General features: G+C 41.9%; 2 protein-coding genes across 2 annotated transcripts; both read right to left on the bottom strand.

Moving 5' to 3' along the window:
- Nucleotides 1–2235: 2235 nt before the first annotated feature.
- LOC307200481 (vomeronasal type-2 receptor 26-like) lies at nucleotides 2236–10656 on the bottom strand (the record flags this gene model as incomplete). Its single annotated transcript, XM_079949019.1, has 6 exons — nucleotides 2236–3137; nucleotides 4425–4551; nucleotides 6628–6855; nucleotides 7899–8759; nucleotides 9111–9402; nucleotides 10439–10656. 6 exons carry the CDS (start codon nucleotides 10654–10656, stop codon nucleotides 2236–2238), a joined length of 2628 nt encoding a protein of 875 aa, XP_079805145.1.
- Nucleotides 10657–16159: 5503 nt separating this feature from the next.
- LOC307200480 (vomeronasal type-2 receptor 26-like) lies at nucleotides 16160–22137 on the bottom strand (the record flags this gene model as incomplete). Its single annotated transcript, XM_079949018.1, has 6 exons — nucleotides 16160–17061; nucleotides 18107–18233; nucleotides 19037–19264; nucleotides 19967–20767; nucleotides 21165–21456; nucleotides 21920–22137. The coding sequence occupies 6 exons, from the start codon at nucleotides 22135–22137 to the stop codon at nucleotides 16160–16162; spliced, it is 2568 nt and encodes an 855-aa protein (XP_079805144.1).
- Nucleotides 22138–62164: the final 40027 nt, after the last annotated feature.

Below are 62164 nucleotides of genomic sequence, written 5' to 3'. Positions count from 1 at the left end.
GCCCTACTGAATTCAGTAGGGCTTGCTTGGGAGTAGACATACTTTTGCTTTCACTGCTTACTGAAAAACACCCTCCCCATCATTCTCACAGAATACCCAACCAGCTAAATCTCCTTCCATCCATCCCCACCCCCACAAGTCCCCCCCCAACCCACATCCCACCAATCTTTCCTTTTTTATCAAAGGGAGGGAGGGCAAGCAAGCAAAAAGATAGTTTCCAATCAATCAATGTTGTTGTTGTTTAGTCGTTTAGTCGTGTCCGACTCTTCGTGACCCCATGGACCAGAGAACGCCAGGCACTCCTGTCCTCCACTGCCCCCCGCAGCTTGGTCAGACTCATGCTGGTAACCTCGAAAACACTATCCAACCATCTCGTCCTCTGTTGCCCCCTTCTCCTTGTGCCCTCCATCTTTCCCAACATCAGGGTCTTCTGCAGGGAGTCTTCTCTTCTCATGAGGTGGCCAAAGTACTGGAGCCTCAGCTTCACAATCTGTCCTTCCAGTGAGCACTCAGGGCTGATTTCCTTCAGAATGGAGAGGTTTGATCTTCTTGCAGTCCATGGGACTCTCAAGAGTCTCCTCCAGCACCATAATTCAAAAGCATCAATTCTTCGGCGATCAGCCTTCTTTATGGTCCAGCTCTCACTTCCATACATCACTACTGGGAAAACCATAGCTTTAACTATACGGACCTTTGTTGGCAAGGTGATGTCTCTACTTCTCAAGATGCTGTCTAGGCCTGTCATTGCCCCCTCTTTTATCCCCTCTTCCCTCTTTTTTTTTTTTTTTTTGAGGGAAGAAATAAATACTTTCCACTTCTTTGTTCACTTTGCCTCTTTAATTGTCTAGCTGTGGGAGGGGGGGTTTCATCTCCTGGATTGTTAGCAGCATTCATTTATACTCCTTAATCTGAAGAGATAAGAGTTTCTTCAAAGTGGGAAAGAAAGTGGTGAAACATAACCTAAGGTTACCAGACATCCCCGTTTCCCGGGGACAGTCCCTGGATTTGCAAATCAGCCCCCATACAAAATCCATTGAAGTTGAAAAGTGTCCCTGGATTCATTGAAAAAAATCTGGTAACCTTAACATAACCCTTAGTTACGGAAGCCCCTATGGTGTGAACCACTCCTGGGAAACTCCACAGGATCACTAGAGGGGGCCCTCTTCCTGCCCATTGCCACCAAGGGTCCAGCCCAATGCCCCTTCTCAGTGCTATTTTTCTAGAAAAAGAGATGCCAAAACTCTGCATGAACGCCTCCCTTGTTCTCTTATAATGGCAATGGTGCCCACACGAAAGCTTCCTGAACTGAGTTCTGGTCAGTTCTGGCTGGAAAAAAAAATGCCAAGCCTCTTCTGTCATTTACATGGGTATCCTGCCAACTTGCAACCAAACCAACCAGATTAGCAACCAAGACATGAGGCCATTATGAGTGCCTGCCATCCTAAGTCTTTGCTGGTTGCAATTATATGTGTAGGTGGGGAGCATTTTACGTGCTCCTGATGGACCCATGACTGATGATGAACGCATCAATTTGTGGCCCAGGAAGGGGGTGGAACAGAGGTGGAACAGGCTTACGTGAGACCACTTATTTGTGTAATGACTCGCAACACAAACTCCACACAAACGGAGAGTTGCTGGCACTCCATCCAGCCTGTACACATTTTTTATTTCACAGCTAAAAAAAGGAGATGCTACAACTTCTTCCTCCACCACCAACAACTGAGAGATGGAGGGTTTAATCTTGCTAGGTGCTTCTATCAAACACAAAAGTTTGAGAATCCCAATAACACAGAATCATTTATCTGGGCTCTGACTACAGAGAGGCAAGCAACCTGAAGATTCAAACAAGCAATGGGAAGAATGTTTTGAAGCCACTTGGCACTGGAAAAAAAATCACCCCAAAATATCCCAATCTCCTCTCCTTCCTCATGAAATTCTTCAGGTTTAATTTTTGTTTCTTCTCTTTGGATGTTTATTTGCATTTGGAGCATATTGCCAAAAAGCAGATATCATTATTGGACTAAAAACCAGTGAAATCCAGTCAAACCCAAAAGGATTGGGATCTGAAATAACTACATTTTGAGTGTTTGGCATATTTATTTCCCTTTAAATTAGCTCGTAGTTTATTTGGCTCTTTCCCTTTTTTCTCCCCTCCCTTCCTCACTAAGTTTTTCTTAATGTTATATTTAATGAATGCAACCTTTCCCTCAATTTGTGACACAGAATTTGATTTCTTTAGCATTTTCTTCTTATTAGGTGATCCCTATTGTTCAGCTCAGGCCTCAGCAAAATAATGTAACATTTTGGGGAAAAGATGCAACCCAACAAGCCAGCACTGGAGGCTAAGATAGAGAAGATCTCCACAGCCACCATGTATTTCCCCTTTGTGCTCATGTAGGAAGGAACAAAGGATAACCAAACACTGCAAAAGACCAACATGCTGAAAGTGATGAACTTGGCTTCATTGAAACTGTCAGGTAATTTCCGGGCAAGGAAAGCCACAGTGAAACTGACCAAAGCTAGGAAGCCCATGTAGCCCAAGACACAGTAAAAGAAAGTCACAGTCCCCTCATTGCACCCCATTACAATTTCTTCAGTCACTGACTTCATGTCAGCACTAGGGAATGGAGGAGAGATCACCAGCCATACAGTGCAGATGCCTGCTTGGATAAGGGAGCAAGAGAGGACAATAGAGTTTGCCAGTCCCTTCCCCACCCACTTCCTCATCCTGGATCCTGGTTTTGTGGCCATGAAAGCCAGAACCACAGTGATGGTTTTTGCCAGCACACAAGAAACAGCCACTGAGAAGATGATGCCAAAAGCAGTTTGTCGGAGGAGACACATCACTTTGTCAGGATATCCGATGAAAAGTATTGCGGAAAGGAAGCAAAGCAAGAGGGAGATGAGCAGAGCATAGGTGAGGTCCCGGTTGTTGGCTTTCACAATGGGAGTGTCCCTGTGCTTCACAAATATTTCTAATACCAGTGCTGTAATGAAAGCAAAGGAAAGAGCAGAACAGGCTAAGCTGAGGCCCAGAGGTTCTTCAAAGGACAAGAAAGTTGCATGCTTGGGAATACATATAGTCTTATTTGTGTTTGGATACTTTTCATCTTCACATTCATAGCAGTCATTCATGTCTGAGAAAAAAAAAAACATAGTTCTTAATCCCAAAAATATGAGCAACATGCCACTACTTGAAAATACATAATTAAAATGATTTAAAAAGTGTACAAGAAGTTTCAAACAATAAAGACTAAAATGATGGAACCATGCCCTTCTCACCTATCCGATGTAGAATACCAACTGAGGCAAAATGCAAAATGCACGGCTACAGAGACCCTTCCTGATCTACAATCAGAAGCCAACTCAGATTTTCCTGTCACTGTTCTGGTTGCTCACACTTATTTATTCCTTCATTAATGAGTGATTGTGTAATTGAGACTTTGTAAATTTCTTCATTAGATAACCTAATCAACACCTTTCAACTGTTTTCTGGATTTAAGTATTTCACACTTCTCCAAACATTACCGCACAATTTTCTGAAGTTTAAGGGCATCAAAATACATGTTTCAATATGTTACCAGAAAGAAAATGCACATTCAAACATTATTTGTAAGGAAAAATATATATGCCTAAACAGATTTTGATAGAAAATGTAGGATTAAGTATGAAATAAATCAAACAAATTATGGGCAAAATTATGTGAAAGTAACAAGGTCTTGAAATAGATTCAGCCATCTCTAGCCAAAGTGTTAAAACAGATTTCAAGGACTGCTGTAGAAGAAGATATCACATTTATGGAGAAATACTATGGCAAGAGGATGGAGTAAAACAAGCCTGGAATAAATTAAGACGGCATAAAGTGCACCAGATCCAAAATCCATTCTAAAGCAGGGATGTCGTTGGTTGAGCCAGCCAAAGGCTATTGGAGAGAAAACAAGCTTTTAAAATAGTGTTAGGGTTACACCACCCTTTTCATTGACTTAATTTAGGCTGAGATTCCAGCTGAATAGCCTTCATGCATTGTATCCAAATCTCCCCTGCCCCATTTCACCCCCGTAACACTCGCCTTTCAAGGTTTCTATCAATTTAAGAAGCATTGCACTCAGCTCAGCTTGGGTGAAGGAGATGCGTTGGCATATTTGCAGCTGTTAGAGAAACCTCCTGCTTCATCTGAAAAATCCGCTTTATACTAATCCTGTCCAACCTGATGGATCTTGCTATAGGATTCTTCCTTAATAACAGCATTCAACACCCACAATCACAAATTATCACACACACACTTTCATTAGGTCCCTCTTCAGCTAAATTTCTCAATATTTTATAAGCTGTAAAAAGGAACCTTGGTGATTGCATTTTTTTTTAAATATTCATGTTTTCAATTAAAGGCAACAAGCTATATCTATATACATTCAATTTCTTACCCTCCTGGTCTGAAATCTTCCCTTCTGGACATGGGATGCAATCGTAGCAGCAAAATGCTTCCCCCTCCTTCACCTTCCTGCAAAAACCAGGGCGGCAGCTCTCACTACATACAGACTTAGGCTGTGTCTATTACACAAATAAAAGACATATATATATATATATATATATATATATATATGTATGTATGTATATGTATACGTATATAAATATAATAACTGGACTCAAATAAAAGCTAAAAGGGGAAGTTAAGCTATTCCTTAAAAGGAATTTGCAAAAGAACAACAACTTTCATTTCAGAAATTCACTTACTAGCCTGTTTCAATTCCATTTTGAAACATTTCCTGACATCTCCCATTGACTCATAGTGGAAACTCCAGTAAATTATTGTTTTTTTGCAGTTTATACAGTAAAGTTTTTAATATGCTCTATAGTAAGGATCCCGTCTTCCACAGTGACATTAACGGGTTGTGGTGGTGTCCCTTAATGCAAATTAAGCTTCAGAGTTATACACCTGCTATTCTAAATCCTTGAAACACAGCATGCATAATCTGCCTTGTGAGATGTACAAATGTGTCAAAACTTTATAGTAATTTTGTAAATGGAGCCACAGTTTAGAAAGTGCTGAAAATTGAAACATGGACACTTTTTTGGCTGAAATACAGTGGTACCTCGGGTTAAGAACTGAATTCGTTCTGGAGGTCCGTTCTTAACCTGAAACTGTTCTTAACCTGAAGCACCACTTTAGCTAATGGGGCCTCCTGCTGCTGCTGCGCCGCTGTTGCTCGATTTCTGTTCTCATCCTGAAGCAAAGTTCTTAACCCAAGGTACTATTTCTGGGTTAGGTAAAGGTAAAGGTACCCCTGCCCGTACGGGCCAGTCTTGACAGACTCTAGGGTTGTGCGCTCATCTCACTCTAGAGGCCGGGAGCCAGCGCTGTCTGCAGACACTTCCGGGTCACGTGGCCAGCGTGACGAATCTGCTCCAGCAAACCGGCACCAGAGCAGCACACGGAAATGCCGTTTACCTTCCCGCTATAAAGCGGTACCTATTTATCTACTTGCACATAAGGGTGCTTTTGAACTGCTAGGTGGGCAGGAGCTGGGACCGAACGACGAGAGCTCACCCCGTCGCGGGGATTCGAACCGCCGACCATGCGATTGGCAAGTCCTAGGCGCTGAGGTTTTACCCACAGCGCCACCCGCGTCCCACAATTTCTGGGTTAGCGGAGCCTGTAACCTGAAGCGCCTGTAACCTGAAGTGTCTGTAACCCGAGGTACCCCTGTATTTATAACTGCAAGCCACAAGACTTAACTAGCCAGTCAAAGCCATTACCTTGACAAAGGAACTATTTCAATAATAATAATAATAATAATAATAATAATAATAATAATTTATTATTTGTACCCTGCCCATCTGGCTGGGTTTCCCCAGCCACTCTGGGTGGCTTCCAACAAAGATGAAAAATACACTAAAATGTCACATATTAAAAACTTCCCTGAACAGGGCTGCCTTCAGATGTCTTCTGAATGTCAGGTAGTTGTTTATCGCTTTGACATCTGATGGGAGGGCGTTCCACAGGGCGGGCGCCACTACCGAGAAGGCCCTTTGCCTGGTTCCCTGTAACTTGGCCTCTCGCAGTGAGGGAACCGCCAGAAGGCCCTCGGAGCTGGACCTCAGTGTCCAGGCAGAACGATGGGGGAGGAGACGCTCCTTCAGATATACTGGACTGAGGCCGTTTAGGGCTTTAAAGGTCAGCACCAACACTTTGAATTGTGCTTGGAAATGTACTGGGAGCCAATGTAGGTCTTTCAAGACCGGTGTTATATGGTCTCAGCGGCTGCTCCCAGTCACCAGTCTAGCTGCCGCGTTCTGGATTAGTTGTAGTTTCCGGGTCACCTTCAAAGGTAGCCCCACGTAGAGCGCATTGCAGTAGTCCAAGCGGGAGATAACCAGAGCATGCACCACTCTGGCGAGACAGTCTGCAGGCAGATAGAGTCTCAGCCTACGTACCAGATGGAGCTGGTAAACAGCTGCCCTGGATACAGATTTGACCTGTGCCTCCATGGACAGCTGTGAGTTTAATTCTTAGCTTGTGCCATCTATAATACAATTTTATAAAGACTGAAAAATGTACAATGAAAATATTTTTGTATGTTATGTTCAAGTCTTCAAAGTCACAAATGGCTAATGGTAACATCCTACCTGGTTAAACCAATGGTGCCATTTTATGGCTCCCTCATTGATGGTCAACGCTTGCTGTGGAGGAGCCAGGGAATCAATCCCTCCTACCTTCACTCTCTGAAAGGATTGGTTTGAGAAAAGAATCCAATTGGTAATATCAAATCCAGCTAGTATCTCCCCATTCTGGTCCAAGGAAATCTTATCCCCAGCGCTGTTGTTAAATGAGATACGCCTCAGAAAATGATGGAACTGGATTGAAAAAGAAAGAGAAAGTATAGAAAAGGCAAAGGACAATCAGCAAAGTTCAGCAAAGGACAATCATGATATTCACTTTTATGGCAGGTTTCCAAATATACTCCTTGAAGGAAAGCAGTTTTCTTTTTATATTTTTATTTATATATATAGAAAGATTTTCCTACATTTGGAAGTTCATTTTGAATTACAGATTCTTAACATCTTAACATCTCCCGCAGCAAATGCCCACACAGCCATAAAAACTTTATTAACAGAAAGTGGGTGCTCTGTTTGTTTTGTTATATAAAATATATCATTTTCTCTATACGCAATACTATGTGATATATTACTCCTTTTATGCACCAACTTCAGAGGTAAATGGGGAATCAGCCCCATGCTCATCTAAAAGGTTGGTGTAAATCATAGCTGTCAACGTTTCCCTTTTTTAAAGGGAAATTTCCTTGTTCTGAATACGATTCCTCACAAGAAAAGGGAAAAGTTGACAGCTATGGTGTAAATAGTTGAAGAAACAGGTTGAGGAAGGAATGGTGATGAAAGCAAAGTCTAGAAGTTGGCTATATCATGCTTGGATAGAATTCATTTTCTTTTCTTCTATTTCAATATTGCTACTTTAAGTTCAAGCAGCATAAAAGAAGAAATTTAAAAGATTTAAAACAATTAAAATTAGCAGTAAAACGAAAAGAGATTAAAATCCATCAAGACCCATGTCTCTGGGTAGACTTGCCTAAACAAAAAAGTTTTAAGCAGGTGCCTAAATGAATACAGTGAAGTTGTCTGTCTGATGTCAATAGGCAGGGAAGTCTAGTAGCTCTATTTGCATTTCAAGAGACATAAAGCAACTATCTCATGGCCAAAGGGCAGTGAATTGAGGAAGTGGCTTTGGGGGCAGCTGGGGAAGATTTCAAGGGCATTGCTGCACCCACATTGGTGACTCCTGCAGTGGTTACATAGCAAAGTGACAATTACCAAAGTGATAGATAGAAAAGGAAACAGAACATGTTTTGAACCTCTTTCAGGAAGGGTGTTCAGCCCATTACCTGCCGCAGTGGTTGTTTGTCAAACTTCATTCCTCCATTGATCATTACTCGTCTGTGTTTGCCTGGGGATGAAGACATGGCATGTAAAGCATGGGCCACAGCATAGACAGCATTGTAGATGTTGTAGCTGTGGCTGGTCATGCTCATTTCAAAGAAAGGACCAGGAAGATTCTCCAGCTTCTCTTGCCCAGTGCAAATATCTCCCTTCACACTGCCAACCACTCGATTTGGAAATACACAGCCAAATGCCTGTTGCCAGAAGTCCAAGATGAAGCCATCTCCTTTCGGGCTGGTAGGGGTTTTGGACTGGAGAAATTGATGAAATCCTGGTGGGTCATTTGAGTGAGTTGTGAATGAGAGAACCCCATGGAGTATTTCTGTATCCCAAGTCTGTTGATAGACAAAAGAAGTGAGCTCTACCTGGGCTGTCATGATCCACACTTTACCTTTTGGCTTATTTGAACTTTGTTTCAATTCTGATAGGTAAGGATACCATCTAAAAAAGGCCACAGCATATGATTCTCCATAAAACAAGACTACATTGGCTTTGCTATCATTTATTTTGTCATGTATTTTTGCACCCAGTTTGAACATATCGTCAATTTCAGAGACGTAAGTAAATTTGTGACTTCTTTCTATGAAGGCAAAACAAATGCCATTCTGGGAATAAAGTGGGACCACAGTTTGCACAAATCTTTCTGCATTCTCATCATAGAAAGTAAGGATCCCAATCCATATCCACTTGAAATGCAGAAGCAAAGACAGGATCCCCTTATACTCGTGGGTTTCCTTGGGCATCATCTGGTAGAAGAAATGGCCTGGAGTTTTATCATTCATCACTGGAGCAGGGCCGTATATGAGCTAAACGTAGTTGTGAGAGTAGGAGAAAGAGACAGAATCAACAGTAATATATTAGTCTTGTGTATTATGAGCACCATTGGGGCAATTATAAATTGGGCCTTCCAATCCTCACCATTTCACCTGTGCATGCTATTTTTTGCTAAGCCAAGCGACACTTACCTGCCAGTTAGCTGTCATCATATATCAGGGACATCTGAAGCAATAATATATGTGTTATCAAGACTTTATTTCTTAGCTTGGATCTGCCATTAGCATGGCCTACCTGATTATTTGAAATGTGCACATTGGTTTATCCAAATCTATCTGGATGTGTTAAATTCCCATAACTTGACAGAGAGATACATATCTCACCTGTGGAACCTTATAGATATCCAAGATGGTTGCCACATGAAGGGAAATTTGGGAGTCCAGTCCCCCAATGATGGCTATCAAGTTTTTCTTGATGTCACAGATGTAGTTGGGGACAAATGTTTCCAGTGTGGATATGAGTAACATTGTGGCATGTGAGGTCCATTTGGCATTGAAATAGCTGTCATAGATGTGGAAGCCTAAAGTGACATTGGGTAAGAGCTGAGGATTTTCGTTGATCTCCTTCACTGCAAACTGCAAGGCCAGGATGTGCTGGTAATTCTTTGGCACCACTCTAAAAAGAGATTTTCATTTTCTATCAGAAGGGCATGTAACACTTTGTAAATTTATCACAACTCAGTTCTACGTCATCCTGATTAGTATTCTTTATTATTTCCTTCATTTTTTTTGCAGGGCAGGAAACTCTTGAATAGATATCACTACAAGTGATCCTCCTCCTTGCCTACAATGGTAGAAAGGAGATGTAGGGGACAACTCTATGGGAGGGGAGTGCAGACTTTTAAATGTCCCTGATCTAAATTTTTAATTCTGGTTTCATAATCTGTATAGAAGTCCTTCCCTTATTTCATTCTCTCGAGGCCCTGAAGCAAAACTGATGCAATTATTTCCACAACAACATGTCTTCATATCATACCTGAATGTTTAATAAGTGGGGGAAAATAGTGGAGAGCCTCCTGACCACATTTCTCTTACAACACATCTCCTTCCATCCAAACAGTAGTTCTGCCTCTAGAACAATGGTGGAGAACTGTGGCCCACCTGATGTTGTTGTACTACTATGTACATTATTATTGATGGAACTGATAGAGTCCAACAACCACTGCAGGGCCACAGTTTAACTAAAGTAAAAGGTAAAGGTACCCCTGCCCGTACGGGCCAGTCTTGACAGACTCTGGGCTTGTGCGCCCATCTCACTTAAGAGGCCAGGGGCCAGCGCTGTCCAGAGACACTTCCGGGTCACGTGGCCAGCGTGACATCGCTGCTCTGGCCAGAGCAAGAGCCAGAGCCAGAGCCGCACACGGAAACGCCGTTTACCTTCCCGCTGGTAAGCGGTCCCTATTTATCTACTTGCACCCGGAGGTGCTTTCGAACTGCTAGGTTGGCAGGCGCTGGGACCGAGCAGCGGGAGTGCACCCCGCCGCAGGGATTCGAACCGCTGACCTTTTGATCGGCAAGCCCTAGGCGCTGAGGCTTTAACCCACAGCGCCACCTGCGTCCCTCAACAGTTTAACTACCACTCCTCTAAAACTGATCTCTCCAGGGTCCAAAGAAGGAATCAAAATACAGAAGAGAAATTATCCAGTTCTTACTTTAGCTCTTCAAGCAATGTTGGTAGTGGTTTTTCGGTGAAGGCTATTGAACTGGAGACGATGATGCTGTGAGAGGCGATGCCACCAATGATGAGGTCTCCTTCCTGATGATACTGATGAAGTGGAGTGTGAGGATCATGGATATGGCATTTAACAATGGGAGGTTTGCATATAGCATGAGGAAGTAGAATCAGCAGCAAGACCAATAATCCCACCATCCTTGGTACAATTTTTCCCTATACACTAAGATGCCCCTATGAGTATTACAGCTTTTGTGACTGAAGTAGTCTGACCTAATTGGCCTTTTAGTCTGCTCATATGTCTGAAATGCAGACTGTGAAAACTGGAAAGAAAAAGGTGATGACACTGATGGATCCTTGCTGGTTTCTGATTCCCAAGTCTAGCTATGATGGCTGGAGGTGATATATTTTTTTATCAGGTTTCTCCAACCTTGTATCCTTCAGATGTTTTTGACTACAATTCACAGCATTCAAAGCTGGCTGCAGGTGCTGGGGTTGTAATCCCAAACAGTCCAAGGGCACCAGGCTTTTAAAGTCTCCATTATAGTACCTTTCACAGACTTTCTCATTAGCTTCAAAAGTGAGGTGCTTTGATCAGCAGGAACATTAATTACAGTTCTTTTCATAATTAAAGGGAAGATAGTCACTTGTGTGTCTTTCTTAACAGAAGTTTTCATTTCCTCTTAGTTGCATGTTGTTTTGCCTAACAATAATAAAGAAGAAGGAAGAAATGCTGGAAATACAACCCTTTGGTCCCAAGAGAGGGAGGAAAGGAACATGTTTATCATAGCACTGGCCTCTTGAAATTATGACCACAACTTTATTGAATTCAGGTGTAGGAACCTTGGCTTAGGCCTTGGAAGTTTCCCCTCTCATACCCAACAGGGGCTGAGGATGTGCAGGGCTTTCAGGTTGTGGGAGGGGACTGTAAAGCATTAACTAACGCAGCATGCCCTCCCACTTCGCCAAAGCCGGGAGTTTGACCTATATACCACTGCTCTAGGGCCAGTGACTCCCACCATCAACCCTTTAATGGGCCCTGCAAACGCCGCTGCATGGGGGTGCATCAATATGCTGCCCCGACTCACAGATAGACTATAGAATACCAACCAAGGCCTAAAACTGCCACCCGAGACCCCAACTGGGGTCTCCGCACCAAGATACCTACAGCAGAACACACTCTTCTACCAATAAAGACTAGACCCTGCCACTCACCAATCCCTGAGGGCCTGGCACACATTGCTCAAACAAAGTCTGTTGCAATTGGGGGTCAAATGTACTCCATCCACCAAAAAAACAGCTCAGAATTGCCACTCGAATGAAGACACCGCCGATTTGGTGCCCCGTGTCACGCACTGCCCTTTAAATTTTTTGCACTGTAAAACTTATACGAAGTTTAGTGGCCCCTCTCCAGCACTGGTGCGGGAGGAGTTAGAACCATAGGATGGTCGTTGCTAGGCATAGGGCATATGCTATCTAGGTCCGCCTTTGCAGATCTGCGCAGCATGGGCACCAGCGCATCCCAACACATGCATCGTTGTCCCATCGTTGTATGTGGACCTTAGGGTGGATGTCAAGCTTAGGTCCCCAAATATGCGAGGCAATGTGGATCGTGGCCCAGTGAGAGATGCTATGCCCCACAACCCAGACTTCTATGCCGGGCACACCTGCAACAAAAGTCAAAGGGCAAGGCGTCTGGTGTCTGTGCTGCTTTGGGTGCCAGTTCGTGGAACCGCTCCATCACCGCTTTACTGTGCACCAGAAACAAACCCTGGAATTTCTGGAATGGTTTTCCCAGATGTGAAGTGCAACGGCTTTTGATGGGGTGGTGGTGGTGGTGTTTTTTTCTAGAAACAGGCAAACTGGAACAGGAAAGCGGCAATCGTTGTGAAATCCTGCCTCAAGTTTTTTCCTGCCTCCCTATTGGTATAAACTTCCAACAGGAACAGCATGGCTGGAAGAGAAACAGGGGAGGGGGCTAGGGAGGAAAAGGGGGTTACTTCTGCATGGCGCCTCTTGAGTGCTGGGCTCCTGCCTTCGACACTCCTTGGGCCACTTCTGGATCCTTCCGTCCATTTTTGCCTCCTGTGCTGTGAAAGCTGCGAAAAGAGGGCCTTGCCCGAAAACATTTAGTCTGGGGATGCGAGCCACTGCAGTGCTCACACAATGGGAAAAACGGTACCTGTCCCGTGTACAGGAACTGTTGTTAAACTCCCAACATGCCACACGAGGCACTATCCTATTAATTAAGAGACAGCAACCAGCAACCTATGTACGTGCAATAAGTTAGCAGCAAGAATTGCACCCCAAAGCCAAATGTATAAACAGTAGGCCAAGGGTGGGAGGGAAGGGACTGCCCTGGAGCTGGGAGGAGAACCCAGCGAACCCTCCGAATAATAAAAAAACACACCCTCGCAAGCAGTGCCAGTTGTAGAAGGCCTAAGCAGGCTGCCAAGCATCCCAGAAGTAGGCCGTGTGGCCCCAATTCATACCTGATACTTGGGGGAAATGGCTGTAGCCACAGGAGAACTAAGACGGCCTGAAGCCAGTGGCGGGGGGGGGGGGGAGAAGGCTGCCCTGTGGCCCAGTAAAAGGCCTGTAGGTCCGATCCTGCCACTGGATGAAGGGCTGTTTTAAGATATATCTATATATACACATATACTGTATACTACCTGAGCCTACGATGGAGGGGTTCACAGCATTAACACCCCTAAAGAGCCTAATTTTTCTCTTAGCTTTAGCCTTGGTTTAAAAAAAGACATCAAACATTGCTCTCTGACACTTTCTCCAGCTTGCTGATATATTTCTAGGTCACATCTCTGCAAACTAAGCCCAGGCTTTGTCCTTCCAACCAACTGAAGGAAGGGCCCAACCATTTCCTGTCTCGTACACAGCCCTCTTTCCTTTGTTCTCCTAATGGCCCATCACCGAGGCAATCACCTCTACACAGGAAGGTAGCCTGGCTTATATTTTAACACTTGCTGGATACAGGAATTAGAAGGATCTCACATGCAGCCTTCCCCTTTATTTAATTTCCTTCCTATTAACAGACCCCTATCATTCAATTCAGGCCTCCACATCATAATGTAGTCCAGATGTACCAATATGGAATGGAGGGAGGGAGAGGATACATAATTAATAGCAGCAAGATTTTCGGCTATGCTATTATTTTGATGCCGAGGAAGTGTAAGTTGATTCATGTACACCCATGGATCTCTAAAAACATGCACGTATGAGAGGCGGATCTCTTTTGTGAGTCAAACATATGGGGCCCTGAAAATGTGCCTAAACAGTTTTTAACCCAGAAAATCACAACACAACACAGACAATTTCAAAAGCAAACTTTTTTTAAACGTTGGGTGCGGGAAAATGAGGTTTCAGCCACTACGTTATGATCAATGCAATATAGTACTTTCATTAGTGAATTTTAATTCTAATATTCAAATTCATTCATACTCCTTAATCTGAAGAGACAAGAGTTCTTTCAAAGTGGAAAAGAAAGTGGTGAAACATAACCCTTAGTTACGGAAGCCCCCATGTTGTGAACCACTCCTGGGGAACCCCACAGGATCACTAGGAGGGGGCCACTCTTCCTGCCCATTGCCACCAAGGATCCAGCCCAAAGCCCCTTCTCAGTACTTTTTTTTTTTTTAAAAAAAAGAGGTGTCAGACCTCTTGAAGCAGCAATGGCAGCCACCTGAGAGGTAGCAAAACTGACTTTCGGTGAGTTCTGGCTGGAAAAAAAGCTCTTGTTTCACTTGTGTTAGTATCCTGCCAACTTACCACCAAATCTAGCACATCAGCAACCAACCCACAAGCCCTTTATGAGTGGCTACCTTAATTGGTTGCAATTAAGTATACAGGCGGTGAGCATTTTGTTTGTGCCTGATGGACCTGTGACTGCCAATACACGCATCATTTTTGGCCCTGAAAGGGTGTGGAACAGGGGCAGAACAGGTTTATGTGAGACTATTGATTCATGTAATGACCCAGAAAACATACTCCACACAAACAGATAATTGCTGGTATTCCATCTGACCTGTACACATCTATTATTTCACCACTAAAAAACGTTTGAAAATGCAACAACACAGAAGCATTTATCCAGGATCTGACTACAGAGAGGCAAGCAACCTGAAAATTCAAACAAGCAACAGCAAGAATGGTTTAAAGCCAGTTGGCATGGGGGGGGGGGAAACAACCCCCAAAAGCCTCCCATTATCCTCCCCTTCCTCATGCAATTCTCCAGCTTTATCTTTTGTTTCTTCTCTTTTTATTATTATTTGCTTTTTGAACATATTGCGAAGACGCAGTTGCGTGTTCAGACCCAGAGACCTCCCCCCTAAATAAACACACAATTGACTCAAATTTTAGTTTTGGTTTTTTGCAGAATTTAGGCCACAACTTTATTGATTACAGAAAAGTGAGTGGTTGCATAGGCTCTGGTTCGACTAGCTCCCTGCACCCTTGCAGAGCTTCATCATAGGTCAGCCAAGGGTGAACACCTGAGGCAGGTGAAAAGCCTGGGAACAGACTCTGTTCACTCCCCAGATGCTCCCCTGGACTCAGGCACAGGCACAACACCCTCTCCAGGGTTGACCAAACCAAGTTGAGTCCCTGGATTCCTTTAAAGGAATACCCTTCACATAGGGATGGCGATCACCTGAACCAGTGCCTATCTGCAACCTTACAAGTTGTGACAATTTGCTGCACAGCAAGCGAAACCCAAATGGCAAGAGCCAATCAGCCAAGTGGGGGAAATTCCTGCTGTGCCCCTGTCCCAACAACAAACGACACACAACGGCATAGCAAGGTCACTCACAAAATGCCCTAAAGTAGGGAGAGGTGGGCGGGTGTTCCAATGAACGAGCTGAAAGAGAAAGCTCTGGGTCACGTGCATAGGTATATATAGGTCCCTCGGGCCATTTAGACTGCACCCAGTTGGCCAGATTAAACCCAGCAATTGGGTGTTGCAGCTGTCAAATATACCCACCCACAACCAGGAGGTCGGTCTCCAGGTCTCACCACAACACGTGCCCTTTTTTAGGGAGGACACGATATATCATTATTGGACTAAAAACCATTGAAATGCAGCCAAACCCAGTGGAATCTGAAATAACTACATTTTGGGTGTTTGGAATATTCATTTCCCTTTAAATTAGCTGGCAATTTAAATTTAAATTGGTGTTTTGAGTCTTCCTTGGTGTGGGTGTGATGGCAAAGCATTTTTTTACCCAGACTAACAGTCAGATTTACGTTTTTGAAGAAAGCAAGGGGAAAGAAAAAAGATAGGGCAGGTCCTTCATAAACCTTTTAGTACTCAGTGCTTATATTTTGTGACTGTTTCTATGTTCAGTTTTTAAAGGATTTCTACAGACCTATCCTAAGAATTCTTCACTGGAGTGGAGCAGGATGAACATTAACACAGCCACATGCAGAAAAATAAAATGGGATTAGACAGGGTAGGATCGTCAATCTCTAGTGGGGAAAAGTTGCGGGAAAGAGCATCAGGGCAGAATAGTACAGTGCCGAGGCCTAAGAATGACAAATGCAGACTTCAGAGTGAGCAGAGAAAAAGATACAGTGGATCTGGAATAGCTGAATATGGGAGATTGAGGAGGTTTCTGGGTGCCTCTTTTCAGGGGTACATACAAATCCCTGAACTAGATATTATAGCCAATTACACAGACCTTTGATTTCTTCAGCATTTTCTTCTTATTAGGTGATCCCTATTGTTCAGCTCAGGCCTCAGCAAAATAATGTAACATTTTGGGGAAAAGATGCAACCCAGCAAGCCAGCACTGGAGGCTAAGATAGAGAAGATCTCCACAGCCACCATGTATTTCCCCTTTGTGCTCATGTAGGAAGGGACAAAGGATAACCAAACACTGCAAAAGACCAACATGCTGAAAGTGATGAACTTGGCTTCGTTGAAACTGTCAGGTAATTTCCGGGCAAGGAAAGCCACAGTAAAACTGACCAAAGCTAGGAAGCCCATGTAGCCCAAGACACAGTAAAAGAAGGTCACCGTCCCCTCATCGCACTCCAGTACAATTTCTTCAGCCACTGACTTCATGTCAGCATTAGGGAACGGAGGAGAGATCACCAGCCACAGAGTGCAGATGAGTGCTTGGAGAAGGGAGCAGGAAAGGACAATAGAGTTTGCCAGTCCCTTCCCCACCCACTTCCTCATCCTGGATCCTGGTTTTGTGGCCATGAAAGCCAGTACCACAGTGATAGTTTTTGCCAGTACACAAGAAACAGCCACTGAGAAGATGATGCCAAAAGCAGTTTGTCGGAGGAGACATGTCACCTTGTCAGGATATCCAATGAACAGTAATGCAGAAAGGAAGCAAAGCAAGAGGGAGATGAGCAGAGCGTAGGTGAGGTCCCGGTTGTTGGCTTTCACAATGGGAGTGTCCCTGTGCTTCACAAATATTTCCAGTACCAGTGCTGTAATGAAAGCAAAGGAAAGAGCAGAACAGGCTAAGCTGATGCCCAGAGGTTCTTCAAAGGACAAGAATGTTGCACGCTTGGGAATACATAAAGTCTTATTTTTATTTGGATACTTTGCAGCTTCACATTCAAAGCAGTCATTCATGTCTGAGAAAGAAAAACATGGTTCTTAATCCCAAAAATATGACCAGCATGCAACTACTCTTCCTCTATTTTTTTCATTTCAACATTTGGACCAGTTTTTTTAAAAAATTGAAGTATGATAATTTGAATACATAATAAAAGTGATTTAAAAAGCATACAAGGAGTTCCAAACAATAGAGACTGAAAATGATGGAACCATGCCCCTTTATCCTATCTGATATAGAATACTGATTGAGGCAAAATGCAAAAGGGAGGGCCACAAAGACCCTTCCTGATCTGCAGCCATAAGCCAACTCAAATTAACCTGTCACTAGTTGCTCACACTTACTTACTCCTTCATTAAGTAGTGACTGTGTAATTCAGACTTTGCAAATTTCTACATTAGATAACCAATTCAACACCTTTCAGCTGTTTTCTGGATTTAAGTATTTCATATTTCTCCAAACCTTCTTCCCCAAAATTTAAGGGCATCAAAATACCTGTTTAAATATGTTACCAGAAATACTATGCCAAGGTGATGGTGTAATTAAATCTGGGAGTAAATTAAGACAGCATAAAGTGCACCAGATGCAAAATCCATTCAGGAGGAGCGCTGCCACTGCTTGAGCTGGCTAAAGAGTGTCAGAGAGTAAACAAGCTTTTTAAATAGGGTTACACCACCCTTTTCTTTAGCTTAATTTAGGCTGGATTTCCACATCAAGTGACCAAGCTGAATAGCCTTCATGCATTGTATTCTAAGTACATCCCCCACCCTGGTCTCAACCCTATATGATATTTCCAGCTGTTACGGAATGCTCATTCTGGCTCATCTGAAAATGCACTTTATACTAATCCTGTTCACCCTGGTGGAGCTTGCTATAGGATTCTTCCTTAATAATAGCATTCAACATCACAAATTATCACACACATACTTTCATTAGGTCCCTCTTCTGCTAGATTTCTAAATATTTCATAAGGTGTAAAAAGGAACCTTGGTGATTGCATAATTTTATATGCATGTTCTCGATTAGAGGCAAGAAGGTATAAATATATACAGTAAATTTCTTACCCTCCTGGTCTGAAATCTTCCCTTCTGGACATGGGATGCAATCATAGCAGCAAAATGCTTCCCCTTCCTTCACTTTCCTGCAAAAACCAGGGCGGCAGCTCTCAGTACATACAGAATTAGGCTGTGTCTAAAACAAAAATGAAAGAGAGATTTATAAAATTAGTGGACTCAAAGAAAAGCTAACAAGGGAAGTTGAGCTGTTACCTCTTCTATTCAAATATTTATACCTGCAGGCCATAGTTTTATCTAGGAATATAACAACCAGAGGTTATAGGGATTAGGCTTTTCTTATGTGGCTTATGTAAAAGTCGACGTCAAATCATTTTTCTTCCTTGTTAAAGCCTAGTCATAAATTTGGGATACAGGCACAGATGTGTGGCAGCCCAAATATTTCAAGTACTATCTAAGTTGGCCCTTTGGGTGTAATTTGTATTTATATTGTTATATGCCACACTAGTCTCTGAGAAGTGAGAGAATCTGGGGTGGTTTACCCAGGAGTTTGACTTTCTTTTAAGGAAGGCCAGTGAAGACCACCGTCTTTAGTATACCTGGCTTTTATTAAACATTTAAACATATAGCTTTATTGTTCTGCAAGCTTCCCTTTATGTGTTCTCCTCTCTCTGATACAGGATCCCAGGACTGTATAGGGAACCAGGGTTTCATCCAGACTGATCCTCCAAACTCATAACAATATATTCAATACCATCAAAATCTATTTAGAATTCACTTCTTCAAGTTGCCAATTTATATGGTCACTATCAGTGAAACAAGAACCACTAAACAGGCTGTGCATTCAGCTTATAACATTAATTCATAGCTTATGCTATCTTTCATCTGATTTTATGAAGACTGACCAATGTACAATGAAAATATTTTTGTATGTTATGTTCAAGTCTTCAAAGTCACAAATGGCTAATGGTAATATCCTACCTGGTTAAACCAATGGTGCCATTTTATGGCTCCCTCATTGATGGTCAACGCTTGCTGTGGAGGAGCCAGGGAATCCACCCCTCCTACCTTCACTCTCTGAAAGGATTGGTTGGAGAAAACGATCCAATTGGTAATATCAAATCCAGCTAGTATCTCCCCATTCTGGTCCAAGGAAATCTTATCCCCAGCGCTGTTGTTAAATGTGAAACCCCTCAGAAAATGATGGAGCTGGATTGAAAGAGAAAGTATAGAAAAGGCTTCAATTCAGCAAAGGACAATCATGATTTTTACTATCATGGCACGTTTCCCAATATCCACCTTGGAGGAAAGCAGTTTTCTTTTCATATTTTTATTTTTATATATATAAGATGTAAGCAAAGCTTTATTCACATTTTGAAGTTCATTTCAAATTAAAGATTTTGAAGTTCTCCAGAAGCAAATGCACACAAAGTGGGTGATCTGTTCATTTTGTTGTCTAAAATATGTAACCTTGCTCTCTATAGACTCTATATGCTATGCTATGTGATATATTATTCCATTTATATGCCAACTTCAGAGGTCAATGGGGAATCAGCCCCATGCTCATCTAAGAGGTTGGTATCAATAGTTGAAGGAACAGGTTGAAGAAGGAATAGTGATAAAGGCAAAATCTACAAGTTGGCTATATCATGCTTGGATAGAATTCATTTCTTTTTGTTCTCTTTCAGTATTTCTACTTTAAGTTTAGTTTAAAAGAAGAAATCTAATACATTTAAATAGCAGTAAAATGAAAGGAAATTAAAGTACATCAATACCCATTTGTCTAGGTAGGCATGCCAGAAAAAAAAATGTTTTAAGCAGGTGCCTAAATGAATGCAGTGAAGGTGTGTGTCTGATGTATAAAATCAAAGGCTTCTGAAACTCTTTCATCAAGGGTGTTCAGCCCATTACCTGACACAGATGTTGATTCTGAAATTTCATTCCTCCCCTGATCATTACTGGTCTGTGTTTGCCTCGGGATGTAGACATGGCATGTAAAGCATGGGCCACAGCATAGACAGCATTGTAGATGTTGTAGCTGTGGCTGGTCATGCTCATTTCAAAGAAAGGACCAGGAAGATTCTCCAGCTTCTCTTGCCCTGTGCAAATATCCCCCTTCACATTGCCAAGAACTTGATTCGGAAATACACAGGCAAATGCCTGTTGCCAGAAGTCCAAAATAAAGCCATCTCCTTTGGGGCTGGATGGGTTTTTACTCTTGACAAATTGACAAAATCCTGGTGGATCATTTGAGTGAGTTGTGAAAGAGAGAACCCCATGGAGTATTTCTGTATCCCAAGTCCGTTGAAAGACAAAAGAAGTGAGTTCCACCTGGGCTGTCATAATCCACACTTTACCTTTTGGCTTATTTGAACTTTGTTCCAGTTCTGATAGGTAAGGCAACCATCTAAAAAATGCCAGAGTATATGATTCTCCATACACCAACACTACATTGGCTTTGCTATCATTTATTTTGTCATTTATTTTTGCCCCCAGTTTAAACATATCATTAATTTCAGTGACATAAGTAAATTTGTGACTTCTTTCTATGAAGGCAAAACAAATGCCACTCTGGGAAAAAAGGGGAACCACAGTTTGCACGAATCTTTCTGCATTCTCATCATAGAATGTTAGGATCCCAATCCATATCCACCTGAAATGCAGAAGCAAAGACAGGATCCCCTTATACTGCCGTGTTTCCTTGGGCACCATCTGGTAGAAGAAAAGGCCTGGGGTTTTATCATTCATCACTGGAGCAGGGCCATATATGAGCTAAATGTAGTTGTGAGAGTAGGAGAAAGAGACAGAAGCAACAGTAATATATTAGTCTTGTGTATTATGAGACCATTGGGGCAATTATTAATTGGGCCTTCCAATCCTCACCATTTCACCTGTGCATGCTATTTTTGCTAAGCCAAGCGACACTTACCTGCCAGTAAGCTGTCATCATATATCAGGGACATCTGATATATGTGCTAACAATACTTTATTTCTTAGCTTGGATCTACCATTAGAAAGGCCCATCGGATTATTTGAAATGTGCACATTTATTAATCCAAATCTGGATGTGTTAAGTTCCATTTACTTGACAGAGAGCTATATATCTCACCTGTGGAACCTTATAGATATCCAAGATTGTTGCCACATGAAGGGAAGTTTGGGAGTCAAGTCCCCCAATGATGGCTATCAAGTTTTTCTTGATGTCACAGATGTAGTTGGGGACAAATGTTTCCAGTGTGGATATGAGCAACATTGTGGCATGAGAGGTCCATTTGGCATTGAAATAGCTGTCATAAATGTCGAAGCCTAAAGTGACATTGGGTAAGACCTGAGGGTTTTCGTTGATCTCCTTTACTGCAAATTGCAAGGCCAGAATGTGCTGGTAATTCTTAGGCACCACACTAAAGAGAGAGTTTTACAACTCATTTGAACCTCATTCTCATTCGTATTATTTATTACTGCAATTATTTAACTTTTTTTTTACAGAGGAGGAAACTCTTGAGCAGATATCACTACAAGGAATCCTCCTACTTGCTCATAAGGGATGTAGGGAAAAATTATATGGGAGGGGAGCACAGACTTTAAAATATCCCTGATATACTGGTACATTTTACATTTCTCCCACATCACATCTCTTTTCACCCAAACAGTAATTCTGCCTCTAGGACAAGGGTGGAGAACTGTGGCCCTCCAGATGTTGCTCTACTACAATGTCTATCATTATTGCTGGACATTACTGGCTGGAACTAATGGAGTCCAACAACCAGTGCAAGCCCACAGTTTAGTCACCCTTCCTCTAAATCTCATCACTCCAGTGTCGAAATAAGCAATCAAAATGCAGAAATGAAATTATCCAGTTCTTACTTTAGCTCTTCCAGCAATGTTGGTGGGGGTTTTTCGGTGAAGGCTATTGAAATGGAGACGATGATGCTGTGAGAGGCTATGCCACCAATGATGAGGTCTCCTTTCCAGTGATACCGATGAAGTGGATTGTATGGATCATGGACATGGCATTTAACAATGGCAGGTTTGCATATTGCATGAGGAAGTAGAATCAGCAGCAAGACCATTAATGCCACCATCCTTGGTACAATTTCCCTCTATAAACTAAGATCCCCCTAGTACTGTTACGGCTTATGAGACTGAAGTAGTCTGACCTAGTTGGCCTTTTAGTCTGCTCATATATCTGAAATCCAGAATGTGAAAACTGGGGGAGGTGGGGGGGGGGATAGTGATGACACTGATGGATCTTTGCTGGTTTCTGATTCCCACCTCTACCTGTGATTTCTGGAGGTAATATATTTTTATTAGCCTCCTCCAACATTTTATCCCTCAGATGTTTTGGGCTACGATTCACCACATTCTAAGATGGCTGCGGGTGCTGGGGTTGTAATCCCAAACAGTCCAAGGGCACCAGTTTTTAAAGGCTCAATTATTGTACCTTTCACAGACTTTCTCATAAGCTTTGATAGTGTACTGTGCAATACCATGAGGTGCTTTGACAAGTGGGAACTTTAATTACAGTTATTTTGATAATTAATGGGAAGATAGTCACTTGTGTGTCTTTCTTAACAGAAGTTTTTATTTCCTCTTAGCTGCATGAGATTTTGACTTACAATGATAAACAACAAGAAAAAAAACCCACTGGAAATCATAGCACCAGCTTATTGAAATTCTGACATGGAAAGAAGAAACCTAGGGAGAGGAGGAGCTTTCAATTACTTACATTGCATTCAAAGTTCACATGAATGAACAACAATTGCATTAGTTGGTCTCCATGTCTTGCCAACAGATGGCACCAGCTTTTATGCAGGAGAAACTAAAATCAGACATGGGTAATGTCTCTGCCAGCACGAAAAGACATTTCTAGTTCATTGGCAGTGCTCAATATTACCTCTTTTTATTCTTGTGTCTCTTTTTTCTTAACTCATTTTGTCACTATTTTCTTTGCCAAAATGTAAAAAGTTGTGCCAGAAATAGGTTATTATATTTTCCCTTCCCTTTCTTTGTGCTTACAAATGGGAATATAATTTAAGGACAGATATATTTATTCTTGTACTCCACCCCAATCTCTAAGTGGTGTTAGATTCCCAGGTCTTCAGGCGCTCAGCCAGGCTTTGTGTTTCATTTTGGAATGAGGCACAGCAGAGACTGTCACGTTTTTAGTATATATGGTTTATCTACACATACAGTGGTACCTCGGGTTACAGATGCTTCAGGTTACAGACGCTTCAGGTTACAGACTCCGCTAACCCAGAAATAGTACCTCGGGTTAAGAACTTTGCTTCAGCATGAGAACAGAAATCACGTGGCGGCGCAGCGGCAGCGGGAGGCCCCATTAGCTAAAGTGGTGCTTCAGGTTAAGAACAGTTTCAGGTTAAGAATGGACCTCCAGAATGAATTAAGTTTTAACCCAAGGTACCACTGTATATACGATCTGAGCCTATGATGGAGGGATTCACAGCATTAGCACCCCTTAAATGTCAAGTTTTTCTCATACTTGGAGCCTTTCCATTCAAACAGACATAAAACATTGCTCTTGGACTATTTCTCCAGTTTGTTGCTTTATTTCTAGGTCACATCAGTTCAAACTCTCAACTATAAACCCAGGCTTTGGCCTTCCAACCATTTTGTGTCTCATATAGAGCCCCCTTTCCTTTATTCTCCTAATGGCCCATCACCCAGGCAATCACATCAACACAGGAAGGTAGCCTGGCTTTTTTTTTTGGGGGGGGGGTAAAATAATTTTTATTAATTTTCAGTTACAAAAATCCAGTATATGCCACATTATAGCAATATGAAGTTACTCTGCACATTTCACATTAACATTAAAAAAAACCAAAAAAGAAAATGTTTTTACCCCTTCCACCTAAATCCCCAGACTTCCCTCCACCCCTTCTTCTGTTTCTTTAAATAAACGAAATCATCTTACATTCCAGATCCCTTTACCCAATTTCTACTAAACAATTAAACTTAAGATATACTGCACAGATATTTCAAACCACTTTATATATTACACATCTATGCTTACAGACTATTTCCCCTTTTAAAATTATACTTATTGTTCCTTTTTGCAAGTGTTTAATCCATGTCTGCTGATATCCCAATTTATTTACAACCACTAGCACCTAATAAATAAATAAATAAATAAAAAACCCCAGACTATTACCCATTCTTTTTTCTTACTTTGGCATATTTAAATCTCCTCTGGAAGGGGCTTCCTATTAGGGCAATTCCCAATTTCAGCCCTTCTTCTTTCCAAGTTTTTCTCTGTCTCCACAGTTGTGATTTCACCAAAATTTCTCTAGCTATTTCCGGCCTGTAGTCATATTTAAGGCTCCTCAAGAAGCTGCTACCAATTAGGGCCCTTTCCAATTTCAGCTCCTCTTGTCTTGACACTGGTGGTTTTACCAATACTTCCTCAAATGCTTTCTGTGTATACTGCCCTTCAAATCCCCCTACTCTTTCCTTTCGGGTTTTCTTCATAACCATTAGGCTTTCCCCCTTTACAAACTTTTCCTCCTGTCTTTGCCCAAGAGTCTCCCCTGAGTTTATTCTTCTTGTTTCTGGTTCTTCCACTGTGTTATTATATTGATCCAATCTGGTAGTGATGGTCTCTGATATCTTAGCCATACTTTCCATAAATTCTCTTTTCCATTGATACAAAAATGCCATAGTCTCAGCGTCTGAGCTCAACTCTGCCCCCCCGACCTTCCATTGTTTCCAGAACAACTTTCCAAAATGTCTCAGAGGGGTACAAAGTCAGGATACTTGCAAACTGCTCCTTAAAGTCTTAATTGAGTTTGTTGAGCCAACTACAAACTTCTTTGTTCTTTGATTCCCTCCAGCTTGGCTTATATTTTAACACATTCTGGATCCAGGGATTAGAAGGATCTGATATGCAGCCTACTTCCCCCCGTTCCAGCCCAAATTCGTAACAGTATACAAAATATTAAAAGCTAAAATACACAACAGCAAGAATAGGAACTAGCCCAGGCTCTTCTGTCATTTTGTTGGTATCCTGCCAACTTATGGTAATTGTCTTTCTCTGCTGCTAAGGGCAAATGGTTATATTTTAACCAATGTTATATTTAAAGAATATAACCTTTCCTCCAATTTAAATTGGTGTTTTGAGTCTTCCTTGGTGTGGGTGTGACGGCAAATCATTTTTACCCAGACTAACGGTCAGATTTACAGTTTTGAAGAAAGCAAGGGGGAGGGGGTAAAGGAGAGACAGAGCAGGTCCTTCATAAACTTTATAGCACTTAGTGTTTATATTTTGTGACTGTTTTTATGTTCAGTTTTAAAGGATTTCTACAGACTAATCCTACGAAATCTCCCACTGGAGTGATGCAGGGACATACATTAACACAGCTACACAGAAAAAAACCAACGGGATTAGACAGTGTAAAACTGTTCATCTCTAGTGCAAATTAGTTGCGGGGAAGAGCATGAGAGTAGAATAGTACAGTGACGAGGCCTAAGAACAACAAATGCAGAGTTCACAGTGAGCAGAGGAAAATATAAAGTAGATCTGGACTTGCTGGGGACTCAGTGCTTTGAAATAGTTCAGGTAGTGGAGATTTTCAGGCAATATATATGCTCAGTGGGCATCTGCACAGCCTACCTTATCTGGAGGTGAAATCTGGGGCCCTGGATTGCGCTGTCTGAGGAAACAACTGCCTTTCCTTTGCATCCATCCTGAGAGCAATTTGGCAGCAGGGCTAATATTTAATTGGTGTTTTAAAAATTTGGGTTAAATCCTATGGGGTGGTAGCCAGAAAAGGATTCTGGGTGCTTCTTTTCAGTGATACATACAAATTGCTCTTTTAGATATTATAACCAGTAACATATATTTTGATTTCTTTAGCATTTTCTTCTTATTAGGTGATCCCTATTGTTCAGCTCAGGCCTCAGCAAAATAATGTAACATTTTGGGGAAAAGATGCAACCCAACAAGCCAGCACTGGAGGCTAAGATAGAGAAGATCTCCACAGCCACCATGTATTTCCCCTTTGTGCTCATGTAGGAAGGAACAAAGGACAACCAAACACTGCAAAAGACAAACATGCTGAAAGTGATGAACTTGGCTTCGTTGAAACTGTCAGGTAATTTCCGGGCAAGGAAGGCAACAGTGAAACTGACAAACGCTAGGAAGCTCATGTAGCCCAAGACACAGAAAAAGAAGGTCACTGTCCCCTCATTGCACTCCAGTACAATTTCTTCAGCCACTGACTTCATGTCAGCATTAGGGAGTGGAGGAGAGATCACCAGCCATACAGTGCAGATGAGTGCTTGGAGAAGGGAGCAGGAAAGGACAATAGAGTTTGCCAGTCCCTTTCCCACCCACTTCCTCATCCTGGATCCTGGTTTTGTGGCCATGAAAGCCAGAACCACAGTGGTGGTTTTTGCCAGCACACAAGAAACGGCCACTGAGAAGATGATGCCAAAAGCAGTTTGTCGGACGAGACACGTCACCTTGTACGGATATCCGATGAACAGTAATGCAGAAAGGAAGCAAAGCAAGAGGGAGATGAGCAGAGCGTAGGTGAGGTCCCGGTTGTTGGCTTTCACAATGGGAGTGTCCCTGTGCTTCACAAATATTTCCAATACTAGTGCCGTAATGAAAGCAAAGAAAAGAGCAGTACAGGCTAAGCTGAGGCCCAGAGGTTCTTCAAGGGACAAGAAGGTTGCACGCTTGGGAATACATATATTCTTATCTTTGTTTGGATACTTTGCAGCTTCACATTCATAGCAGTCATTCACGTCTGAGAAAGAAAAGCATGGTTCTTAATCTGAAAAATATGACCAACATGCCACTACCTGTAAATACGTAATTAAGATGATTTAAAAAGCATACAAGGAGTTTTGAACAATGGAGATTTAAAATGATGGAACCATGCCCTTCTCGCCTATTGAATGTAAAACACTGATTGAGGCAAAATGCAAGGCCACAGAGACACTTCCTGTTCTCTGGCTAGAAGCCAACTCAAATTAACCTGTCACTGTTCTGGTTGCTCACATTTACTTACTCCTTTATTAAGGAGTGATTGTGTTATTCAGTCTTTGTAAATTTCTACATTAGATGACCTAATCAATACCTTTCAAGTGTTTTCTACATTTTGGTTTTTCAGACATTGTGACATAATTCTCTGAAGTTTAAGGGCATCTAAATACATAGTTACCGGAAAGTAAATGCACATTCAAATATTACTTGTGTTATCTATCTATCTATCTATCTATCTATCTATCTATCTATCTATCATCTATCTATCTATATCTATCTATCTATCTATCTATCTATCATCTATCATCTTTCTATCTAAAAATATTTTGAGGAAAAAATGCAGGATTAAGTTTATAATAAATCAAATGAATTATGGGCTAAAATTTGTGAAAGTAACAAGGATAAGAAACAGATTCTGCCATCTCTAGCCAAAGTATCAAAACAGATTTCAAGGACTGCTGTAGAAGAAGACACCACAATTAGGGAGCAATACTCTGCCAAGATGATGGTGCAATTGAAGCCAAGCATAAATTAAGCTGGCATAAAGTACACCAGATCCAAAATGCATTCTGAAGCAGGGATGCCACTGGTTCAGCTAGCTAAAGTCTGTAGGAGAGAAAACAAGCTTTTAAAAATAGGGTTACACCACCCTTTTCATTGACTTAATTTAGATGGGGTTTCCAGATCATGTGACCAAGCTGAATGGGCTTCATGTATCCTAAGTACACCCCCTCCCGTTTCACCCCTGTAATATTCCCCTTTCAATGCTTACACCAGTTTAAGAAGCATATCACTCAGCTCAGCCTGCATAAGGGAGGTAGAATCACATATTTCCAGCTGTTACAGAAACCACCTGGCTCATCTGAAAATCCACTTTACACTATCCCCTTCAACCTCATTGATCTTGCTATAGGATTCTTTCTTATTAATAGCATTGAACATCCACCATCACAAATTATCCCCCACACACATACTTTCATTAGGTCCCTCTTCAGCTAGATTTCTCAATATTTTATAAACTGTAAAAAGGAACCTTGGTGAATGTATGACTTTCAATGCATGTTCTTGATTAGAGGCAACAAGCTATAAATATATGCAGTAAATTTCTTACCCTCTTTGTCTGAAATCTTCCCTTCTGGACATGGGATGCAACTGTAGCAGCAAAATGCTTCCCCCTCCTTCACCTTCCTACAAAAACCAGGGTGGCAGCTCTCACTACATACAGAGTCAGGCTGTGTCTATTACACAAATAAAATATATATATAATAAGTGGACTCAAAGAAAAACTAAAAGGAGAGGTGAAGCTCTTTCTTAAAACAGATTCACAGAAGAACAACAACATTCATTTCAGCAATTCATTTAAAAGGTTGTTTCAGTTCCATTTGGGCTCATTTTCTGACATTTCCCATTGAATTACTGAAATAAATGAACTTTTCCACAATTTTCCGAGTTTCACCTGTATACCTCTGAGGCTTACTTTGCATTAAGCAACACCACCACAACCCCTTAATGTCACTGTGGCAGAAAGAAGTGTTCATACCTAATCGGTATGAACTTTTCCACAATATTCTAATTTTCCGAGTTTCACCTGTACACTTTCTATTCTAAAATCTTGAATCATGACCTGCATAATCTGCATTCTTGAGTCTACAATGTGTCAAAACTTTATATGATTTTTGTAAAAGGAGCCACAGTTTAGAAAGTGCTGAAAATTGGCATATGTACCCTTTTTTACTGAAATATTTATACCTGCAAGCCATAGGTCTGTTTTCTAATATTGGTGAAAATCACTGATGCCATTTATTCAGGCTTCTCAAGAATGAGACACTTTCATTGGCTGACAAAGGTCAGAGTGGTTGAAACATGACTAATGATTTACTTTTTAAAATAATTTTTATTTATGAATTCTGAAAAAGGAACAATTCAACTACGTGATTAAAGAATATGGGAGCTAGAAGCAACCTTTTATTGTTTATCTTAATAGAATTCTATTTTTAAAAATATCTTGCTAATTAAACAAAATATTCTGTTTCAACCGTCAGCCCATGTGGTTTGATCCAATGTGGTTTTGTGCAATCTGTATCATATAATCCTACATCCTTGCCTTGGGTCTTTTAGCAAAGCCATAATAGAGAACCACTGCTCTATATCCAGTAAGTGATGGCTGGTAACTCTCCACTGAGATATTCAACTGTGGGCTTAATATCTGTATCAAAGGGGGAGCATTCAGATGCCATGGAAAATGATTCTTAGTAACTGCAAGGGGGTTACCAAGGTACAGAAATGGGTAAGGACTTCCTTGATGATATTGTACAGAATATTTTAAACACCAAAGACCTTGCTTTGTTCTTTAGTTCTGTCTAGGAATATAACAACCAAAGGTTATAGGGATTAGGCTTCTGTTATGTGGCTTATGTAAAAGTTAATATCACAAGTATTTCAGGTACTATCTAGGTTGGCCCATTGGGTGCAAATTCAGATTGTATTGTTATATGCCACACCTGTCTTCAGAAGTGAGAAAATATGTGGTGGTTTACCCAGGGGTTTGATTTCCTTTTAATGAAGGTTAGTGGAGACCACAGAGTCTTTAGTATATATGGCTTTATTCAAACTAGTTCAGCAAGCTTCCCTTTGTGTGTTCTCCCCTCACTGATGAAGGTTCCAAGGATCGGAAGGTAAACCTGGGTTTCATCCAGACTGATCATGCAAACACATAACAATATATTCAACATCATCAAAATCTTTTTAGAATTCACTTCTTCAAGGTGTCATTCAATATATTTATTTCAGTGTAACAGGAAATGAGTAAGGAGGCTGTGCATTTAGCTTATAACATTAATTCAAAGCTTGTGCCAACTATAATCCAATTTTATAAAGACTGAACAATGTACAATGAAATTATCTTTGTATGTTATGTTAAAGTGTTCGCATTAACAAATGGGTGAAGTTCGCATCCTACCTGGTTAAACCAATGGTGCCATTTTATGGCTCCCTCATTGATGGTCAACGCTTGCTGTGGAGGAGCCAGGGAATCCACCCCTCCAACCTTCACTCTCCGGAAGGATTGGTTGGAGGAAACAATCCAATTGGTAATATCAAATCCAGCTAGTATCTCCCCATTCTGGTCCAAGGAAATCTTATCCCCAGCGCTGTTGTTAAATGAGATACCCCTCAGAAAATGATGGAGCTGCATAGAAAGAATAGACAAGGCTTCAATTTAGCAAGAGACAATCATGATGTTCACTTTCATGTCAGGTTTCCAAATATCCCCTGTGGAGGAAAGCAGCTTTCTTTTCCTCTTTCTATTTTTATATCTATAAGATTTAAGCTAAGCTTTTCTCACATTTGGAAGTTCATTTCAAATAACTAATTTGTAAGATCTCCAACAACAATTGCCCACATAGCCACAAAAACTTTATTAACAGAAAGTGGGTGATCTATAGACACTATATGATATGCTATGCTATGTGATATATTATACCTTTGATACTCCAACTTTAGAGGTCAGTGGGGAATCAGCCTCATGCTGATCTAAGAAGTTGGTATGAATAGTTGAAGCAACAGGTTGAAGAAGGAATGCTGATAAAAGCAAAGTATGGAAGATGGCTATGTCATGCTTGGATAGAATTCATTTTCTTTTGTTCTCTTTCATTATTTCTATTTTAAATTCAATTAGCTTAAAAGAAGAAATTTAAAAGATTTAAAATAATAAAAATTAGCGGTCAAATGAAAAGATTAAATAATGTAAAAACCCAGTAACTGGTCAGGTTTGCCTAAGGAAAAATGTTTGAAACAGGTGCCTAAATGAATACAGTGAAGGTGTCTGTCTAATGTCAATAGGCAGGGCAATCCAGTAGGCTGAATATGAACCTAGAAAAGCATGTGGAGAAGTTCCCATTTGTCACTATGTGCATTTCAAGAGAGATAAAGCAACTATATCATGGCAGTGAATTGAAGAATTACCTTTGGGGGCACCTGGGGAAGATTTCAAGACCATTGCTGCCCCCACATTGCTGACCCCTGCTGTGGTTCCATAGGAAAAGTGACTATTACCAAATGTATAAAATCAAAGGCTTTTGAAACCCTTTCATCAATTGTTTTCAGCCCATTACCTGACACAGATATTGATTCTGAAACTTCATTCCTCGCCTGATCATTACTGGTCTGTGTTTTCCTCGGGATGTAGACATGGCATGTAAAGCATGGGCCACAGCATAGACAGCATTGTAGATGTTGTAGCTGTGGCTGGTCATGCTCATTTCAAAGAAAGGACCAGGAAGATTCTCCAGCTTCTCTTGTCCTGTGCAAATATCTCCCGTCACACTGCCAACTACTCGATTTGGAAATACACAGCCAAATGCCTGTTGCCAGAAGTCCAAAATGAAGCCATCTCCTTTTGGGCTGGAAGGGTTTTTGCTCTCAACAAATTGAAGAAATCCTGGTGGATCATTTGAGTGTGTTGTGAATGAGAGAACCCCATGGAGTATTTCTGTATCCCAAGTCCGTTGAAAGACAAAAGAATTGAGCTCCACCTGGGCTGTCATGATCCACACTTTACCTTTTGGTTTATTTGAACTTTGTTCCAGTTCTGATAGGTAAGGCAACCATCTAAAACGTGCCAGAGTATATGATGGTCCATAAACCAAAACTACATTGGCTTTGCTATCATTTATTTTGTCATGTATTTTTGCACCTATTTTCAACAGTTCGTAAATTTCTGTAATATAAGTGAATTTGTGATTTCTTTCGATGAAGGCAAAACAGATGCCACTCTGGGAAAAAAGTGGAACCACAGTTTGCACAAATCTTTCTGCATTCTCATCATAGAAAGTAAAAATCCCAATCCATATCCACCTGAAATGCAGAAGCAAAGAGAGGATCCCCTTATACTGGTGGTCTTCCTTGGGCACCATCTGGTAGAAGAAAAGGCCTGGGGTTTTATCATTCATCACAGGAGCAGGGCCATATATCAGCTAATCGTAGTTGTGGTAGGAGGAGAAAGAGACAGAAGCAACAATAACTTTTAAATATTAGATTTATGTATTACTGGCAACATTGGAACAATTTCCAATTGGGCCTTCCATACCCTCGCTATTTGGGCTGCCCATGCTATTTTTGTTTAACCAAGCAACACTCACCTGCCACTCAGCTGTTATCATATATCAGGCATTGGCTAGGCCCAAAGGGACATCTGAAGCAATAACTTAAGTGTTATCAATACTTTATTTGTTGCTTGGATCTGTCATTAGCATGGCTGACCTCATTATTTGAAATGTGCACATTTTATTATACAAATCTATCAGGATGTGCCTAGTTTCCATGACATGTCAGAATGATACATATCTCACCTGTGGAACCTTATAGATATCCAAGATTGTTGCCACTTGAAGAGAAGTTTGGGAGTCCAGTCCCCCAATGATGGCTATCATGTTTTTCTTGAAATCACAGATGTAGTTGGGGACAAATGTTTCCAATGTGGATATGAGTAACATTGTGGCATGAGAGGTCCATTTGGCATTGAAATAGCTGTCATAGATGTGGAAGCCTAAAGTGACATTGGGTAAGAGCTGAGGGTTTTCGTTGATTTCCTTCACTGCAAATTCCAAAGCCACGATGTGCTGGTAATTCTTAGGCACCACTCTAAAAAGAAAGTTTCATTTCCTTTCACAAGGCCATGTAACACTTTCTAAATTTATCACAACTCAGTTCTGCATCTTTCTCCTTAGTATTATTTATTACTGCCATTATGTAAGTTTTTTTGCATGTGAGGAAACTCTTGAACAGTTATCACTACAAGTGATCCTCCTCCTTGCCTAAAATGGAAAGGGATGTTGGGGAAAATTCTATGGGAGGGATCACAGATTTTAAAATGTCCCTGATGTACATTTTTAATGCTGGCTTCATAATCTGTGTAGAAGTTCTTCCCTTATTTCATTATCTTGGGGCCCTGAGGCAAAATTGATGCAGTTATTTCCACAACAATATTACATATCTTTATATGATATCTGAATGTTTAATTCAGTGGGGAAAGTGGAAACATTTTTAAAGAAAAACTAGTGGAGATCCTCCTGACCACATTTCTCCTACATCACATCTCTTTCGACCCAAACAGTAGTTTTGCCTCTAGGTCAAGGGTGGAGAACAGTGGCCCTCCAGATGTTGTTGTACTACTATGTCCATTATTATTGATAGAACTAATGGAGTGCAACAACCACTAAAGGACACAGTTTAGCCACTCTTCTTCTAAAACTGATCGCTCCATTGTCCAAAGAAGGAATCAAAATGCAGACGAGAAATTATTCAGGTCTTACTGCAGCTCTTCCCGCAATGTTGGTGGGGGTTTTTCGGTGAAGGCAATTGAAATAGAGAGGATGATGCTGTGAGAGGCTATGCCACCAATGATGAGGTCTCCTTCCCGATGATACTGATGAAGTGGAGTGTGTGGATCATGGATGTGGCATTTAACAATGGGAGGTTTGTATATTGCATTAGGAAGTACAATCAACAAGAAGATCAATAATGTCATCATCCTAGGTACATTTTTTCCCTATGCACTAAGATAACCCTAATACTCTTACAGCTTTTGAGACTGAAGTAGTCTGACCTAGTTGTCTGCTTTTAGTCTGCTCATATTTCTGAAACCCAGAGTGTGAAAACAGGGTAGGGGTGGGGAATAGTGATGACACTGGTGGATCCTTGCTGGTTTCTGATTCCTAAGTCCAGCTGTGATAGCTGGAGGTAATATATTTTTATCAGGTTCTCCAACCTTATATCCTTCAGATATTTTGAACTATGTTTCACAGCATTCAAAGCAGGCTGCAGGTGTTGGGGTTGTGATCCAAAACAGTCCAAGGGCACCAGACTTTGAAAGATTCAATTATGGCACCTTTCACAGACTTTCTCATTAGCTTCAAAAGTGTACTGTGCAAATCCATCAGGTGGTTTGATAAGAGGGAACATTAATTATAGTTCTTTTGATAATTAAAGGGAGGAAGATAGTCACTTGTGTGTCTTTCTTTACAGAAGTTTTTATTTCCTCTTTGCTGCATAATATTTTGAACAAGAAGGAAAAAATCATGGAAACACAACCCAACTGCGGGAGGAAATGAAAATGTTTGATCATAGCACTGGCCTCTTGAAATTCTGACCTGGAAAGAAGAAACCTATGGAGTGGGGGGCCTTACACTACTTATATTGCATTCAAAGTTCACAGAAAGAAGAGCCTCTCCCCTGTAAACATTTTATTTCACAGCCAAAAAAAGGAGATGCTGCATCTTCTTCCTCCACCAGCAACTGAGAGCAGAAGGGTCTAATTCTGCTTGGTGCCTCTATCAAATACACAAGTTTGAAAATCCAACAAGACAGAAGCATTTATCCAGCCTCTGACTACAGATAGGAAAGCAACCTGAAGATTCAAACAAGAAATGGCACGAATGATTTGAAGACACCTGGCACTGAAGCACTGGCGGAGGAAGAGGGGGGCAGGGGGAGTGCACCACTGTCGGCACCACGATCTCAGTGGGGTGTTATTGCAGCTGCTCCCCCATGCTGGGCACCACGCCCCTGTGGGTGGCATACCACACCCCAGAGACACATGCCACGCCCCCTGGGACATGCATTATGCCCCCCCGGGGGTACCAACCACACCCCGCTAGCTGTCCCTGCCCCGGTGCTGGAACATGAAGCTCCACCACTGCACTGAAGAAGAAACCTTCCCATTCTCCCCTCCTTCCTCATGCAATTCCCCAGCTTTATCTTTTGTTTCTCCACTTTTTATTTTTATTTGCGTTCGGAGCATATTGCGAAGAAGTAGAGATCATTATTGGACTAAAAACCAGAGGAATCCAGCCCAACCCAAAATTATTGGAATCTCAAATAACTACTTATTGAGTGTTTTGGCATATTTCTTTTACGTTGAATGAGCTGGTAATTTATTTGGTTCTTTCCCTTTCTTGAATGTGGTCATGGTAATTGTCTATCTCTGCTGCTAAGGACAAATTGTTATAATAAGTTTTTCTTAATGTTATACTTAATAAATATAACCTTTCCCCCAACTTAAAGTGATGCCTTGAGTCTTTCTTGGTTTTGGAGTGATGGTGAAATATTTTTACCCAGATTATTGTCAGATTTACAGTTTTGAAGACAGCAAGGGGGGGAAAGAGCAGGTCCTTCATAAACCTTATAGAACTCAATGTTTATATTTTGTGATTGTTTTTATATGCAGTTTTTAAAGGATTTCCACAGACTTATCCTAAAAATCTTTACAGGGATGGGGCAGCTGCACTGGAATGGGGCAGGATTGTCATGAGTGATGCAGCATCCAGGGAAGCTGAATCACAGGTAGCTGAAGAAAGCAGGCAGGAAGAGACAGAGTTAACTGCCAGGCAGGACGGAATGAGGAGAGTGACAACTCCCCCACCCCTAGGAATGTGACCTGATAAGAATGGGCTGGAGAGCGAGTCAGAAACATGCTAGCACTCTCCTGATGTGAAGAGAGAAGGAAGCAGTGTAGCAGGCGGGGAAGAGAAAAGGGGAAGTCCCTCAGATTGGGAGGGAGAGGCTGGAGGTGCCCTTCCCAGTCTGAGGGATTGACGAATAGCGGGGGCTGCAAGATAGGAAGCAATTTAAGAGGCGTCCAAAATAAAATTTCAGCTATTTCCGGAAGAAGAAGGATTCTTCAGAAGGGTCATTGTAGTTCATGATGGCAGCAGCTCTGTTAGAACTGCTCGGAGCTATCTGTTTGCTTTGGGAATAAAACTTTCTTTTAATAAACTGAGCTCGTGTGTTATCAAGAAACCCTGACAGGGATGCACATTAACAGAGCCACATGCAGAAAAATAAGATGGAATTAGACAGCATAAAATTTTTCATCTCTAGTGTGTAAAAGTTGTGGGGAAGAGCATCAGGGCACAATAGTACAGTGCCGAGGCCTAAGAGCAACAAATGCAGAGTTCACGGTGAGCAGTGGAAAATATACAGTAGCTCTGGACTTGCTGAATATGGGGGACACAGTGTATTGAAAGAGTGCAAGTAGTGGAGATTTGCAGGTAATAGGCATCTGCATAGCCTACCTGATCTGTGGGTAAAATCTGGGGCCCTGGATTGGGCTGGTGAGGGAAACAACTGCCCTGTCCTGTATCCATCCTCAGAGCAATCTGGGGGCAGGGATAATATTTTATTGGTGTTTTTGAAAACCAGATTAATGTTGGGAGCAGGAAGGGAAAGGAGACACACCATCTCCTTCCCACTTTCCAATTGACAGCAGAGGAGGGTTAAATCCTGTGGGGTGGTAACCTAAAGAGGAATCTAGATGCTATTCTTCAGGGATACATACAAATTCTTGGACAAATTATTATAGCCAGTGACACAGAATTTGATTTCATCATCATTTTCTTCTTATTAGGTGCTCTCTACTGTTCAGCTCAGGCCTCAGCAAAATAATGTAACATTTTGGGGAAAAGATGCAACCCAACAACCCACCACTGGGGGCTAAGATAGAGAAGATCTCCACAGCCACCATGTATTTCCCCTTTGTACTCATGTAGGAAGGAACAAAGGATAACCAAACACTGCAAAAGACCAACATGCTGAAAGTGATGAACTTGGCTTCATTGAGTTGGTTTGCATCAAATGGACTCCCCCTACTAGTGGTTGACCCTTACAGGACTCCCTGCATGATGGGCAGGAGTCAGATATAGTCAGGTCAATTCCAATGCCTAAGCCAATACCACTCACATTGTGTAACCAATAAAATGGTCGCCTAAAATTGCCCAATACCCATTAACGTAATATCAGTGTCCTTGTGTCTTATTCATCAACAAGGGGGTGGCTTTGGGGTCTTGACACGCAAAAAGGAACCTTGGTGAATGTATGATTTTATATGCATGTTCTCGATTAGAGGCAACAAGCTATTAATATATACAGTAAATTTCTTACCCTCCTGGTCTGAAATCTTCCGTTCTGGACATGGGATACAATCGTAGCAGCAAAATGCTTTCCCCTCCTTCACTTTTCTGTAAAAACCAGGGTGGCAGCTTTCAGTACATAAAGAGTTAGGCCGTGTCTAATACATAAATGAGAGAGATTTATAAAATAGGTGGACTCAAAGAAAAGCTAAAAGGGGAAGTTAAGCTCTTCCTTAAAAGGGATTTGCAAAAGAGCAACAACATTCATTTCAGAAATTCACTTAATGTTGTTTCATTTCCATTTGGACTCATTTTCTGACATTTCCCATTGACTCAATGTGCAAACTCCAATAACTTGTTGTTCTTTGCAGTTACTGCTGTGTTTAGTAATGTTCCTAATATCCCCTATAGCAGGCATCCCCAAACTCGGCCTTCCAGAAGTTTTGAGACTACAACTCCCATCATCCCTAGCTAGCAGGACCAATGGTCAGGGATGATGGGAATTGTAGTGCCAAAACATCTGGAGGGCTGAGTTTGGGGATGCCTGTGCTATAGTGAAGGATCTGATTAGGTATGAACACCTCTTTCTGCCACAGTGACATTAAAGGGTTGTGGTGGTGTCACATAATGCAAATTACACCTCAGAGTTATACACCTGTTATTCTAAAACCTTCAAACATGGCATGTTTAATTTGCCTTCTGAGGTCAACAAATTTATCAAAACTTTATACAAATTTTATAAAAGGAGCCATGGTTTAGGAAGTGCTGAAAATTTACACATGGACCCCCCCCTTGCAAGGTTTGTTTTGGTGAAAACCACTGATGCCATTTATTCAGGCTTCTCAAGAATGAGACACTTTCATTGGCTAGCAAAGGTCAGAGTGGTCTAAACATAACTAATGCTTTACTTTTTTAAATATTTTTTTTATGATTTCTGAAAAAGGAACAATTCAATTACATGATTAATGTTTTCCTTGCCCATTAAAGAATATGGGAGCTAGAAGCAACCTTTTATTGTTTATCTTAGTACAATTCTATTTTTTAAAATATCTTGTTAATTAAAAAAAAAATATGTTCAGCCCATTTGGTTTGATCCAATGTGGTTTTGTGCAATCTGTATCATATAATCCTACATCCGTGCCTTGGGTCACTTAGCAAAGCCATAATAGAGAACCACTGCTCTATATCCAGTAAGTGATGGCTGGTAACTCTCCACTGAGATATTCAACTGTGGGCTTCATATCTGTATCAAAGGGGGAACATTCAGATGCCATGGAAAATGATTCTTAGTAACTGCCAGGGGGTTACCAAGGTACAGAAGTGGGTAAGGACTTCCTTGATGATATTGTACAGAATATTTTAAACACCAAAGACCTTGCTTTGTTCTTTAGTTCTGTCTAGGAATATAACAACCAAAGGTTATAGGGATTAGGTCTTTCTTATGTGGTTTATGTAAAAGTTAATGTCACATCATGTTTCTGTCATGAATTGCTCGCGGCGCTTTTTAGCGAAACGCACAGAGTCCCAGGTTTCTTTTCAGTGCAGTCTTTTTAATGTGAGCTATATACAAGTATTTACAAAAACAGTCCATACAGAGTACCTGCTCCTTAAGGCAAATGAATACTCTCCACCACAGCACCACCACACTACAGCACAGCCACCACAACCACACTTACTGTTGAACAGGCTTTCCTTGTAAAACAGGTGATAGCCAATCATATTCCTGCTGAGTCACTCTGACCCAGCACTCTGGGGTAGTTTACCCAGGGGTTTGATTTCCTTTTAATGAAGGTTAGTGGAGACTACAGAGCATATGATTCTCCATAAAACAAGACTACATTGGCTTTGCTATCATTTATTTTGTCATGTATTTTTGCCCCCAGTTTAAACATATTGTTAATTTCAGTGACATAAGTGTATTTGTGACTTCTTTCTATCAAGGGAAAACAAATGCCATTCTGGGAATAAAGTGGAACCACAGTTTGCACAAATCTTTCTGCATTCTCATCATAGAAAGTAAGGATTCCAATCCATATCCACTGGAAATGCAGAAGCAAGGACAGGATTCCCTTATACTGGTGGTCTTCCTTGGGCACCATCTGGTAGAAGAAAAGGCCTGGGGTTTTATCATTCATCACTGGAGCAGGACCATATATGAGCTAAACATAGTTGTGGTAGGAGGAGAAAGAGATACAATCAACAATAACTTTTAGATATTCGATTTGTGTATTACAAGCATCACTGGGGCAATTTCCAATTGGGCCTTCCATACCCTCGCCATTTGGGCTGCCCATGCCCTTTTTGCTTAGCGAAGTGACACTCACCTGCCAATCAGCTGTTATCAAATATCAGGTAATGACTAGGCCAAAAGAGGGTCCCACAACAATAACATGTGCTATCAAGACATTGTTTTTTAGCTTGGATCTGCCATTAGCGTGGCCCACCTGACTATTTGAAATGTGCACTTTTTTTATCTGGATATCTACTTTCTATGAAATGTCAGAGAGACACATATCTCACCTGTGGAACCTTACAGATATCCAAGATTGTTGCCACATGAAGGGAAGTTTGGGAGTCCAGTCCCCCAATGATGGCTATCAAGTTTTTATTGATGTCACAGATGTAGTTGGGGACAAATGTTTCCAGTGTGGATATGAGCAACATTGTGGCGTGAGAGGTCCATTTGGCATTGAAATAGCTGTCATAGATGCGGAAGCCTAAAGTGACATTGGGTAAAAGCTGAGGGTTTTCATTGATCTCCTTCACTGCAAATTGCAAGGCCAGGATGTGCTGATAATTCTTTGGCAACACTCTAAGAAGAGAGTTTAATTTTCCATCAGAAGGGCATTCAACATTTCAAAAATTTATTACAACTCAGTTCTACATCATCCTCATTAGTATTATTTATTACTGCATATCTTTAACGTTTTGTTGCAGGGGAGGAAATTCTTGAACAGATTTCACTAAAAGTGTTCCACTTTTTCGTCTAAAATGGTAGAAAAGATCTATGGAAAGGGTACACAGATTTTAAATGTCCCTGGTGTACATTTTTTAATGCTGCCTTCATAATCTGTGTAGAATTATTTCATTCTCTTCGGGCCCTGAAGCAAAACAGATGCAGTTATTTCCACAACAATATTACATGTCTTCATACGATACCTGAATGTTTAATTCAGTGGGGGAAGTGGAAACATTTTCTTCAAACTAGTGGAGATCCTCCTGATCACATTTCTCTCACATTACATATCTTTCAACGCAAACAGTAATTCTGCCTCTAGGACAATGGTGGAGAACCGTGGCCCTCCAGATGTTGTTGTACTACTATGTCCATTATTATTGATGGAACTGATCAAGTCCAACAAACACTGAAGGCCACAGTTTAGCCACTCTTCCTCTAAAACTGATCGCTCCATTGTCAAAAGAAGGAATCAAAAGACAGAAGAGAAATTATCCAGTTCTTACTGTAGCTCTTCCAGCAATGTTGGTGGGGGTTTTTCAGTGAAGCCTATTGAAATGGAGAGGATGGTGCTGTGAGAGGCTATGCCACCAATGATGAGGTCTCCTTCCCGACGATACTGAGTGGATTGTATGGATCATGGACATGACATTGAACAATGGGAGGTTTGCATATTGCATTAGGTAGTAGAATCAGCAGCAAGACCAACAATGCCACCATCCTTGGTACATTTCCCCCCTATGTGCTAAGACGCCCCTGTTACTATTACAGGTTTGAGACTGAAGTAGTCTGACCTAGTTTGCTTTTAAGTCTGCTCATAATCTGAAATCCAGACTGAAAACTGGGCGAGGTGGTGGTGGTGGGGATAATGATGACAACGATAGATTCTTGTTGGTTTCAGATTCCTAGGTCTTTTTGTGATTGCTGGAGGTAATATATTTTTATCAGCTTCCTCCAACCTTGTATCCTTCAGATGTTTTGAACTATCATTCACAGCATTCAAAGCAAGCTGCAGTTGTTGGGGTTATGATCCAAAACAGTCCAAGGCCACCAGACCGTGAAAGGCTCAATTACAGTACTTTTCACAGTCTTTGATAGTGTACTGTGCAAGTCCTCTTGGTTTGACAAGAGGGAACATTAATTATAGTTCTTTTGATAATTGAAGGGTAGATAGTCACGTGTGTGTCTTTCTTTACGGAAGTTATTATTTCCTCTTAGATGCATAAGATTTTGAAGAAGAAGAGAAAAAATAATGGAAATGCAACTATTTGGTCTCACGAGAGGGAGGAAATGAACATGTTCAATCATAACTCTGGCCTCTTGAAATTCTGACCTGGAAAGAAGAAACCTATGGAGTGGGGGGCCTTACACTACTTATATTGCATTCAAAGTTCACAGAAAGATCAATCACATTAGTTGGTCAACTTGTCTTGCCAATAGATGGGAGAAAAGCACCAGTTTTTATGCTGGAATAACGAAAATGAGGCATGAATAATGTCTTCTCCAACATGGAACAAATTTTTAATTCATTGGCAGTGCTCAATTTTACCTCTTGTTATTCTTGTATCTCCCGTTCCTTCTCTCCTTTTGTCACTTTTTTCCTTGTCAAAATTTAAACAGTTGTGCCACAAATACATTATTATTTCCCCTTTCCCTTTCTTTGTGCTATACAGATAGGAATATAATTTAAGGGCAGACATACTGATTCTTGCCCAGCACCCCAGTCTCTAAGTATTGTTAGATTCCTGGGTCTTGAGGCACACAGCCAGGCTTTGTGTTTCCTTTTGGAATAAGGCATGGCAGAGAATTTGGCATTTTTAGGATATATGGCATATTTACACATTATATATGTCCTGAGCCTATGATGTGGGGTGGGCTGGTGGTGGTTCACAGCATTAACACCTCTAAAGTCTTTAGTTCACCCCCTCTTAGCTGTAGCCTTGGAATCAAACAGACATTCAAACATTGCTTTCTGACTCTTTCTCCAGCTTGCTGCTTTATTTCTAGGTTGAATTAGTGCAAACTTTCAACACTGTTTCACCTTCCAACCAATTGAGGGAAGGGCCCCAACCATTTTGTGTCTCACGTATAGCCCCCTTTCCCTTGTTCTCCTAATGGCTCATCACCCAAGCAATCACCTCAACACAGAAATGGAGCCTAGCTTATATTTTAACACTTGCTGAATCCAGGGGTTAGAAGGATCTGACATATGGCTTACTTTCCCCTGTCCCAGCCCAAATTCATAACAGTATATAAAATGATGTAATATTGAATGGTAAAATATAAAACAACAAGAACATGAAATAGTGGACTATGAGCTATATATGTACAATGAATGATTGCATACCATTAGAATAAGTAATATTTGAAGGTAGCAGATCCCTGTATAAGAATTTTGTTTTGTATCATAATGTGACCCCAAAGCTCTCCAAGAGGGATCCTACTACCATGCATGAAGGTGTAAATGTGGAGTTCATTGGAGTCTCTTGACCTTCTGCATCTACAGTGAAAGACAGTAGCATTTGTCCAGGCTCTGACTACAGAGAGGTAAGCAACCTGAAGATTAAAACAAGCAACAGCAAGAATGAAGCCATCTGGCATTGTGGTGGTGGTGGGGCAACCCTAAAAAACTTCCCATTCTCCCTTCCTTCCTTGTGCAATTCTCCAGCTATATCTTTTGTTTCTTCTCTTTTTATTTTTATCTGCTTTTTGAGCAAGGTGCCAAGAAGTAGAGATAATTATTGGACTAAAAACCAGAGGAATCCAGCCCAACCCAAAATGACTGGCATCTCAAATAACTACATTTTGAGTGTTTGACAAATTTATTTCACTTTAAATTGGCTGGGAATTTATTTATCACTTTCCCTTTCTTTGATGTGGCCATGGTAATTGTTTATCTTGGCTGGTACGGGCAAATAGTTATAATAAGGTTTCCTTAATGTTATTTTTAATGAATGCAACCTTTCCCCAAACTTAAAGTGGTGTCCTGAGTCTTCCGTGGTGTGGATGTGATTGCAAAACATTTTTACCCAGATTATCTGTCAGATTTAAAGAATTGAAGAAAGCATTGGGGGGGGGGGGAGAGACAGAAGATGTCCTTCATAAACCTTTTAGTACTCAGTGCTTATATTTTGTGACTGTTGTTATGTTCAGTTTTTAAAGGATTTCCACATTCTTATCTTTAAAAACCTCCTTTTGAGTGGGGCAGGATGTATATTAATGCAGCTCTTGAAGAAAAATAATATTGGATTAGACAGTGTAAAAATTTTCATCTCTGCTCCTGAAAAGTTGTGGGAAAGTGTATGAGGGCATAATAGTACAGTGTCGACGTATAAGAATAACAAATGCAGACATCAGAGTGAGCAGAGGAAATGAAACAGTGGATCTGGAATAGCTGAATATGGGAGATTGAGGAGGTTTCTGGGTGCCTCTTTTCAGGGATACATACAAATCCCTGAACTAGATATTATAGCCAATTACACAGACCTTTGATTTCTTCAGCATTTTCTTCTTATTAGGTGCTCCCTATTGTTCAGCTCAGGCCTCAGCAAAATAATGTAACATTTTGGGGAAAAGATGCAACCCAACAACCCACCACTGGAGGCTAAGATAGAGAAGATCTCCACAGCCACCATGTATTTGCCCTTTGTGCTCATGTAGGAAGGAACAAAGGATAACCAAACACTGCAAAAGACCAACATGCTGAAAGTGATGAACTTGGCATCGTTGAAACTGTCAGGTAATTTCCGGGCAAGGAAAGCCACAGTGAAACTGACCATAGCTAGGAAGCCCATGTAGCCCAAGACACAGTAAAAGAAGGTCACAGTCCCCTCATTGCACTCCAGTACAATTTCTTCAGCCACTGACTTCATGTCAAGATTAGGGAATGGAGGAGAGATCACCAGCCATGCAGTGCAGATGAGTGCTTGGATAAGGGAGCAGGAAAGGACAATAGAGTTTGCCAGTTCTTTCCCCACCCACTTCCTCATCCTGGATCCTGGTTTTGTGGCCATGAAAGCCAGAACCACAGTGATGGTTTTTGCCAGCACACAAGAAACAGCCACTGAGAAGATGATGCCAAAAGCAGTTTGTCGGAGGAGACACGTCACCTTGTACGGATATCCAATGAACAGTAATGAGGAAAGGAAGCAAAGCAAGAGGGAGATGAGCAGAGCGTAGGTGAGGTCCCGGTTGTTGGCTTTGACAATGGGAGTGTCCCTGTGTTTCACAAATATTTCCAGTACCAGTGCTGTAATGAAAGCAAAGGAAAGAGCAGAACAGGCTAAGCTGAGGCCCAGAGGTTCTTCAAAGGACAAGAATGTTGTATGCTTAGGAATACATATAGTCTTATTTTTGCTTGGATAGTTTTCATCTTCACATTCGTAGCAGTCATTCACGTCTGAGAAAGAAAAGCATGGTTCTTAATCTGAAAAATATGAGCAACATGCCACTACTTGTAAATACATACTTAAAATGATTAAAAAAGGATACAAGGAGTTCTGAACAATGGAAATTGAAAATGATGGAACTTTGTCCTTCTCACATATCGGATGTAAAATACTGATTGAGGGAAAATGCAGGGCCACAGAGACACTTCCTGTTCTCTGGCTAGAAGCCAACTCAAATTAACCTGTCACAGATCTAGTTGCTAACACTTAAAGGTAAAGGTAAAGGTACCCCTGCCCGTACGGGCCAGTCTTGACAGACTCTGGGGTTGTGCGCCCATCTCACTTAAGAGGCCAGGGGCCAGCGCTGTCCGGAGACACTTCCGGGTCACGTGGCCAGCGTGACATCGCTGCTCTGGCGAGCCAGAGCCGCACACGGAAACGCCGTTTACCTTCCCGCTGGTAAGCGGTCCCTATTTATCTACTTGCACCCGGGGGTGCTTTCGAACTGCTAGGTTGGCAGGCGCTGGGACCGAGCAGCGGGAGCGCACCCCGCCGCAGGGATTCGAACCGCCGACCTTTCGATCGGCAAGCCCTAGGCGCTGAGGCTTTAACCCACAGCGCCACCTGCGTCCCACTTACTTACTCCCTAATTAAGGAGTACAGTGGTACCTCTGGTTGCGAACGGGATCTGTTCCGCAGGCCCGTTTGCAACATGAAAAGAGCGCAACCCGCAGCAGCGCGTCTGCACACGCATGCACGTGATGTCATTTTGCGCTTCTGTGCATGCGTGAGGGGCGAATTTGGAAGCAACCCTGAACATAACATGAAGCAGACGTAACCAGAGGTATACTGTATTTGTGTAATTCAGTCTTTGCAAATTTCAACATTTGAAAACTTAATCAACACCTTTCAATTAGTTCCTGGATTTAAGTATTTCACACTTCTCCAAAAATTACGGCACAATTTTCTGAAGTACAAGGGCATAAAAATACATGTTTAAATATGTTACCAGAAAATAAACACAAATTCAAATATTTGTAAGAAAAAATATATATTCCTAAAGGCATGTTGAGAGAAAATGCAGGAATAAGTATATAATTAAACAAATTAATTATGGGCAAAAATATGTGAAAGTAACAAAAACTAGAAACAGATTCAGCCATCTGTAGCCAAAGTGTCAAAACTGATTTCAAGTTCTGCTGTAGAGGAAGATATCACATTTAGGTAGCCATACTATGCCAAGATGATGACATAATGCAAGCCGGGCATAAATTATGATGGCATAAAGTACAGCAGATCTAAAATCCATTCTGAAGCAGGGATGCCACTGGTTGAGCAACTCAAAGGCTATCAGAGAGAAAACAGCCCCGGGGCTGCCACACTGGGTCTGGCGGCGCCGCAACCAGAGGTACAGGCGTGAACATGGTGCTATCGCGCCGTGCGGGGAGGAGGGCATTGACTCCAGAGGTAGAATTAGGAAATCCAACCACAAAAGAACCGACCAGCCCCCAGGCATTCGCCTGCGTGAGAAGTTGCGGGAACGCATCCTTAATGGGGAGTTCGTGGACTTGTTTGATCTGCTATCCCCTGCCGCTTCGACAGCCCTAAAATCTAAATCCGCCGAGCAGAGAAAAAAAGATAAAAAAGTGAGTGTTGAGCGTACCTTTCGTAATTGGCTCACTGCATACACCACTTACATGGGTATTATAGTCGCTAGTTACCCTGACAGGGGTTGGCACCTGACCAACTACCTACTCATCATCTTAAAGGCTGAAGCCATGTCTGGGGGGGAGGCGGCACTTGCCTATGACCAGGCATTCAGGGAGCGGGCGGCAGAGGACGACACAGTTAGATGGGATATCAAAGATGATGACGTGTGGTCTGAGTTGGTTTCCCCGTTCTTCAAGAAAGGGCCCGACAATGTGAAGCAGTTCAAATATCAATCCAAGGCCCCCAAGAGATCTTGCTGGGAGTATAACAATGGCTCCTGCTTCAGAGAAAAATGTTGATTTGCTCATGAATGCGAGCGCTGTAGTGGATCTCACCCCACCATCAAATGTTTTCGGGGGAAGAAGCTTTTTTGAGGCTCCCACGGATCAGGCGCAGGCACATCTCAAGACAAAAGAGAGGCCAGAGCCTCTACAGGCTCCTCTGGCGCTCAGCAAAGCAAAAACAATGCCCGCAAATAGTGCTCTCCTTTCCCTAGCCCCCTCACCCATATCTCTATCAGCAATGCTGCCTTTGTTACACCAGTACCCCAATAAAGAGGTTCTATAAAGGGGTTCAGAGATAAGTTTGGCTTACGACGCAGGCGTACAGCTAAGGAGTCTGATGTTCTAAAATATTTGGTTCACCTAAAGCGTAGGGGCATGGCCCTTAAAACCATCAGCCTGCACAAGGCTGCTATCTCCTACTTAAGCAACTGTTTTTGGCTCCCAGACCCCTGTAACACTTTCCACGTAAGGAAGCTTCTTGCAGGGTGGCGTCGCTCCCACCCGCCCATTCCAGATAAGAGGAGGCCAGTAACCATAGAGATCCTCCGGCTGATCTGGGATGCGCTCCCCAGTATTTGCTGGTCCAACTATGAGGTCAGGCTCTTCAGGGCAGCCTTCTCCCTGGCCTTCTTTGGTGCGCTCCGTATCGGGGAGTGCATAGGGGGCACATTGTCACCTCATCACAGGGGCTTGTCTGTGGCTGATATCAACCTTGACAGGTGCATGATACAAGTCAAAATCCAAGCCTCCAAAACCGATCAACTAGGTAGGGGTTCCACGCTAAGTCTAGCCCCCTCCCCACACACTGGACCATGCCCTGTCGTGGACACACGCAAATTCCTGAAGGTACGTCCTCTGGGACCAGGCCCCCTCCTCATTCATGCATCAGGCCACCCCATGACCTGTTGCCAATTTGTCTTAATATTGCGTAAGGCCATCCATGCTTGTGGAGGCGACCCGGCACAATTTTCTGGGCATTCCTTTCGTATCGGTGCAGCAACCTCGGCAGCTGCGAGCGGCCTCCCAGCAGAACACATAAAAACAATGGGGCGGTGGCGTTCAGCTGCCTTCAAAGGCTATATTCGAAACAACCAGCAGACACCGACAGATACCATATAATCCTTTCTTTCAGGCTCAACCCCCAAACATGTGTGGATCTTCGGCCACAGCATAGTGCATTGGGCGGCCATCCATGCCACTACTGGTCCAGGCAGAGAACATCTGGGTCTGCAGCCAAAGATCTCCATTTCCTGGTTTGGCCAACGTGGAATGCGATGGGATGCCCTGCTCCCTCGGTTGCATCATGAACTTGCGTTCCGCCACCCGCCAAACGCGGTTGTGCTCCACCTTGGCGAAAATGACTTGGTCATGCAAAAAAGCATAATTCTGATCAAAACAGCGATCACGGACCTGGAAAGCGTACATGCCGCTCACCCCAACATCACGATTTTCTGGTCCGAACTTCTGCCACGCTTGCATTGGCGTGGCAACATCAAACCCACTAGACTTAATTACACCGTTGAAAAAATCAATAGGGCAGTGCGCTCTGCAATCACTCGCATGGGAGGTCGGGTCGCAAAACACCCCAACATTAAAGTCTACATGAAGGAGCTATTTTGGCCCGATGGCGTGCACCTATCGGACCGTGGTAACGAGCGTTGGCTGAGCGACATCAGGCATGGCCTGATTGACTGGTTGGAGGATGGCAAAGGGGATTTTCAGATGTAGGTAGTCTTGGCGGTGAGACCACAATCTTTGCGGTCTCGGGTGGCGGTATCAGGCCTTGGGCGGAATCCTTTAGTCCATCTTCCTCTTTGCGGCAGCGATACCAGGGTTCCCTGTTAAAGGGGTTTCTGAAGGGAGGCTTTGACCGTACGCTGAAAGGTCATCATTGCTCTCCCCTGCGGCGGCGGCGTAACGGGGGCGGCTATTTCTGCTTGAACATATGTTCTCCAGAGCCAGCCCATCCCCCCCCACACTGGATAACCCTGTAGCTCCCTAGGTCCCCGGCTGGGGACTGGGGAGGGAGAACGCCCAATGCCTGAGCCAAGGCCTACCCACATTTGAAATTTAATAAAGTTGTGGCCAATTTAATCCCATAGCACGTTGTCTAGAGTCGTTATTCCACATGACGGGGGGGGGACCACTCGGGATCTGGGGACTTCGCCTGTCCACGCAATGACCGCTCCCCGCTTAAAACGGGGGGCGCCCTTTGCGTGGATGCGTGCAGCCCTGGATCTGGAGTGGCCCCATCAGCATAGGCTTTGCCTTCCCTCAGGTGGGATACCTGGAGGTCCCCGCCTACCCCAGTGAGTTGTCCAATCCCACCTGGGGGAAGCGTTGCCAGGGAAACCAGGCCAGGTAGGGGGAGGGATTACCTGCCCACACAATAGAGGGTGGATCTTACCTGGTAATCCTCACTTGGCTCCAGAGCTTCTCCCACCCTACCCACCCTCAGTTAATGTCTTCTTTTGCAGGTTAACTTTTCTTCATAGGTTTTGCAGGTTAACCTGTCTCCACAGGTATGCGGGCGCTGCTATGATAAGGTCGCTGTTAAAGGGCCGGAAAGGAATTTCCCTGCATTGGCAGGTTTCGCCTTTCCCGTAGCAAAACGTCACAACTTTGGCGGTATCAGGCCTTGGGCGGAATCCTTTAGTCCATCTTCCTCTTTGCGGCAGCGATACCAGGGTTCCCCGTTAAAGGGGTTTCTGAAGGGAGGCTTTGACCGTACGCCGAAAGGTCGTCATTGCTCTCCCCTGTGGCGGCGGCGTAACGGGGGCGGCTATCTCTGCTTGAACATATGTTCTCCAGAGCCGGCCCATCCCCCCCCCCACACACTGGATAACCCTGTAGCTCCCTAGGTCCCTGGCTGGGGACTGGGGAGGGAGAAGGCCCAATGCCTGAGCCAAGGTCTACCCACATTTGAAATTTAATAAAGTTGTGGCCAATTTAATCCCATAGCACGTTGTCTAGAGTCGTTATTCCACATGACGGGGGGGGGGGACCACTCGGGATCTAGGGACTCCGCCTGTCCACACAATGCATGATTTCATATGCATGTTATCGATTAGAGGCAACAAGCTATAAATAAAGACAGTAAATTTCTTACCCTCTTTGTCTGAAATCTTCCCTTCTGGACATGGGATGCAATCGTAGCAGCAAAATGCTTCCCCCTCCTTCACCTTCCTGCAAAAACCAGGATGGCAGCTTTCAGTACATACAGACTTTGGCTGTGTCTAATACACAAATGAAAGAGATATATAAAATAAGTGGACTGAAAGAAAAGCTAAAAGTGGAAATTAAGCTCCTCCTTAAATGGATTTGCAAAAGAACAGCATTCATTCATTTAATAGCTTGTTTCAATTCTATATGGACTCATTTTCTGACGTTTCCCAGTGACTCAATGTGCAAACTCCAATAAATTGTTGCTGTTGTTTGCAGTTACTGTTGTGTTTAGTGATGATTTTAGTATCCTCTATAATCAGGGCTCTGACTCTGTATGAAAACCTCTTTCTGCCAAAGTGACATTAAAGGGTTGTGGTGGTTTCCCTACCGCAAATTAAGCCTCAAAGTTATACAACTGCTATACTAAAACCTTGAAACATGGCATGCATAATCTGCCTTGGGAGGTGTACAAATGTCTCAAAACTTTATACCAATTTTGTAAAAGGAGCCACAGTTTAGAAAGTGCTGAAAATTGACACATGGACCCTTTTAAAACTGAAATATTTATGCCTGCAGTGCATAGGTCTTAACTAGCCAGTCAAAGCCATTACCTTGACAAAGGAACTAGTTCAGCAAAATTCCCTGTTCTCCCCTCACTGATTCAGGACGCCAGAATTGTATTGTGAACCAGGGTTTCATCCATACTGGTCCTCCAAACTCATAACAATATATTCAATATCAAAATCTATTTAGGTTTTACTTCTTCAAGTTGTCAGTTAACTTATTCACTTTGAGTGTAACTGGAACCAGTATAGAGACTGTGCATTTAGCTTATAATATTAATTAATAGGTTGTGCTATCTTTAATCCAATTTTATAAGGCTGAAGAATGTACAGTGAAATTTTATCTGCATATATCTTTGTACCTTATGTTAAAGTCTTCAAATTCACAAATGGCTGATGGTTGCATCCTACCTGGTTAAACCAATGGTGCCATTTTATGGCTCCCTCATTGATGGTCAACGCTTGCTGTGGAGGAGCCAGGGAATCCACCCCTCCTACCTTCACTCTCTGAAAGGATTGGTTGGAGAAAACGATCCAATTGGTAATATCAAATCCAGCTAGTATTTCCCCATTCTGGTCCAAGGAAATCTTATCCCCAGCACTGTTGTTAAATGAGATACCCCTCAGAAAATGATGGAGCTAGATAGAAAAAGAAAGAGAAAGTATAGAAAAGGCTTCAATTCAGAAAGAGAAAATCAAGAATTTACCACTTTTTAGGAGGGAAAAAGTGAGTCTTATAGAGCAAAAAATACGGTATATGAGATTTAAGCCAAGAATTTATCACATTTGGAAGTTCATTTCAAATTACAGATTCTTAAGATCTCCCGCAGGAAATGCACACACAGCCATGAAAAACTGGGTGCTCTCTTCATTTTGTTGTCTAAAGTATATCACTTTGCTCTCTATAGACTTTATATGCTATGCTATGCGATATATTATTCCTTTGATACTCCAACTTCAGAGGTAAATGGAAAATCAGTCCCATGCTCATCTAAGAGGTTGGTATGATCCCTTCATGGATCACTGCCTTGCCGTGGCGAAGGGGCTTGAAGAACTCAGAGAAGCTATGAACTATGCCGAGCAGGGCACCCAAGATGAACAGGTCATAGTGGAGAGTTTTGACCAAACGTGATCCACCTAGAGGAGGAACCGGCAAGCCACTCCAGTATCCCTGCCAAGAAAACTCCATGGACAAAGACAACAGGCATATAAAAGTTATGACGCTGGAAGATGAGCCCCTCAGGTCGGAAGGCGTCCAACATGCTACTGGGGAAGAGCGGAGGGCAAGTACAAGTAGATCCAGAGCTGATGAAGCGGCTGGGCCAAAGCCGAAAGGACGCTCAGTTGCGGATATGCCTGGAAGCGAAAGAAAAGTCCAATGCTGTAAAGAAAAATATTGCATAGGAACCTGGAATGTAAGAACCATGAACATGGGTAAGTTGGAGGTGGTCAAAAATGAGATGGCAAGAATAAATATTGACATCCTGGGCATCAGTGAACTAAAATGGACGGGAATGGGTGAATTCAGTTCGGATGACCATCATATCTACTACTGTGGGCAAGAAACCCGTAAAAGAAATGGAGTGGCCCTCATAGTCAACAAAAGAGTGGCAAAAGCTGTACTGGGATGCAATCTCAAAAATGATAGAATGATCTCGATACGAATCCAAGGCAGACCTTTTAACATCACAGTAATCCAAGTTTATGCACCAACTACTGGTGCTGAAGAAACTGAAATTGACCAATTCTATGAAGACTTACAACACCTTATAGAAGTGACACCAAAGAAGGATGTTCTTCTCATTATAGGGGATTGGAATGCTAAAGTAGGGAGTCAAGAGATAAAAGGAACAACTGGCAAGTTTGGCCTTGGAGATCAAAACGAAGCAGGGCAAAGGCTAATAGAGTTCTGTCAAGAGAACAAGCTGGTCATCACAAACACGCTTTTCCAACAACACAAGAGACGACTCTACACATGGACATCACCAGATGGGCAGCATCGAAATCAGATGGATTATATTCTCTGCAGCCAAAGATGGAGAAGCTCTATACAGTCAGCAAAAACAAGACCTGGAGCTGACTGTGGCTCAGATCATCAGCTTCTTATAGCAAAATTCAAGCTTAAACTGAAGAAAGTAGGAAAAACCACTGGGCCGGTAAGATACAATCTAAGTCAAATCCCTTATGAATACACAGTGGAAGTGAGGAACAGGTTTAAGGATTTAGATTTGGTGGACAGAGTGCCTGAAGAACTATGGATGGAGGCTCGTAACATTATACAGGAGGCAGCAACGAAAACCATCCCAATGAAAAGGAAATGCAAGAAAGCAAAGTGGCTGTCCAATGAGGCCTTACAAATAGCGGGGGAGAGAAGGCAAGCAAAATGCAAGGGAGATCGTGAAACATACAGGAAATTGAATGCAGATTTCCAAAGAATAGCAAGGAGAGACAAGAAGACCTTCTTAAACAAGCAATGCAAAGAAATAGAGGAAAGCAATAGAATGGGAAGAACCAGAGATCTGTTCAAGAAAATTGGAGATATGAAAGGAACATTTCGTACAAAGATTTCCATAATAAAGGACAAAAGTGGAAAGGACCTAACAGAAGCAGAAGACATCAAGAAGAGGTGGCAAGAATACACAGAGGAATTATACCAGAAAGAAACGGATGTCTCATATACCCCAGGTAGTGTGGTTGCTGACCTTGAGCCAGACATCCTGGAGAGTGAAGTCAAATGGGCCTTAGAAAGCACTGCAAATAACAAGGCCAGTGGAAGTGATGGTATTCCAGCTGAACTATTTAAAATTTTAAAAGATGATGCTGTTAAGGTGCTACACTCAATATGCCAGCAAGTTTGGAAAACTCAGCAGTGGCCAGAAGATTGGAGAAGATCAGTCTACATCCCAATCCCAAAGAAGGGCAGTGCCAAAGAATGCTCCAACTATCGCACAATTGCACTAATTTCTCACGCTAGCAAGGTTATGCTTAAAATTCTACAAGGAAGGCTCAAGCAGTATGTGGACCGAGAACTCCCAGAAGTGCAAGCTGGATTTAGAAGAGGCAGAGGAACCAGAGACCAAATTGCAAACATGCGCTGGATTATGGAGAAAGCTAGAGAGTTCCAGAAAGACATTTACTTCTGCTTCATTGACTATACAAAAGCCTTTGACTGTGTCGACCATGGCAAACTATGGCAAGTTCTTAAAGAAATGGGAGTGCCTGATCACCTCATCTGTCTCCTGAGAAATCTCTATGTGGGACAAGAAGCTACAGTTAGAACTGGATATGGAACAACTGACTGGTTCAAAATTGGGAAAGGAGTACGACAAGGCTGCATTTTGTCTCCCTGCTTATTTAACTTATATGCAGAATTCATCATGCGAAAGGCTGGGCTGGATGAATCCCTAGCCGGAATTAAGATTGCCGGAAGAAATATCAACAACCTCAGATATGCAGATGACACAACCTTGATGGCAGAAAGTGAGGAGGAATTAAAGAACCTTTTATTGAGGGTGAAAGAGGAGAGTGCAAAATATGGTCTGAAGCTCAACATCAAAAAAACGAAGATCATGGCTACTAGTCCCATCACCTCCTGGCAAATAGAAGGGGAAGAAATGGAGGCAGTGAGAGATTTTACTTTCTTGGGCTCCATGATCACTGCAGATGGTGACAGCAACCACGAAATTAAAAGACGCCTGCTTCTTGGGAGAAGGGCAATGACAGGCCTAGACAGCATCTTGAGAAGTAGAGACATCACCTTGCCAACAAAGGTCCGTATAGTTAAAGCTATGGTTTTCCCAGTAGTGATGTATGGAAGTGAGAGCTGGACCATAAAGAAGGCTGATCGCCGAAGAATTGATGCTTTTGAATTATGGTGCTGGAGGAGACTCTTGAGAGTCCCATGGACTGCAAGAAGATCAAACCTCTCCATTCTGAAGGAAATCAGCCCTGAGTGCTCACTGGAAGGACAGATTGTGAAGCTGAGGCTCCAGTACTTTGGCCACCTCATGAGAAGAGAAGACTCCCTGGAGAAGACCCTGATGTTGGGAAAGATGGAGGGCACAAGGAGAAGGGGGCGACAGAGGACGAGATGGTTGGATAGTGTTTTCGAGGTTACCAGCATGAGTCTGACCAAGCTGCGGGGGGCAGTGGAGGACAGGAGTGCCTGGCGTTCTCTGGTCCATGGGGTCACGAAGAGTCGGACACGACTAAACGACTAAACAACATGAATAGTTGAAGGAAACTTTAAAAATAATTAAAATTCACAAGAAATGAAAGGAGAATAAAATACGTCAACACCCATGTGACTGCGTAGGCTTTCCCAAACAATTAGGTTTTAAGCAGGTGTGTAAATGAATATAGTGATGGTGTCCATCTGATGTCAATAGGAAGGGAAGTCCAGTAGGCTGAATTTGAACATAGAAAAGCATGTGGAGATGTTCCCATTTGTCACTATGTGCATTTCAAGAGAGATAAAACAACTACTGTATTTTTTGCTCTATAAGACTCACTTCTTCCCTCCTAAAAAGTAAGGAGAAATGTTTGTGCGTCTTATGGGGCGAATGCATTCTGCGCAGCTATCCCAGAAGCCAGAACAGCAAGAAGGATTGCTGCTTTCACTGCACAGCGATCCCTCTTGCTGTTCTGGCTTCTGAGATTCAGAATTTTTTTTTCTTGTTTTCATCCTCCAAAAACTAGGTGCGTCTTGTGATCTTGTGCGTTTTATAGAGTGAAAAATACGGTATCTCATGGCCAAAGGGCAGTGAATTGAGGCAGTGGCTTTGGGGGAAGCTGCAGAAGATTTCAAGAGCATTACTGCACCCAAATTGCTGACCCCTGCTGTGGTTGCATAGAAAAAGTGACTATTACCAAAGGGATAAAATGAAATGCTTTTGAACCTCTTTGAGGAAGGGTGTGCAGCTCAGTACCTGCCACAGCGGTTTTTTGTGAAACTTCATTCCTCCCCTGACCATTACTGGTCCGTGTTTGCCTCGGGATGTACACATGGCATGTAAAGCATGGGCCACAGCATAGACAGCATTGTAGATGTTGTAGCTGTGGCTGGTCATGCTCATTTCAAAGAAAGGACCAGGAAGATTCTCCAGCTTCTCTTGCCCAGTGCAAATATCTCCCCTCACACTGCCAACAAATCGATTTGGAAATACACAGCCAAATGCCTTTTGCCAGAAGTCCAAAATGAAGCCATCTCCTTTTGGACTGGAAGGGGTTTTGCTCTTGACAAACTGACGAAATCCTGGTGGATCATTCGAGTGAGTTGTGAAAGAGAGAACCCCATGGAGTATTTCTGTATCCCAAGTCCGTTGAAAGACGAAAGAGGTGAGCTCCACCTGGGCTGTCATGATCCACACTTTACCTTTTGGGGTATTTGAATTTTGTTCCAGTTCTGATAGGTAAGGCAACCACCTAAAAAGTGCCAGAGCATATGATTCTCCATAAGCCAACACCACATTGGCTTTGCTATCATTTATTTTGTCATTTATTTTTGCCCCCAGTTTAAACATATTGTTAATATCTGTGACATAAGTAAATTTGTGGCTTCTTTCTATGAAGGCAAAACAGATGCCATTTTCTGAAAAAAAAGGAACCACAGTTTGCACAAATCTTTCTGCATTCTCATCATAGAAAGTAAGGATTCCAATCCATATCCACCGGAAATGCAGAAGCAAAGAGAGGATCCCCTTATACTGGTGGTCTTCCTTGGGCGTCATCTGGTAGAAGAAAAGGCCTGGGGTTTTATCATTCATCACTGGAGCAGGGCCATATATTAGCTAAACATAGTTGTGAGAGTAGGAGAAAGAGACAGAAGCAACAATAACTTTTAGATATTCGATTTGTGTATTATAAGCATCACTGGGGTGATTTCCACATGGGGATTCCATTCCTTTATTTTTGGCTGCACATGCTATTTTGTTAAGACAAACTACACTCAGATGCCAATCAGTTCTTATCATATATGAGGAAATGACAAGGCCAAAAGGGATATCTGAAGCAAAAACATATGTGCTCCCTAGACTTCATTTCTTAGCTTGGATCTGTCATTAGTATGGCCCACCTGATTATATGAAATTTCCACATTTATTTACCCAAATCTCTCCATTACATGTCAGAGTTATCTCTCTCTCACCTGTGGAACCTTATAGATATCCAAGATTGTTGCCACATGAAGAGAAGTTTGGGAGTCCAGTCCCCCAATGATGGCTATCAAGTTGTTCTTGATGTCACAGATGTAGTTGGGGACAAATGTTTCCAGTGTGGATATGAGCAACATTGTGGCATGTGAGGTCCATTTGGCATTGAAATAGCTGTCATAGATGCGGAAACCTAAAGTGACATTGGGTAAGAGCTGAGGGTTTTCGTTGATCTCTTTCACTGCAAACTGCAAGGCCAGGATGTGCTGGTAGTTCTTAGGTACCACACTAAAAAGAGAGTTCCATTTTCTATCAGAAGGGCTTGTAACACTTTGTAAATTTATCGCTGCTTAGTTCTACATCATCCTCATTAGTAGTATTTATTTCTGTAATTATTTAAGGTTTTTTATTTCTGCAGGGGAGGAAGCTCTTGAACCTGAATCACTACAAGTGATCCTCTGCCTTGCCTACAATGGTAGAAAAGGAATGTTGGGGGCAAATTCTATGGGAGGGATCACAGATTTTTAAATGTCCCTGATGTACGTTTTTAATCCTGGCTTTATCATCTGTGTAGAAGTTCTGTCCTTATTTCTTTCTCTCGGGGCCCTGAAGTAAAAGTGATGCAGCTATTTCCACAAGAATATTACATGTCTTCATATGATACCTGAATGTTTAATTTAGTGTGGAAAGTGGAAACAATTTCTAGTGGAGATCCTCCAGACCACATTTCTCCCACATCACATATATTTCGACCTAAATAGTAGTTCTGCCTCTAGGATAAGGGTGGAGAACTGTTCCCCTCCAGATGTTGCTGTCCAACAATGTCCATTATTATTAATGCAACTGATGGAGTCGAGCAACCACTGCACACCTACAGTTTATCCACCCTTCCTCTAAAATTAATCTCTGCAGTATGCAAAGAAGGAATCAAAATGTAGAATGAAACTATCCAGTTCTTACTTTAGTTCTTCCAGCAATGTTGGTGGGGGGTTTTCGGTGAAGGCTATTGCAATGGAGACGATGATGCTATGAGAGGCTATGCCACCAAGGATGAGGTCTCCTTCCTGGTGATACTGATGAAGTGGAGTGTATGGATCATGGATGTGGCATTTAACAATGGGAGGTTTGCATATTGCATGAGGAAGTAGAATCAGCAGCAAGACCAATAATGCCACCATCCTTGGTACAATTTTCCCCTATACACTAAGATGCCCCTACAACTATTACAGCTTTTGTGACTGAAGTAGTCTGACTTGATTGACCTTTTAGTCTGCTCATATGTCTGAAATCTATACTGTGAAAACTGATGAAAAAAATAGTTATGATACTGATGGATCCTTGAAGATTTCTGATTCCTAAGCCTAGCTGTGATTGCTGGAGGTAGTATATTTTTGTAAGGCTTCTTCAGATGTTTTGCACCACAAGTCAAAACATTCAAACCTGGCTGCAGGTGATGGGGTTGTAAACCAGAACCGTTCAAGGGCACCAGACTTTGAAAGGCTCAGTTATAATACCTTTCACAGTCTTTATCATTAGCTTGGATAGTGTACTTTGCAAGTCCATGAGGTTATTTGACACAAGGGAACATTAATTATAGTTCTTTGTATAATTAAAAGGAAGATAGTCACTTGTGTGTTTTTCTGAACAGAGGTTTTCATTTCCTCTTAGCTGCATATGCTTTTGGCTTACAGTAGTAAACAAGATGGAAAAAATACTGAAAATACAACCCTTTGGTCTCAAGAGAGGGAGGAAATGAATATGCCTGATGATAGCACTGGCATCTTGAAAGTTCTGACCTGGAAAGTTATAATATTAATAAATGTTATAAATGTTACAATATTATATGACGTGAGCCTATGATAGAGATGTTCACAGCATAAATGCCCTCAAAAGATCTAGTTTTTCTCATAGCTGTAGCCTTTGGATTCAAACAGAAATCAAACATTTCTGTTTGAAAAGAAAAGGAAAGGAAAGGAAAGGAAAGGAAAGGAAAGGAAAGGAAAGGAAAGGAAAGGAAAGGAAAGGAAAGTCACATCATTGCAAACTCTCAACTCTAAACTCAGGCTTTGTCCTTCCACCCAAATGATGGAGGGGCCCCAACCATTTCTTCTCCCACATAGAGCCCCCTTTCCTTTATTCTCCCAATGGCCCATCACCCAAGCAATCACCTCAACACAGGAAGGTAGCCTGGCTTATATTTTAACACTTTCTGGATCCAGGGATTAGAAGGATCTGACATGCAGCCTATTTCCCCCCGTTCCAGCCCAAATTCATAACCATATATAAAATACACAACAGCAAGAACAAAAATGGCGGAATATGAGCAGTTCAAGTACAATAAATGATTTTATATCATTAGAAAGACTAATATTTGAAGGTAGCAGATGCCTGTATAGTAATTTTATTTCCTTAGATGTATCATAATGTGACCCCAAAGCTCTCCAACAGGAAACCTACTGCCATGCATGAAGGTTTCAATATGGAGTTCCTTGGAGTCTCCTGACCTTCTGCATCAACAGTGATAGATGCGCTGGACTACTCTTTCACTATCTCCAACTCACTTTGAGTATGTATTTCTAATTGGCTCTCTTCTGGGTGCTAAATATTATAGCCAATGTCGTATCCTTTTGATTTCTTCAGCATTTTCTTCTTGGTTATTCCCCCCATCTTTATTTAAAGTTCAAAAAGTACATAATTATATGTGGACTAAGTACGGTGAGACGTAAATAAAAGAGAAAAAAAGAAAAAGACAAAATTTCTTCATGTTTTAGGTTATATAAGTCTTCAATCATAGAACGGAGCAACACTTTTATTTTTTTCCAATTTATCAGTATCAGTCTTTTTTCTGTGGTAAGGGCATGGAGAGTCCACTCATATTATTCCTTGCACTTGGTATATAATTCAAGAGGATATTTTGCTCTGTAAATGTAAAGTTGTTCCGCACAGTTCTGTTGATAGTTTCAGTTTCCTTCTGCCAAAAATCTTTCAATATAGGATTATCTCTATTGCATCTCCAACAGTTAGATGCGTTAGAAAGCCCTTTTTAAAACAAACATAACGGGATCCAGTATATTCTAAATATTATTTCTTGTTGTATGAGCCTCAGTTTAAGGTCCAGAGACACCCTTGTTATAGCAGTAAAAACAGTGTCCAACTGTGTGGTCAAAACTGAGGTCTCTAATTCCTTGTTCCAACCCTCCCTCAATACCTGTATATCAAATTAGTTTGCTAGTAACTAAGATTTATATATGTCAAGGGCCACCTTTTTTGTTGCATAAGAATCAATCAACTGCTTCAATATATCTGGAGATATTTGCATTGAGCATTTGTAGGCAATCTGTATTTGTCTCTTAAAATGGAATATGTATAAAATCCCTCCTCTTTATTTATTAGCTGGTCTAACGTTAATATACCCAAATTGATCCACCTCCTCCATACAACCATTTCTTTCCCAATTTTTAAAGATGGTTTCCCCACAAAGTCATTTTGTTGTGGAAGAAAGGGTAAAGTTTATATTTTTGGGACATGCGGTGCCATTTCGTTAGAATTGAAGTTATTGTTTCAATAGCATATTGAGTATTAATGTATTTAGACTCAAGTCCTGCCCATCTTTCTAGAGGTGCTAGAAAGGAATATTCCAAAGCAGCCAATTTGGACAGTTGTTTTCAGTTATGGGTCTCCAGAATTGTGTACCTGACAGTAAATATGCTTGGTGATACAATTCTAAGACTCGGATCCCAAATCCTCCTCATTTTATCTGTATTTGCATTTTTTGCATAGATATTCTTGGAACTAAAGAGACCCAAATGCATTTTCTAAACAAAGATTTGATTTTGAGAAAGAATTTGCTTGATATGTGAATAGGAATTCCTCTTCAGATATAAACTAGTCTATGTATTATGTTCAGTTTAAGAAAATTTTCTTCTTATTAGGTGCTCCTTACTGTTCAGCTCAGGCCTTAGCAAAATAATGTAACATTTTGGGGAAAAGATGCAACCCAACAACCCACCACTGGAGGCTAAGATAGAGAAGATCTCCACAGCCACCATGTATTTCCCCTTTGTGCTCATGTAGGAAGGAACAAAGGATAACCAAACACTGCAAAAGACCAACATGCTGAAAGTGATGAACTTGGCTTCGTTGAAACTGTCAGGTAATTTCCTGGCAAGGAAGGCCACAGTGAAACTGACCATAGCTAGGAAGCCCATGTAGCCCAAGACACAGTAAAAGAAGGTCACAGTCCCCTCATTGCACTCCAGTACAATTTCTTCAGCCACTGACTTCATGTCAAGATTAGGGAATGGAGGAGAGATCACCAGCCATACAGTGCAGATGCCTGCTTGGAGAAGGGAGCAGGAAAGGACAATAGAGTTTGCCAGTCCCTTTCCCACCCACTTCCTCATCCTGGATCCTGGTTTTGTGGCCATGAAAGCCAGAACTACAGTGATGGTTTTTGCCAGCACACAAGAAACAGCCACTGAGAAGATGATGCCAAAAGCAGTTTGTCGGAGGAGACACGTCACTTTGTTAGGATATCCGATGAACAGTAATGCAGAAAGGAAGCAAAGCAAGAGGGAGATGAGCAGAGCGTAGGTGAGGTCCCGGTTGTTGGCTTTCACAATGGGAGTGTCCCTGTGCTTCACAAATATTTCCAGTACCAGTGCTGTAATGAAAGCAACGGAAAGAGCAGAACAGGCTAAGCTGAGGCCCAGAGGTTCTTCAAAGGACAAGAAGGTTGCACGTTTGGGAATACATATAGTCTTATGTTTGTTTGGATACTTTTCATCTTCACATTCGTAGCAGTCATTCATGTCTGAGAAAGAAAAACATGGTTCTTAATCCAAAAAAATGACCAACATGCCACTCCGCTTCCTCTATTGTTTGTTTCTTTCAATATTTTGAACCGCTTTTAAAAATTAAAGTTTGATCTTGTGAATACAAAAGCATATAAAGAGTTCAAAACAATTAATATTGAAAATGATGAATCCATGTTGAATACTGATGATGTTAAAATTCAAGGGGTGGGGGACACAGATACACTTCCTGATCCACATACAGAAGTCAACTCAAATTTTCCTGTCACTGTTTCCGTTGCTCCCACTTACTTACTCCTTCATTAAGGAGTGATTGTGTAATTCAGTTTTTGCAAATTTCAACATTCGATGACCTTTCAACACCTTTCAACTGTTTTCTGGATTTAAATATTTCACACTTCTCCAAACATTACGGCACAATTCTCTGAAGTTTCAGGGCATCAAAACAAATGTTTAAATATGTTACCAGAAAGTAAGTGGACATTGGAATATTGTTTGTAAGGGAAAAATAAATGTCTAAGCACATTTCAAGAGAAAATGCAGGTTTAAGTATATAATAAATCAACCGAATAATGGGCAAAAATATGTGAAAGTAAAAGGGATTCTGCCATCTCTAGTCAAAGTGTCAAAACAGATTTCAAGGACTGCTGTAGAAGATGATTTCACAAATAAGGACAAATACTATGCCAAGATGATGGTGAAATGCAATCCTGGCATAAATTAAGACAGCATAAAGTGTACCAGATGCAAAATGCATTCAGGATCAGGGCTGCCATTGCTTGAGCTACCCAAAGCTTGTCAGATAGAAAAGAAACTTTTAAAATAGTGTTGGGGTTACACCACCCTTTTCATTAGCTTAATTTAGGTTGGGTTTCCAAATCATGTGACCAAGCTGAATAGCCTTCATGTGTTGTATGCTAAGTATACCCTCCACCCTAGTCTCAACCCTATATGATATTTCCAGCTGTTACAGAATGCTCATTCTGGCTCATCTGAAAATCCACTTTCTACTAATCCTTTTCACCCTGGTGGAGCTTGCTATAGGATTCTTCCTTAATAATAGCATTCAACATCACAAATTATCACACACACATATACTTACATTAGTTCCCTCTTCTGTTAGATTTCTAAATATTTCATAAGCTGTAAAAAGGAACCTTGGTGATTG

This window comes from Podarcis cretensis, assembly GCF_951804945.1.
Source record: "Podarcis cretensis genome assembly, chromosome: 13".
In the NCBI taxonomy this organism is placed as follows: Eukaryota; Metazoa; Chordata; class Lepidosauria; order Squamata; family Lacertidae; genus Podarcis; species Podarcis cretensis.
Note: the sequence above shows the minus strand (reverse complement) of the source record. Positions and strands in the feature narration are given on the sequence as shown.